We start from the raw sequence: 72,089 nt of genomic DNA, 5'->3' as shown, positions 1-72,089 counted from the left end.
CAAATAAACACTTGTATATATAACCAGGGGGCGTAATGAGAGGGGGGTCAAGAGGGTCCGTTGACCCCCCGGATATATAAATTTGTAAGATTTTTATATATATAATATGAGATTTTTTAGGAAAAAACATGTTTTAGACTCTCTAGTCGTAGACGGTAGAAAAGAGAGTCTTATGATGGATCCCTGACAAAGAAGTTCTGGTTCCGCGACTGTATATAACACACTTCCTGGAAAAAAATTTATGGGTATACCATTTTCACCTTATACGACCAATCGTGTTAATTTTAAACAACCATAGTTGAGATGTAGGTAATTTTTGATCAAGCAATTCCTTATTTTAATGCAACCTCGACCACACAAAGTTATAAAATTCATAATCCTTTGTGGTTAAGTGAATATATTTCGGACCAAAAGCTATTTGAAATACATTACAGGGCACTTGATTCGCACCTACAATATGCAATGAGTACAATAGATTTTTTTTACATCCACGTTCCTTGGTGGGTTTAAAATATACCTATATTTATGCGTACGCCACTCATGATTAAAATCCATAAGATTGGTCACAATTAGATTAGGTCCACGAACCTCCACGTGGGACACTCCTCGGTCCTATGACGTTTTCCCTCCTCACCCGACAGATTGATGACCGTCTCACAAAAATGACCTGCGCTTGTTATGGTCCTATGGACAGCTCCTAATTAATGACCTTGTGGTCCCCATCTATCTTCGACATCTTCAATAACACTCTCTCTTTCTTCTCTGTATCGACGTTCATGGAGTCAACTAACACAATACATTTGTTATAAAACCAACCATCTTCAATAGGAATAAATTAATACCTTCGTACTCAATACACATAAAACTATTCCACTTTAAGGTGTTATAGGGTTCAAAACCGTTTTATTAAAAGTAAACATAGTATTACATTAATATATTTTTATACAAATCAACTTTGAGAAAATCATAAAAGTAGCCATCTACCTGTGTGCCATATCTATACAATTACATGCATCCATGTCTTACGACACAATACAATATCGAATTCACCGTACTTAACCATTTTTTTTTACTAATTTGCTACCTACTTTTTGCGTATATCATAGTGATGAGCAAATTGCACCGGGTACCAAAGCCGAACTGATACGGAATTCACCGTCCATGACCATTTTTTGTACTAATTCGGTTCCCATTTTTTGCGATTTTCAGATCAGTACTTTCGATGTCAGTACGATACCGAGCTAATCCCTAGTATATCATCTTCTATTAACATATCACCGTTTATGTTCTACGAACTAAAAAAACATATATTACACTTCTAATAATCACGTAATAATAGATTTATAATTAGTTATATATATATATATATATATATATATATATATATATATATATATATAGAAAGTATAATGTACATCAGGGCTTAACCTACATTAACATACATGACAAAAAATATAACGTGCGTTATTATCATAGAACGTGCGTGATTATAGTCTCATGCGTGATTATGTGGTCCCATGCGTGATTATGTGGTCCCATGTGTGATTATGTGGTCCCATGCGTGATTATACCCCTGATCCAACGGTTACCATTGTCTCCTACGTGATGTATGATAAGGCTTTTTGTATGTTAACCTTACTATATATATATATATATATATATATATATATATATATATATATATATATATATATATATATATATATATATATATATAATGTAAGTATCTATAGAAAACCCACTTTAATTTAGAAAACCTGGGAAACTCAAAGCTCCCGATGTTTTTTTTTCTTGAAAAAATTTACACATGTTATATACATGTTTTTAAGGGTTTTGGGCAAAAAAAATCAAAAAAGCGCTGAGTAGATATTTTTAAAAAAAATAAACAAGTTTTGGTGTAACACATGTTACAAATATGTCAGATGAATGTAACATGTGTTACACCAAAACTTGTTTATTTTTTTTTTAAATATCTACTATGCGTTTTTTTGATTTTTTTTTTTGCCAAAAACCCTTAAAAACATGTATATAACATGTGTAAATTTTTTCAAGAAAAAAAAAACATCGGGAGCTTTGAGTTTCCCGGGTTTTCTAAATTAAAGTGGGTTTTCTATACATCCTTCCCATATATATATATATATATATATATATATATATATATATATATATATATATATATATATATATATATATATATATATATCATACCTAACATATATTTGGAGTAGATATTCGCGTATAATATCAAGTATTTGATATACAACTTAACTAATGTTGTACGTTGTCTGTTAACAGAGGCGTGCTAGTTTAGTCATTCACGAACGACACACTGCCCCTCATCGTTAACAGGCTCCGTTAATGGAGACCTCGTTAACCCGTTAACGCCGACGAGTTAAAAAATGGAACCTTGGGGCACAAATTTAAGGGAGAAAGAGACGTTAGGATGGGTGGGTAGCCATTGGGTTGGGTTTTAAATAAAAAAGTTTCTATAACTTACTATAAATATTATCCAAACCAATTTTAAATTACACAACCTTCTACACTACAACATACCTTCAAATTCACACTCTATCAAAAGAAAATATGAATCATTGGGATTCAAGGCACCCACTTTTTGCAAATATGTAACCATATTATAATAATACGCTTTTTGCTAACGCACAACCGAACCCAACCCCGTTGAATGATGGAATCAACCCTTCTAATCTCTTTGATCCAAGGTATCTTGACCAAAGCTATGGGTATCACCCTACACAAGAAAGCCAACTCAAGCCAAACTTGGAATATGATTTTGGTCTTAGATCGATTCCGGTGACACAATTTATTTCCGACACACAACAGCCATCGCCATAAACAACCGAACCAGAGTCATAATGCAAGAAAAACTCATTGTGGTAATAAGCGTGGCTCCAAGCGAACCGAAGAGGAATCGGTTGACAAAGCGCATGAGAGGTGGACGAGTGATGAAGAATATGCCTTAGCACAAGCGTGGCTCCACGTTTCCAAATACACGATTGTTGGTAATATAATTTATTGACTTTATATTTTTTTTTATAAATTATCTACTTAAAATTTATTTTTACACATTGTATATTTTAATATTGAATTTTACATATTTATTGTCACACCCCAACCGATGGCGGAAACATCGGGGTGCGAGCACTAAGCGTTCAGATTGCTCATGAGAATCCATAACACTATTTGTTTCAATAGAATTTAGATTAAATTCATCATAACATTGTCTAAAAGCAAACACAACCAACACAAGTATCGAATACATACAGACCATGACAAATATTGTTCAAATTGTTCAAAGATTCTAAGTTAACTAGGTGACGTTTCTAAGCATCTCCTAGCTTGATTCCATGCATCCCATAGCATCCTATCAGCCTGCAACATGTATTAAAATATCAATACAAAAGTATTGGCGAGTATACAAGTTTGATAGTAGTGTAATAGATTAACACAACTCATATCCGTAGTGTAAACAACAAAATAGTTTCAGTCGTGCTAGTGTCGCAGTCCATGCAGTGATAGCCCAAGTATCCCGATGCTTTGGTGTTTACCCAAGACTCCAGATAAACTAGAATCCTCCCAACAATACCCCCCAAGAATAATGGGAGAGGTACATCTTCCTATAGCGCTATTATTGTTAAGGCGGAACTACACACTCTGGATTAAACGCCACATAGCACAAGAGTCAAGAATCACAAGTTTCACATAGGATAGAGCATAAGTTTCAAAGATTTGAGTTTAAGTTTCATAGAATACATGTTACACCCCAAAAGTTTAGAGTAAAAGGGGGGTCGAGTATACTCACAGTGATTACTTAACAGTCGCAACTGTTATTGGATCAAAGGGAGCTCTTTAAGGATTAGCCTGGTTAGATTACAATAGGATAAGAGTTGGGCAGAGTATCGAGTTTGAATAAAGTGTTTAACCTGTCACCGGATCGGCTGGCTGTCCGATCGGATGGTCAGTCGGTCGGATGACCTGGTGTGTGTGAAGTGACAGTGTCTGCCCGATCGGATAGCCATCCAATCGGGTTGCCACTCGTTCGGGTGAGACATTCATGAGTAAAAGAAAGACTTATGTGGCTGTCCGATCGGATGGTGATCCGATCGGATTGCCACTCGGTCGGATGCGCATAACTTGGTCGCTCCATTCGGACGGCTGTTCGACCGGACGGTTGTCCGTTTAAACTCCCAATGTTGCTAGTTTACCAATGTTTGCAAAAATCCTTAGTTTGAAAATTTATGGTGACGTCTCGGTGCAAACTGAGGCAACAGTTACTTGTCATTTCACAGACATTCTGATCGGTCGGGAATCACCCCAGTCCGACCCATTTGTTTGTTGGTGACGGGTTTATGCCGGAATCCATCCCGTGATCGTCTAAATCAGTGAACAGTCTGTTCCTAAACCAACTTTAGACCACCGATCGAGTCTACAGTCCGTTCCGGCACGTTTATCACCGAAGTAATCGAAAGTTTGACAAAAAGATGAAGAATAACCCAAGTTTTATATGAAAAGTATAGGTTTAGTTTAGATTTAATGTAAAAACGTATGAAATACCTTAGATTCGAGCTAAATCTTGCTTAGAATGACATCACATGGCAGTTTGTACAAACCACCATGATGACATCACCCTCAAGTACTCAGATCTGAGAGATTTCATGGTGAAAAGTGTGATTTCAAGTGAGAATCACGTAAAGGATGATGTGTAGATCAAGAAACTACAAGAATCTAGCCTAAAACGTACCGAAATCAGCAAGAAAAGGAGGAAATGAAGAGTGAGCGTGCCTTGTCTAGCAGAGCTGTCACATCACTCAAAATGGTGATGTGACAGCCTATTTATAGGTGAAGGGGGAAAGGAGGGAAAGGTGGTTCGGCTGGGGTGGTCAGCCGATCAGTTGGTCATCCGATCGGGTGGTCATCCGATTGGACGGTCATCCGATCGGACGCCACTCTGGCCGATCCATCTTTCTGCGTTCCCGATTTTGAGTGGTTTTGCGCGCCAGGTTAGGCGTTGCGTTATGTAGGGAAATAGAATAACTAGATTATAGTATATATGTCAAGAGTTCTCAAGATTAATAGATTCCACGAGTGACAAGGCTCCAATGTTCAATCAAGAATCAAGTTTCACGAGTCTAAGGAGTCAAGCACTAAATAAGTTTTAAGGGTCAAGAGTCATTGTTTCTCAAGAATCAAATGTCCAAGTATCAAGTATCAAGAATCAACAATAAGAATCTAGTTTCCATAGTGTTAAGAATCAAGTGTCTAGATTAAGCATCAAGGGTCAAGCATCTAGAATAAAGAGTCAAGCATCATAGTATCAACAAGATTCACACCAAAAGTATCAAAACATCAACTCCATAAACCACAGGGACAAATATTGACAACTTTTTAGCAGTTCAGGGACTGTTCTTGCCAAGTGTCTAAAGTTCAGGGACGCTGGGCGTTACAGTCTCCCCTCCTTTAGGAGATTTCGTCCCCGAAATCTTAGAAGTAGACTGCTCGAAGAGATGCGGGTACTTGGTCTTCATATCACTTTTCAGCTCCCAAGTGAATTCGGCACCACACTTTCCTTCCCATCGAATCTTAACAATGGGAATTTTGCTGCGCCTCAGACGTTTGACAGTTTGATCCCTGATTTCGACCGGTTTCTCCACAAATTGAACAACTTCATTTATCTGCAAGTCTTCAAGAGGAACCTGCAGTCCTTCGTCGGCTAGACATTTTCGTAAGTTAGTTACGTGGAACACTGGATGCACGTTGTTTAGCTCTTGTGGCAAGTCGAGTTTGTATGCTACCTTGCCAATCCTTTCAAGTATCACGAAAGGACCCACATAGCGAGGTGCAAGCTTTCCCTTCTTCCCAAAATGAACTACTCCTTTCCAGGGAGATACCTTGAGTAGAACTCGGTCACCAATAGCAAATTCTAGAGGTTTCCGCCTATTATCAGCATAGCTCTTTTGTCTGCTCCTAGCCTTGATCAAGTTATCACGGATCTGAAGAATCTTATCCGTTGTCTCTTGAACAATCTCAGGGCCGGTGAACTGCTTTTCCCCAACCTCATGCCAGCTGAGAGGAGATCGGCATCTTCGCCCATATAAAGCTTCAAAAGGAGCCATCTGAATACTAGAATGGTAGTTATTGTTGTATGAGAATTCTATCAATCGTAAATGTACATCCCAGTTACCACCAAAGTCGATGACACAAGAACGAAGCATATCCTCGAGGGTCTGAATAGTACGCTCGGTCTGACCATCCGTCTGAGGATGAAAGGCCGTGCTAAGATTCAAGTGCGTACCCATAGCGGATTGAAACGTTTGCCAAAGACGTGAAGTAAAACGACCATCACGGTCCGAGATTATGTCAAGAGGTACGCCATGACGTCTTATAATCTCATCGGTATAGATTCGAGCAAGTTTCTTCACTCTGTAATCTTCACGAATAGGAAGAAAGTGAGCGGATTTGGTCAAACGATCGATAATCACCCAGATGCTATCGTGACCTTTAGAGGTACGGGGTAGTTTGGTAATAAAGTCCATAGCAATGCTATCCCATTTCCAGACAAGTATCTTAGGTTGCTCCAAGAGTCCAGAAGGACGCTGGTGTTCAGCCTTTACCTTCGAGCAGGTAAGGCACTTAGACACATAGACAGCAATGTCCCTCTTCATGTCAGGCCACCAATAAGTTGTACGCAGATCCTGGTACATCTTGTCGGCACCTGGATTGTAACACCTCGAATTTTTGTGTCCAATAATGTGTTAACACGTGTCATTTGTTTACACGTGGCATTGATAATAAATAAAGGACTGATTTTGACAAACCTTGAAAGTATATAAATTCGAGGGTTATAAACGTCAACAAGGGTAAATATACTGTATAGTAACCCTAAATAACGCTTGTACCTTCAAACGAATAAATCATAAATTGTACGGAAGCGAAACGCGGAAGAAAGTGAGAGATTACGAACTACAGGGGTTAACTGTGTCAACATGTTTAATTATACCTCTGAGTGACCCTTTAACGTTCCCAAGACTTCGTAACAGTATTATACGCTCACTAGAATATACTGTATAAATTCCGCGAAGTTCCGTCTTAAAACGAAAGAGTTATACTCAAATTCGTATGAGAAGGGTTAAAAGCGTCAACAGTGGAAATTAAGGCTTTCCAAATAATTAATAAACTAACCGGGGACTTAACAACGCGGGTAAATAACACGAGGCCCCTATCGGTAAATAACCGAGGGCCAAACCGCAAAGTTACCCCTTCAAACCCGAAAGGTCAGGTAAATCATTACGAAAGATTTCGTTATTAATTACCAGGATTTCGCAATCATGACAAAAGATTTAAAATTTCTGAAATCTTAACCTCTCGCGACCCGCGTGAAGGTTAGGCTTAAGTGTAGGCGGGCCGCGAGCCTCCTAAATAACACGCCTGATATTTGAACTTTAGGCGACCCGCGTTAAAGGAGCATGGAACTTCCATGCGGGTCGCGTAAGGTGCCCAGATGCAGAATTGTTGTAGTTACTTGCCTTTTGGAGCCTTTGAACGATCAAACCTCAATCAATGAGGCATGGGCACCCTACACTTGACCCATAGCTCTCTGGGACACCTACCCATCATCTCTGGACTATTGTGGGGGTTTGTAATGATCATAGATGCTTGGCATTGGCTATAAATAGCCACATTTTTGCACATAACATTCACACAACTTAAACATACACCTCTGGTCATTCTAAGGAGCTCCCAAGCACCCTTCTCTGCTCCATAAGCAAGAACACAACTTCTGTAAGTGATCTAACCCTTTGTGGTTTCACATTTCCTTAGTAAATGGCTAAGAACCAAACCGTCGTAACTACGGTTTGACTTTACAATAAATCAGTAATGGTTCAGTCTTATGACGAATCAAAGGTGGTTATGAGTTGGTATTTATGTGGGTAATAAACCTCTAAAATGGTTCCCCCTGATCACCACTCTAACTATGTCAAATGTCGAGTCAAACATGCGGTTAAAAAGTCAACAGAAAGCTATTTTAGCGATTTATGCATAATCTGTAATGTATATGTTATGGAACCTGTTTTGATAATCATAAAACATGATAATAAGTATATAAACTTGTTTGCGCTCGTTTGAATCGATCATTTGCTATATTGAGCCGGTTCGGAGCCGAATGTCGCAAAAGTTTGACTTTTGCTTTGACTTCAGTTCTGACCCGTTTTAGTGAGGTATAGATATACCTTAGGACTCTCTTAGGACTAGGTCACATGTTGGTATAAACCCCTGTGGTCGGTTCATGAGTTATCCGAGTCTTTTGCGCAATTCCGTCATTCGCCTAAAAGTTGACCGTAACGGCCTTTTAAAATTAAAACGAGTATTTCGAACACGTGAACGGACCAAAACCTTGCTTATTAAATTATAAGCATGTCCTTAAAGTTTCACGTCAATCCGAGGTCTAGAATGAGAGTTATGCTAAATGGCGCATTTAAAGTAAACTTTGTTAATTAACGGCGCAATTAGCATAACACCTATCTAAACCAAGATTTCGTCACCAAAACCTTTATCCACTGTATTAAAACAATATTTTGGGTATTTTAAAGATTTTTAATAATTTTTACCTTGCTCATAACCTGCGGTTATGGCTACGGTTCGGTTAATACCGAATATGCCCTTTTCGGCCAAAACATGAGTTCTACAAGGTCTTTTGACCCGATTTCAGTTGCTACTGGTTTTAAATAATAAATAAAGTATTTTAAGCTTTATAAGCTGTTCGGGAAACTCAGATTTCCTGTAGAACTCGAAAAGCCCTTTTAAAATCTTTAAAATAACCGAAAAGCCCCTACGGGGCATAATATAAACTTAAACTCGTTACGGGCGTCACGGAAGGTATCCTACTGATACCACAACCCATTTAAGGCATATTGACTTAGGAAATAAGCGTACGACTCTCATGGTTAACCGTTTCGCCTATTGCGCGCACGGTTCGGCTTATGAAACTAGTTTTCATAATTTAGCCGATACGGGTCAAATAATATCATTTGAACCCCAAAATCCAGAGTGTGAACCATTAACCCATATAAAACAAGCCTCTGAACTTGTTGGGACAGAATCACACTCCATTCTCGGTTTTCGCCTTTCACGCGATTAAACCATACATATATATATATATCGGAACCAACCGGTCTAGGCTACGGCCATTATAACGACCCGTTAGGATTCTAAGAGGTTAATTAAAACCTTCGTTCCAGATTAGGAGCCCCAGTAAAAGCTATCGGTGATTTAATCCAAAATAAGGAAATATACTTGCAAAGGTAAATACTTTAACTTATTTCCCCTATATGGGCTTGGGTTACGGTATATTAATACCGCTTGATTGAGCATTATATAATTCCATCGCTTAGGTGGTTAATTGATTAAATATGATCGGCTCATTTAAACAGTTTTGTTGCTTATAAGCCTTTGGGGGGTTTAATGACCGTTGTCCCGGATATCCTTGGCATCATTTTACGAAATGGCCACGACCATCGACATCCCGGTGTAGGCGTACACCCGGTATAAAGTGTCGACATTAAATTAAAAGACGTAGCCGTTGGTTTTTATACTACGGTTTTACGCAAACGTGGTGTGTCTATAAATCTTTAACCCGGCACGACCCGGGCTACTGAACGCATAAAAGAACATGTAAAACGTTCACAAGATTTATTATAATTTTCCCAAGTTATAAAAGAGTTTGTGCCTTGTGCATTCAAATCAATTTTAATAAACATTTTCAAATGTGTCAGTTGAATGTATTTACCAGTGTAAACTGACGTATTTTCCCCAAAAAGATTAAGTGCAGGTACCTAAAACGTAAATTGGCTGGTATTAGCTCCCTAGCGTCGTGATAAGTCTCGCAAGCTTGATTGCAGTATCTGATGGAACAAATACTTTATGTTTATTTACGATCCACTGTGGATATATTCAACCCCTGTAATACATTTGATATTGCAACCAGAGGTTGAGTTTATATATTTATCTTATGCTTCCGCTGTGCATTATATAATTGTGTGGTTTGACTATATTGTTGCCAACATCGTCACGGTAATCCCCCACCGGGCCCACCGGTGAGACACGTGGAAATCGGGGTGTGACATGGATGGATAGAGTAACGGGATTTGTGAGCCTCGGTCATAATGAGCTCACGGAGATTATCTCGATCTGGCACCCAGACGCGATTCAGATAATACTGCAGTCCGTCAGATTTAGTTTCGAGCTGATTCACATTAGCGCCATGAACTTTGACAGTTAGACTTCCTTCATTTGCTGACGAAAACTGAGCTTCACGAATACAAGCATGCAGATCACTAGAGATGCGAATAGCCTTGAAATGGGTCTTACGACTAAGGGCATCGGCTACTACGTTCGCCTTGCCAGGATGATAGCGAATTTCGCAGTCGTAATCGTTAAGCAATTCTACCCAATGTCTCTGTCGCATGTTCAGCTCTTTTTGTTCAAAGATATGCTGAAGGCTCCTATGGTCGGTGAAGACCACACACTTCGTACCATACAGGTAGTGTCGCCAGATCTTTAACGCAAAGACAACTGCACCAAGCTCTAGATCGTGAGTAGTGTAGTTTTTCTCATGTACCTTGACCTGACGAGAGGCATAAGCAATAACCTTGTCCCGTTGCATGAGCACACAGCCCAATCCACGGTTCGAGGCATCATAATATACCACAAAATCGTCGTTGCCATCAGGTAGAGTTAACACAAGGGCATTACACAAAAGATTCTTAAGGGTTTGAAAGGAGTTCTCTTGCTCGGGACCCCAAACAAAAGGTCTCTCCTTTTGGGTTAGCGTAGTAAGAGGAACAACAATTTTCGAAAAATCTGCGATGAATCAGCGGTAATAACACGCCAATCCTAGGAAAGAACGAATCTCAGACACGGATTTAGGCGTACACCAATTCTTCACTACCTCAATTTTCAAAGGATCAACATGGATACCCTGTCTACTAACAATATGACCAAGAAATTGCACTTCGTCAATCCAAAACTCACACTTGGAAAACTTAGCGTACAAACGTTCACCACGTAAAAGTTCAAGCATTAGACGTAGGTGGCGAGCATGATCAGCTTTAGACTTATAATAAATGAGAATATCATCGATAAATACTATAACAAAACGATCCAAGTAGGGTTTACAAATACGGTTCATAAGGTCTATGAACACTGCAGGTGTGTTAGTCAAGCCAAAAGGCATGACTACAAACTCGTAGTGCCCATATCGAGTACGGAATGCTGTCTTAGGAATATCATCTTTAAGGACACGTAGTTGATGATATCCAGAACGTAGATCAATCTTCGAGAAACAGGACGCGCCTTGTAGTTGATCAAATAGGTCATCAATGCGAGGAAGCGGATAACGATTCTTCACGGTAAGCTTATTCAGTTCATGATAATCGATACACATACGGAAGGAACCATCCTTCTTCTTGACGAATAAAACGGGAGCACCCCACGGGAAGGTACTTGGACGAATAAAACCCTTATCGAGTAGCTCATGAAGTTGACTAGATAACTCTTGCATCTTCGAAGGTGCAAGACGGTAAGGAGCCCTGGCGACAGGAGTCGCACCAGGTAGGGGTGTTCAAAAAAATCCGAATCCGAAACCGAATCCAAAATATCTGAAATTCCGAATCCAAATTATCCGAAATTTCGGATATCCGAAAATTCGGATTCGGATATTGATTTTGAAAATTTTCGGATATTTCGGATATCCGATATCCGAAATACTAAATAATACTATTTTTTATTATTTTATATATAAAATATAAAGACTCATGTTTCCGTATTTCATTGCAAACCCTAGATCTGATTCCTCACACGACGCCCCCTCTCCAACTCGCCATGGCTCCATCGATCTGAATCCTCCTCCATCGATCTGAATCCTCACTTCACTCGTTTAAATTTCATCGATCTAGTCTCCATGACACCATGACTTCATCGATCTAGTCTTCAATCGTTCAAACTTCGCGAATTTTGGTCCATAGAATCAGGTATGACGGCTGCCCTCGTTACTCTTGTTTACACGATTTGTTTACATGATAATTGACTAATCGCTCCCTAGAATCTGGTTGAGTTTACATGTTGGAAGACGATTCGTTTCTCGATTTCTCCACATGATTTGTTACGTTGTTAGTTTGTTACAAACTTACAATCTTGTTTTTTTTTCAATTACAGCTGTACATCAAGTCATCAGCCGTTTAATTGTTTGTCTGCAGCCACATAGTTACTGAGTTACAAGTTATAACCCACAGGTCATAACCTACAGGTAGTTGATTACACCAGCTTTATTATATTTTTGTTACTTTTTTAGTTATATATGTTTGTAAAATTAGAGATTACACTAGCTTTGGTAGTTAAAAGATTTGCTTATTAGATTGTTTTTAATTGTTAGTTACACCAACTTTAGTAGTTAAAAGATTCGCAACAGGGCCACCACTGGTGAATCGTAACATGATCCATTGACCTTATCAAGTATAAAGACTATAAAGATCTGACTGAGCAACCAATTGATGGACTTTTTGATCTTGTAAGTGTGTCTATGCACTTGTTATAGAGGTTTTTGGTAGCTTTTTTGGAGGTGTGTGGTTTGATATGAATATGAGGAGTGATGACAGTGGCTAGGATGAAATTGTGAAGTGTTTTATTGTTACTTATAGCTGAGTAATTCCTTTAGGACTACAAATAGCCATTATGTACTTAAATCATATTTATTCAGAAATATATAGAATTACATGCACTCAAATTATTTGCTTCTCTTTATTTTAGTTTTTCTTGATCTCTAGATTGCTAAGCATCCGTGTATACTTGTTCTCAAATCTCAACTCTTATTTGGCAAGAATTTTCGCAAGCATTTGATTCAAATAACTCACCAAAGGTTGACATCTACTCAGTTTGCGTCTTTCATATCAAAGTTGCGCACTTAGCCACTTGTGCTTATGGTTCACTAGTTAGTAAAGTAATTCCTTTTATTGTTAATATGTCAATTTATATTTTATTTTAAATACATACATGTTGTGCACATTGTTAATATTTCAATTTATATTTTATTTTAAATACATACATGTTGTGCACTTGGTTACTTGTGCTTATCACTTTTCCTTTTATTTGCATTCAGGTTGTTGTTTAGCTTGGAAGTTGGGAAGAATCGAAGATGGATTGGAATTTGGGTTAATCTCATTTGGAAGATTATATCTTTAGTTTGGAACAATGAATTATGTTTATTTGAAGCTACAAATTGTGTTTATTTGCTTTTTTTTGCAACTTCTTGTATTTGGTTTGCTGTGTTACAAGTGGTTTGTGACACTTTGGGTTTTCCCGAGAAACCTTCATATATTAACAATGCATGTACATATTATATTACATGAAAATTCGTGGATTATCTTGACATGCTATGTGACCCTTGTATTAAACTATGTGTATGTAATAAATATATATATATATATATATATATATATATATATATATATATATATATATATATATATATATATATATATATATAATTATAATACTGAACTCAAGACCTCTGAGGGTGCGACTCATGCCTACATCACTCGAGAGCAGAGGTTGCGACTCGAGACCAGCCATCCACAACTCGAGATCTCCTGGTTGCGACTCGAGACCGCATGTTCTCGAGTCGAGCTCGAGTCGAGACGACCTGTTCCCGACTGGGCCGCTTGTCTCCGTTATTGGGCCAAAAGTGAGTGGACTGTTCATACTATTTAATTTGGACTCTGTGATACATGTTGTTGTTAATTGTTAGTATAATGGGATAGGCCCAATAACACTATGTATTATGTATGCTATGTGTTAACTGCTACTGCTTAATCCAGAACCAACCCAACATTAGGAATGCTAGTATAATATGCATGTTATGTGTTAGAAACGTGTAAGATATACGTGACTTGTTTGTATCCAAGCTTGACCCAAACTGGTAACCATGTTAGGACGTGGTGACCAGCGTGCTTGACCAAGTAAACTAATCTGCCGAGCAACCTAAGGTGAGTTCACAACTTATAAAAGCATGCATTCCCGGTGGTTGGGAAACGGAACTTAAATCAACGCTATCCCATTGAAAGGGATACACACCTACTTTTCTCCCCTTATGCGGGACCTTTAGTTAATTACTATTTATATTGGATGCAACAAGCAATACTAAACGAAACTCTATCACTCAAGTCCCTACTACTTAATACCGAATAGTCACCGGGGCCAGGCGAACGGGTTATTAGTTGATAACGTTATTTAGGTCTTACCAGCCTCACACCGTGCCCGTGTATGAGATCGGGAGTGAACTAATAGACTCTAGCAAACCGTCAATGATGATAGAACATTGACAAACAGGGCACTCTACGGAAACGTACGGTCGCATAGTATTCGGTATTGCAAAACCAGTTTAGTAGCTTACATAAGGGGTAGCTCCCCTTGGCATGGTATAAATGAGTAAATTAACTGTTGAAACAAGTTTTTGGAATTAAAAACTGAACAAACTCGTGAACTCGCCAACATTATGTTGATACCCTACTGCATGCTTTGCAGGTACCCAGTGACTCAGGAGCTTGCAGCTTGGGGATGTGTAGTGGTCGTCTTAACCCGTGTGTTGGGTTCTTTAATAAACTTAAACTATGAACTTTGTTTGAACTGTTTTGCCTATGCTTCCGCTACTCACCTAAACTACTATTTGAACTTAAAATTTATGAACTTTAACTATGATATCTACTAACCCTGTGGTTGGTGAATATTACTTCTGTTATTAATTAAATTTCTCAGTATATATGGTGGCTGGATCCTGGTCAGTCACACGCCTCGCGGTAGTACTCCGCATGTGGTTTTGAGGGTGTGACAGTTTGGTATCAGAGCCATTGGTTATAGTGAACTTGGTTTTAAAAAGAAAGTCTTTTTGAGAAAAACCAGACTATAACCCGTGACTTGTGACGACACTACACTCCAAGTGCAAGACTCAACGTATTAGACCTCATAGCTCGGACTTGTGTTTACTTGCTTGTTTATTTTATATCTATGCTCTACTATACGTACTAGTGTGCCTAGTTGGATAAATACACTTCCCTCTTCTATCTCATCCCTGCTACACTGCTACATCGCACTCATATTATGTTTTCTTGTTATGAAGACAATGAGTGGACGCGGAAGAGGAAACATTAACATGACTCAGGCTCAATTCACTAACCTGCATAACACGGTGGCTGCAGCTTTCGCAGCTCACCCTGGAGGTAAAACTCGTTATTTAAGGATGTTTAGATCCTACCGCCGCATCGTCTTTTCACCCCTAAACCTATTCGCTTCGCTTCTTACAAGAGGTCAGCATGCGCCTGCGCAACCACGTGTTTGTACTTTCAAAACTTTCATGGATTGCAAGCCTCTCCCTTTCAATGGCACTGAGGGTGCCATAGGCCTTCTGCACTGGATCAAGAAGGCCGAAGCTGTCTTTGATGTCTGCGAGTGTCCCCCTGCTAATTGGGTGAAGTTTGCTACTGGTACGCTTGAAGGAAACGCGCTTTCGTGGTGGAAAGCGCAGATTCAGATGCTAGGTTTGGAAACTGCTAATGCTACTGCGTGGGAAGATTTCAAGAACATGATCAAGGAAGAGTACTGTCACAGGGATGGCATCCACAAACTCGAAAATGAGTACTTTGAGCTTAAGATGGTTGGATCAGAGATTGAGACCTACACCAAGCTGTCTAACGACTACGCTGCTCTCTGCCCAAACATGTCTCGACCTGCTTACTGAAGAATTGAACTCTACCTCAAGGGTCTAGTTCCAGAAATACAGAGCCATGTGACCTCAGCCCACCTCACTACGATTCAGCAAGTCGTCCGTCTTGCTCACAAACTCACTGATCAGGCTGTGGAACAGGGCAAGCTGCCCAAGAGGATCAGTGCTACTGCTGGAACTTCTAGTGACAACAAGCGTAAGTGGGAAGGAAATCAAAGCAAGGATGCTAACCCCACTCAGGCCCCAACTCAGCAAAGGAAAACTGAAAACAACAAGGGCCGTCAGCAACAGGGTGGCTATCGAGGGAACCACCCCAAGTGTAACAAGTGTAACCGACACCACAGTGGGCCATGTGGCAAAAGTCAATGTCAGCGATGCAACAAGATGGGGCATGAAGCCAAAGACTGCAGGAGCCAGCTTCCAGCTAGGCAGAATCAGCAACAACCACAACAGCAGCAAGGAAACAACCGTGGATGCTACAAATGTGGAGCAACGGGGCACATGCGAAGGGATTGCCCTAAACTGAACCAGAACCGCAACAACAACCAGGGAGCCGGAAATAACGATCAAAACAACAACAATGCTGGGAATGGTGCAAGAGGAAGGGCTTTTGTGATTGGAGCTGGAGAAGCTAGGAATGATCCCAAAGTCGTGGTGGGTAAGTTCCTACTCGATGATCACTATGTTTCTGTATTATTTGATTCTGGAGCCGATGCTAGCTATGTATCCCGACGTATTAGTAAGAAGCTTAAGCGTGCGCCTACGATATTAAGTTCTGAGCATACCGCTGAGTTAGCAAATGGTAGAAACATCGAAGCCTCACACGTCATCAGTAACTGCAAACTAGTATTGTTTGGTCAGACCTTTAGCATCGATCTTTTCCCTATCGTCCTTGGAAGCTTCAACTTCGTCATTGGTATGGATTGGTTATCCAAACACCGCGCTGAAATCCTCTGTCAAGAGAAAATGGTTCGCATTCCCCGCCGTTCCGGCAAACCCCTCATCGTTCAAGGTGACAAAGGCGGAGGAGTCACAGGTATCATCTCGTTCATAAAGGCCCAGAAGTGTTTACAAAAGGGGCACCCCGCTATCTTAGCACTTGTTACCGACACACAGGAAAAGGAAAAGAGGATTGAAGATTTTCCAGTAGTACGCGACTACCCCGAGGTATTTCCTGAAGAACTACCTGGACTCCCTCCTCACCGTCAGGTCAAATTCCAAATCGAGCTAGCTCCCGGAGCAGCACCTATAGCTCGAGCGCCTTATCGACTAGCCCTCGCAAAACTGAAGGAACTTTCTACGCAACTACAAGAACTATTGAATAAAGGATTTATCCATCCTAGTTCGTCGCCCTGGGGAGCACCAGTACTCTTTGTCAAAAAGAAGGATGGCGCATTCCGTATGTGCATCGACTATCATGAGCTGAATAAGGTCACCATCAAGAATCGTTACCCTCTCCCACGTATCGACGATCTATTCGATCAGTTGCAAGGATCGAGCTACTACTCTAAGATTGACCTGCGATCAGGTTATCATCAGCTGAGAGTCCGTAATGAAGACATCTCCAAAACCGCGTTCAGAACTCGTTATGGTCATTACGAGTTCCTCGTCATGCCCTTTGGAATGACTAACGCGCCTGCGGTTTTCATGGATCTCATGAATCGAGTGTGCAAGCCTTACCTCGACAAGTTCGTAATTGTGTTTATCGACGACATCCTGATCTACTCGAAAAGTTAAGAGGAGCATGAACAACACCTGCGTCTTATTCTTGAACTCCTTCGCAATGAGAAACTGTACGCCAAGTTCTCAAAATGCGACTTCTAGCTTCGAGAAGTCCACTTTCTTGGACACGTGGTCAACAAGAACGGAATTCACGTCGATCCAGCTAAGATCGACTCTATAAAGAATTGGCCTACACCTAAGACTCCGACCGAAGTTCGCCAATTCTTGGGATTGGCGGGATACTATTGTAGATTCATCAAGGGATTTTCAAAGATCGCTCAACCCCTCACGACTCTCACCAGAAGGGTATTGCTTACAAATGGAATGAAGCTCAGGAGTCTGCTTTTCAGAAGCTAAAGGATAACCTCTGTAGTGCTCCTATTCTCTCGTTACCTGAAGGTACTGACGACTTTGTGGTTTACTGCGATGCGTCTATTCATGGGCTCGGTTGCGTGTTAATGTAACGCGAGAAAGTTATTGCTTACGCTTCTCGACAACTTAAGACTCACTAAAGGAACTACACTACGCACGACTTGGAATTGGGAGCAGTGGTGTTTGATCTTAAGATATGGAGACATTACCTGTACGGTACCAGGTGCACCATTTACACCGATCACAGGAGTCTCGAGCATATCTTCAAGCAAAAGGAGTTAAACATGCGACAACGTCGATGGGTCGAACTCTTGAATGATTACTAATGCGCAATCAAGTACCATCCGGGCAAAGCCAATGTCGTGGCAGACGCCCTCAGTCGAAAGAACACTACACCTAAGCGCGTGCGAGCGTCACAACTTACCATCCAGTCTAACCTCCCTACTCAGATACGAGGTGCTCAGTTCGAAGCATTGAAACCAGAGAACATCAGGGCTAGTCCCTGCGGGGATCGAGGAAACATTTAGAACAAAAGGAAGACGGTGCTTACTATGTGACAGGGCGCATTTGGGTTCCACTCTATGGAGATCTACGTGAACTTGTGATGGACGAAGCATACAAGTCTCGCTACTCAGTACATCCTGGTTCGGATAAGATGTACCACGATCTCAAAACTACGTATTGGTGGCCTGGTATGAAAGCTAGCATAGCCACCTACGTTAGCAAGTGCTTCACCTGTGCTAGAGTCAAGGTCGAATACCAGAAGCCGTCGGGCTTGTTGCAACAACCGGAACTGCCAAAGTGGAAATGGGAGCAAATTTCCATGGATTTCGTCACAGGCTTACCAAGGTCTCAAAGCGGGAACGATACCATTTGGGTCATCATGGACCGCCTAACCAAGTCTGCACACTTCCTCGCGATCAAGGAAACAGATAAGTATTCAAAGCTCGCTGCCATCTACTTGAAGGAAATAGTTGCTAGGCACGGAGTGCCAATCTATATCATATCCGATCGTGACCCACGCTTTACATCCGAATTATGGCAAGCTACGCACAGATCTTTTAGCTCACGTTTGGATATGAGCACTGCTTACCACCTACAGACCGATGGTCAAACGGAACGTACCATCCAAACGCTTGAAGACATGCTGAGAGCGTGTGTTATTGATTTTGGAAATGGGTGGGAACGACAATTACCGTTGGTAGAGTTTTCCTACAACAACAGCTACCACACCAGCATTCAGGCAGCACCCTTTGAGGCATTGTACGGTCGTAAATGCCGATCACCTCTATGTTGGGCGGAAGTTGGCGAAAGCCAAATTACTGGCCCGGAACTCGTAGTCGAGACTACGGAAAGGATTGCTCAGATCAGACAACTCATGGCGGCAGCTCGTGACCGTCAGAAAAGTTACGCTGACAAGCGTAGGAAACCACTAGAATTCCAGGTTGGCGACCGGGTTCTACTTAAAGTCTCACCCTGGAAGGGTCTGGTTCGTTTTGGTAAATGGGGCAAGCTTAACCCGTGATATGTCGGACCATTCGAAATTACCGAGAAAATTGGTAAGGTTGCTTATAGATTGAATCTACCTAAAGAGCTGAGTGTGGTACACAACGTCTTTCACGTGTCTAGTCTGAAGAAGTGTCTGTCAGATGAAATACTCATAATCCCTTTCAAGGAACTCGCCTTTGACGATCAGCTACACTTTATTGAGGAACCTATTGAGATCACGGATCGAGAAATCAAAACCCTCAAACGTAGCCAGATACCTATCGTACGAGTTCGTTGGAACTCACGTCGTGGCCCAGAGTTTACCTGGGAGTGGGAAGACCAGATGAAGCGCAAATATCCCCAGTTGTTCCCAAACGAAACTCCCAGCACTGAAGCTACAACCGAATTTCGGGACAAAATTCCAGACTAACAGGGGGATGATGTGACACCCCGTTGAAACGTTCTCACTCATACTAGCTTGATAGTGGCTGCCTTAACTTTCGAGACGAAAGTTCTTAAAACTTGGGGACAATGTGACACTTTGGGTTTTCCCGAGCAACCTTCATATATTAAAAATGCATGTACATATTATATTAAATGAAAATTCGTGGATTATCTTGACATGCTATGTGACCCTTGTATTAAACTATGTGTATGTAATATATATATATATATACATATAATTATAATACTGAACTCGAGACCTCTGAGGGTGCAACTCATGCCTACATCACTCGAGAGCAGAGGTTGCGACTCGAGACCAGCCATCCACAACTCGAGATCTCCTGGTTGCGACTCGAGACCACATGTTCTCGAGTCGAGACGACCTGTTCCCGACTGGGCCGCTTGTCTCCGTTATTAGGCCAAAAGTGAGTGGACTCTGCATACTGTTTAATTTGGACTCTGTGATACATGCTGCTGTTAACTGTTAGTATAATGGGATAGGCCCAATAACACTATGTATATGTATGCCATGTGTTAACTGTTACTGCTTAATCCAGAACCAGCCAACATTAGGAATGCTAGTATAATATGCATGTTATGTGTCAGAAACGTGTAAGATATACGTGACTTGTTTGTATCCGAGCTTGACCCAAACTGGTAACCATGTTAGGACGTGGTGACCAGCGTGCTTGACCAAGTAAACTAATCTGCCGAGCAACCCAAGGTGAGTTCACAACTTATAAAAGCATGCGTTCCCGGTGGTTGGGAAACGAAACTTAAAACAACGCTATCCCCTTGAAAGGGATACACACCTACTTTTCTCCCCTTATGCGGGACCTTTAGTTAATTACTATTTATATTGGATGCAACAAGCAATACTAAACGAAACTCTATCACTCAAGTCCCTACTACTTAATACCGATTAGTCGCCGGGGCCAGGCGAACGGGTTATTAGTTGATAGCGCTATTTAGGTCTTACCAGCCTCACACCGTGCCCGTGTATGGGATCGGGAGTGAACTAATAGACTCTGGCAAACCGTCAATGATGATAGAACATTGACAAATGGGGCACTCTACGGAAACGTACGGTCGCATAGTATTCGGTATTGTAAAACCAGTTTAGTAGCTTACATAAGGGGTAGCTCCCCTTGGCATGGTATAAATGAGTAAATCAACTGTTGAAACAGGTTTTTGGAATTAAAAACTGAGCAAACTCGTGAACTCGCCAACATTATGTTGATACCCTTCTACATGCTTTGCAGGTACCCAGTGACTTAGGAGCTTGTAGCTTGGGGATGTGTAGTGGTCGTCTTAACCCGTGTGTTGGGTTCTTTAATAAACTTAAACTATGAACTTTGTTTGAACTGTTTTGCCTATGCTTCCACTACTCACCTAAACTACTATTTGAACTTAAAATTTATGAACTTTAACTATGATATCTACTAACCCTGTGGTTGGTGAATATTACTTCTGTTATTAATTAAATTGCTCAGTATAATTGGTGGCTGGATCCTGGTCAGTCACACGCCTCGCGGTACTACTCCGCATGTGGTTTTGAGGGTGTGACATGGTTAAGTTAGGACTTTCAATTGGAAACTTTTTTTTTCAGAAATTCGGATATCTGTTTCACTATCCGAATCCGTATCCGAATTTTCAGATATCCTACGAAATTTTCGGATATCCGAATTTTCGGATATCCGAATTTTCGGATATCCGGTTTTAAACACCCCTAGCACCAGGTACGAGATCAATACGAAAATCAACAGATCTGGGAGGGGGAAGACCAGGAAGATCTTCAGGAAAGACATCGGTGAAGTCACACACCACTGGAACGTCGCTTATGTTCTTCCCCTTACCTTTTTGTTCCACCACGTGGGCCAAGAAGGCAGGGTTCTGTTTACGTAAGCTTCTGCTCGCTTGTGTGCATGACATTAACCTTAGTCCTTTTGAAGGTCGGTCTCCATAGACGATCAAAGTATCACCAGAGGGAAGAGGAAGACGAACAAGTTTCTCATGACAAACAATCTCGGTATGGTTCTTTCGCAACCAGTCCATGCCAATGATAACATCAAAACTTCCCAAACGCATGGGTATAAGATCAATAGGAAATACGTGATCGTTAAGAGTCAGGGAACAATCACGAACGATAGAATTCACAAGAATCGACTTACCATTGGCGACCTCAACCGAGAATGACTCTGGTAACTTGGAGCGTGTACAGTTTATCAAAGACTCAAATTCCATGGACACAAAGCTTTTATCGGCACCAGTATCAAATAGGATCGAAGCATAAAGGTTATTAACAAGGAACATACCATTGACAACGTCATTGTCATTACGAGCCTGATTCACGTTAAGGTTGAACGCTCGTCCACGAGCGGCTGGCTGCTGGTCCTGGTTCAGCTGAGGACACTGGTTACGGAGGTGGGTAGTATCTCCACACTTGTAGCATGCACGAACAGCATTGACTGGCCTAGGATTCTGTAGAGGAGCTGGAGGTGCTGGTAAAGTTGCCTGAGCTGGGGCTTGCTGAGCTGGCGGTGCAGGGTTAGCTTGATGATAGTAGGGAGTAGTGTGACCACAGCGATTACAGTTGGTGCACAGACGACATGCAGAAGTAGCGGGATGATGTAGTTGCAAGTTGCACACTTGGGATGAGGCCCATTGTATTGCTTTTTAGCTTCGGGAGCAGCAGGGTTAGCAGCAGTAGTAGCAGGAGCAGGTTTTGCAGCAGGGTTAGCAGCAGAGACAATAGCATTGCATCCCGAACCCTGAGACTTCTGTTTCTTGTTCTTGCTACCACTAGGCTGCTGGGTCACTTGGTTAGCATAATTTGAAGGGGCAGGGGTAGCAAACTGCTTATCACGCACACGATTGTTGTTCAAACTTGCTGCCAATCGGTAGACTTCTTCGATAGTTTCCAACTGAGCTGCTTCGATAGAATCACGCATTGCAGACGGTAGGCCGTTGATATACTTGGTTATCATCCGCTTAGGAGTCAAAACCAAGTGAGGAACGATGAGACTCAGCTGCTTAAAACAAGTAGTATATACCAGGTTGTCATCACCAACTTGCTTCAGATGCCAAAATACTTCTTCAAGCTTCCACTGCTCAAGAGGAGGGCAGAACTCAAGCATCATTAGTTCTTGCACCTCAGCCCATGGAAGAGCATAGGCTTCTTCATTTGAAGTGATGTTTCTCTCATTTGACCACCACTCCAATGCTATGCCCTGAAACATTCCAGTTGCACTCCTAGTTTTCAAATGATCTGGGCACTCGCTGTTAATGAAGGTAACTTTGATGCTGTCGAACTACTCGAGCATAGCAGTCACCCCATCACTGCCCGTGAAAGGCTTAGGGTTGCAAGAGATGAAATGTTTGTAGTTGAACTTAGTAGACTTCTGCTTCTCAGCCTTGGAGTCCACAGAGGATGGAGGAGTGTTTGATCCTTGGAGCTCAGAGACGATCTTTGGCACGACTCGAGCAATCTGGTCGGCCATGAATGACATCATCTTTTTCTGAGACTTCTCCCTGGACTTCCTGAGAGTGCCGGGTAGCTTTCGTGAAGATATCCTAAAGATCCAACAAGAGGATCGTATGAGTTAGATTCACGAGATCCCACAATATAGATTGCACACACGATAGATTAGAGAATCTAGATTGAATCACCACAAAACTCACGACCTTCACATGGCACGTTGCACGAAGTTTGGTCAACGTGCCGAAAACGCTTATATATAGGAAGTACCAGCGGTGTATCCACCACGCTTTGGACACATCGTCTTGCCTCGTACTTGGTGTCATGTTACGTGTCGCAATTATCAAACATATCCATTTGCTCATCATCATTATCATTATCATCATAGATCGCTCAAATAGCTTCGCATAGATTAGATTCACATAGTTTATTCATAGTTTTCTCGATAGATCGACATAGATTAGCTTATAGAATAACCCAATAGCTTAAGATGACTGCTTAATAGATTAACATAGGTTAACTCGATAGATTGCCATAGATTAACTCAATAGTTCGACACAGTAGATTAACATTGCTAGAGTACACATAGATTACATGCATAGCTTTAGAGTCTACATTGATTACATAGATTCCCCGTAGATTTCGCGGATAAAGTTTCCATAGATTACATAGACTATCCACACTGGTCTGCAAACACTAACCTCGTATGGCACTTGGTACGAAAGTTGGTAACATGTCGGAAGCACTTATATATAGGAAGTACCAGCGGCGTATCCACCATGCTTCGGACATGCCACTTCTGTCTCGTACTTCCATGTCATCTTAGTGTTTCATACCAACAATCGATACCTCAAAACATAATAGTCAATCAAGATTACCACATAGATTGCTCATAGAATAAAGCTCATAAATTTAGTTTGTTATGAGATTAGGATTAACGTTTTAGATTATGGACAACGTGTGATTTGTGCAAAAATAAACCAAAACAAACAAAGAATCAAGTCTAAAACCTTATAGATGAAACCACATTTATGAAAAATCGAGATAGGCTTATAAAACGTAGGATTGTTCCGGGTAGAGGAACAGTGACTAACCAAAGTGATTCTGTTGGGATTGAACCCTATCAGAGGAACAGATAATCAAAGCCAAAACTGGATCAGAGCAGTGGATCCAGAATAAGCATAAGTTATGTAATCAAGTCTCTTCCCTTGAAAGTGGTTTCAACATCTGCTGACCTCCAATCTACTGATCATTACTAACTGCTGACCTACAACTGCTGTCCAAGTCAAAGACTGATGGAAGACTAAAGCTCTGCTGTTCAATCTACTGCTATAGGTCAAGCTCTGCTAGATATGTCAAGTACTGCTGAGTTCACATCAGTGGAAGGATGCAACAGTAGTTTAGTTTATATCATGTATAATATTGTAATAACAGTTGTTAGCATATCAGTGGTTGTATAGATCAGATGTTAGAGTTTATTAGGAGGTTAGATGTCACTTTCATGGTGACGTCAGCTTAGATGCTTCAGTGGTTTGTCCGTGCCTAAAAATAGAACAATACCCTGTACTGTTCTATTAGCTCTTCACCATCTTCGTCCTGTACGAACAAATCACTGAGCTCAGGCTGGGGGGGGGGGAGTTTGTTGCATACATGCAATTGTAATTGAATCTTGAAATAAAATTAAGCATTCGGTTCATTGTTGAAAATGTGTGTTGAGAGCAATTCTCCTGTTTGATTGTGAAAAGTTTGTTTCCATTTAAATTCCACTGCACTACTCTTTCATTGTTCATCTTAATTCAAACATAAATCACAATCAATCCAAACTCAGATCCTAACAATTGGTATCAGAGCTTGGACAGTCAAATTTGATTTAACAGTCACTTTCACATAAATAGTTCATCTCGAAATCGTTGATACTGATAGTTTGTTCGTTTTATTGAAAAACAGTGTAAGGTTTAATCACCATCAAAGTTGATTAATCAGTACCTGTAAAGCAACCAGGATGACGTCACAATCACAAGATGATAAGAATAACATTGGCTCTTTTTTCAAACCACCCATGCTTAAACGTAATGAATACAACATCTGGGAGAGAAGGATGGGACACATCCTTGCTCAACAGAATACTGGATGTTGGAGATCTGTTGTTTTTGGACCACATGTTCCCATGGTGCCAAGTGCTGAGGATTCAAAGAAGTTCGAACCTAAAAAACCTGAAAATTATACTGAAACTGATTTCAGAAAGTTCGAACTCGATGCCAAAGTATTTAGCATCATTGCATCTGCATTACCCAATGAAATCTATGCTGGACTGTTACATTGTAACAGTGCCAAAGAGCTATGGGATGCACTGAAGGAATAGTTTGGGGGAACGGAAGAAGTTATTGAAAATAATAGGGAAATTCTGAATCAGCAGTATGAAACCTTTTGTCACATCAAGGGTGAATCATTGACCCAACAGTTTGAGCGATTTAGCTGTTAGTGAGCTAAGACTTGTTAAAGTTACATTTCCTAATGCAACTCAAAATAGCAGGTTTCTTAGATCACCACCTGAAAAATGGGATACAATTGCTTTTGTAACTAGAAATTCAGCTGAGTTCAAAGATCTGACCCTGACCCAACTTCATGGTAGACTCTTGACCTATGAAAGGGAGTTAAACCAGAAAAGGAAGTTGCAAGAGTCTGGCAAAGTTGCAGATGACTATTCGTTTGGTAGCACAGCTCTTTTTGGTCAGGAAGAGTCTGGTAGCAGTAGTAAGGATTAGAGTTTTGACCACTTTATTGATATAACTGCTGGTGGAAATTTCAACAACTCTGATTCTCACTCTGGAAATTATGCTTTTGCTGCAAATTGTGAAAACCAGATGTCAGATAAGTTGTGCTTTGAAATAAATGATTTGCAACACTTTGATCTCACTGAGTTAGAAGAGATGGACATTTTGCATCAATTGGCTTTACTTAGTGTAAGAACAAGCAAATTCTATAAAAGAACAGGGAGAAAATTCCCAGGGTTACATGGGAATTTGAGAGTGGGGTTGGATAAATCAAAACTGAAATGCTACAAGTGCAATAGGCTAGGTCGTTTTGCTAGGGAATGTAGGAGTCAAACCACTGGTCCAATAATAACTCATCCCAGCTCAAACCCTAGACCACAACATCAAAGCACTGTGCAATATACCCAATATACCCCTGCAGCACATATTAACACTGCTCACTATGTTGCAATCCCTGTGCCTGTGCATTATGTTCAAACCACTGTTCCACAAATTCAGTATGTTCAAGCCCCTGTCCCTCAGGCACAAGTGCAACCTGTTGCACCTCAACAAGTTGCTCCAACAGTAGTACAACCAGATCAACAAAGCTTTTTCACCCAAGGCTTTGTTGACTGGAGCAACATGCCTGATGAGCTTGGTGATGAAAATTTTGCACTCTATGCTTCTAATGATAATGTTAATGATGAATTTTGTTTGATGGAATTAGAGTTAATACCAGAAGGGGTAGAAACTGAAGGTGAACAACTAAGTGGTGAAACAGTGGATAAAGTGGCTGAAGCAGTGGTTACTGCAGTTGCTGGTGAACTACTGCTAGGAGAAAATTCAGAAACCCTGATTGAACCACTGTCTGATCCCTGGTCCAAAGAAGACAAAGAAGTAGAGGAATAGAAGAAAGCAGGTGAGAAAGAAGTTAGAGTTGATGAAGAAGGTGATCATCAATGTGATTGTTCCATGATGGCTGTTACTAAGGTATCACCTCAAGTTCTTGAAAAACTGTGTTCAGACAAATGCATTATTGCTTTTGCTAACATTAAAGAGGTAAATGAAAACCTTAGAGATAAAGTCTTTACTGATGAAGTCAAATTTGAAAAGTCATTAAAAGAACTTAAAAACAAATTGGCTGAAAAAGATAAAGAAATCAGCAGTCTCAAAGAAGAGCAAAGCATAACGAAGACTCAACTCCAAACTATGGTAGAAACCAAGTTTGTAAAAAGGAGTTGGAATCCACCCAAATCACTTGTGAAAAATGGGTGGAATCTTGCAAAGGTTATGAGGTCATGCTTGAAAAACAGATTAAAAGCAATGTAAAATTTGGTGTTGGTTTTAGAAAACATGATGAAATTGAAAACAATGCTTCAAAAGAATCTGTTCAAACCATTCTTGAAGTTATTCCCACAAACAAGGATGGTCAAGAGGTTAAAATAACTGACAAACTTGGTAACAAAATCACTCTGGAAAGATCTGTGGGATCCTCAACCTTTGAGGAAATTAAGAAATACCAATTTAAACCCACATGGTCTGATGAGTGTGACATCCTTGAAAACTTCAAACCAATGGATTTCACAACCACTGATGGAGTAAAAGCTCCAAAAGCAAAGGTTATTCCTATCAAAGACATCCCAATAGTGGTTCAAAACTCTGTTGCTAAGGAGTCTGAGAAAAGGAAGAAAAGAGAAAAGATAAAAAACCTGTTTTGTGATTTTTATGAAAAGAGGAATCATCTAAAAGCATATGATCTAAACAAAACAAGTGTCATTGTACCTGCTGAAAGCTGCACCATCTGTGAGAAAACAAACCACAAAACTCAAGAATGTGTGTATCTCAAAAACTTTGATGTAAAAAAGAATGAGTACACTGCAAAAACATCCTTAAGTCCATCAACATCATCTGTGAAGTTCACAAAGAACCAAACACTGTTTGTGCCAGTCCAAACAGCTGTCACAAAACAGCTGAACCAAACATCTGTTCAAAGAGATGTTCAAGTGACTGATGCACCCCCTGCCAATCAATTTAGAAGAGGTAAGGGATAACCATCATACCAAAGGATCCCACATGTTTATGAGACTTATAAAAAGCCTTCTAAACCAAGAGTGAACAGGCATCCTTTTGGTTATCAACAGGTGATTGGTCAAGACCCACAACAGTGGTTAGAGAAAAACAGTCCTAAAACTGTCCAAACCCCTGATCTAACCACTGTCCATGCACCTGAACTCACCCCAGACACTGTTAAGACCCCGTCCAAAGCCTTATTGGCTTTGGAGACCCTAATGAACTAATCCTTTTACTTCATGTGCAGGGAGCTTCTGCATGCTTAGATAGCCTTTGGTATGTAGATAGTGGAGGCTCCAGGCACATGACAGGATGTAAAGCCCTTCTCAAAGATTTCAAAATCCATGGAGGGGGTGATATATCTTTTGGCAATAATAGTAGAGGGAAAGTTCTGGGGTCTGGTACAGTACAGTCTGGTAATGTAAAATTTGAAAATGTCAATCTAATAGACAATCTAAAATTCAACCTCCTGAGTGTTTCACAAATGAGTGATAAGGGGTATGGATCATTCTTCACAAAGGAGTGTTGTAGGATTGTTGGACCAGAAATAGTTGAAAAGATTGAAGCAATAATAAAAACTGGAAAAACCAAACTTGTTGCTCAAAGAAGTGGCAATGTTTATGTGGTGGATATGTCAAAAGAGTGCCCCAGAACTGATGCCTGCCTGTTCTCAGCTGCATCAAACAAAGAGACAGAACTATGGCACAGAAGATTGGGGCACAAAAATCTTAAGACAATCACTGCCATTTCAAAACAGGGACTAGTAAGAGGTTTACCTCAAAAAGTGTTCACCTGTCCTGAGCATTGTGTTTCCTGCTTAAAAGGAAAACAACATAAAGGCTCTTACAAATCCATTGATGAGTCCAAAACAACCAAATGTTTGCAAATGCTTCATATGGATTTGTTTGGCCCAGTTAAAGTCATGAGTCTTAGGAAAAAGAGATATTGTTTGGTTATAGTTGATGACTTTTCTAGGTTTACATCACTTACTTTTTACACTCAAAAGATGAGACTGCAGGGATTCTGCAAGACTTTGTGAAACAGGTTGAAAAGCAGCTTGACCTTCCAGTAAAAATCTTCAGAAGTGACAATGGCACAGAGTTCAGGAACAAGGAGTTAGATGATTTCTGTGTGTCAAAAGGAATTGTGAGGCAATACAGCATTCCAAGAACACCAGAACAAAATGGGGTTGTTGAAAGAAAGAACATAACTTTGATTGAGGCTGCCAGAACCATGCTTGCTGATTCAGGTTTGCCACTAACTTTTTGGGCAGAGGCAGTAAGCATTGCTTGCTATGTCCAAAATAGAGTTTTAATCAACCCCAGTCATCAAAAGACTGCCTATGAACTGCTGTATAAAATAAAGCCATTGATCTCATATTTCAAAGTTTTTGGCTGTTAATGCTTCATTTTAAACTTAAAATATTCTTTCTCAAAGTTTGTAGCCAAAATTGATTGTGGTTATCATCTGGGATACTCAACCACTGCTAAGGCCTACAAAGTGCTTAACACAAGGACCAAAACAGTGGAAGAGACTTTGAATGTAAAGTTCAATGAACTTTCATCAATGAAAATCCCAGCAAATCCCGCAGAATTGTTTGATCTTGATAAATTCACTTTTGAAAATACTGATGTCAAGACTAACAGTACATGTCCATCAGAGGCTTCATCACCAGACTATGGGTATGAGATCATCATTCCTCAACAAAAGTCTGTCACAATGGGAAGAGCAGCAGATGTTCAAAACAGCTGTCAAAGCTCAACCTCTGCTACCTCAACAATTGTTGACCAAAGTAGCCCCTTAACCCCTGCTTCCACATCATCAAACATTGTTGATAAAAGTCCTCAAACAACGGATCAAAGTCAGCATATGTCTACACCATTACCACCTATTCCACCACCTTTTGAAACCACTGCTGGATCATCAAAGTCACCAGCAGTGGTTAACTCAGATGATTCACATCTGCAGCCATCCCCATTCAATGCCGTTGTTCCATACCAAGGAGAGCTCATCTTCTTGAAATCTCATCCACCAGACCAAATTATTGGCAACATCAATGAAGGTGTGCTCACAAGAGGTCAATCCCAAAACATTTGTCTTTTTGCTGGTTTTCTATCACTCCATCAGCCAGTCAAGTACCAAGAGGCACTAAAAGACAACACTGGGTAGAAGCCATGCAAGAGGAGCTCCAACAGTTTAGAAGACAACAAGTTTGGGAGCTTGTACCATTGCCAGAAGGTGTAAGTCCTATTGGCACAAAATGGGTCTTCAAAAATAAAACTGATGAAAGGGGTATTGTTGTCAAGAATAAAGCCAGGCTTGTGGTTCAAGGGTTCAGACAAGAAGAGGGCATTGATTATGATGAAACATTTGCCCTTGTAGCAAGACTTGAAGCTATCAGATTATTTCTGGCCTTTGCTGTCAACCACAACATCAAGGTGTACCAAATGGATATCAAATGTGCATTCCTCTATGGTAAGATTCAAGAGGAGGTTTATGTTTGTCAACCTCCAGGCTTTGAGGATCCATTTAATCCAAATCATGTCTACAAGCTGAATAAAGCTTTGTATGGCCTGAAACAAGCACCAAGGTCCTGGTATGAAACTCTTTCCACCTTTTTACTTTCCATTGGTTTCACAAGAGGTAAGATAGACAAAACATTGTTTCTAAAATGGAGAGGGAAGGAGTTGATGATTGTCCAGATTTATGTGGATGACATCATCTTTGGAAGCACATGTAATAAAATGTGTGAAGAATTCAGACAACTCATGACAGCTGAGTTTGAAATGAGTGCAATGGGTGAACTCCAGTGCTTTCTTGGTCTCCAAGTAAGACAACTGCAAAATGGAACTTTCATCCATCAAGGCAAATATGCCAAAGAACTCTTAAAGAAATTTGAGATGGATGATTGTAAGCCATGTAGTACACCCATTGCAACCAACAAAATAGTCATGTCTGATGAGAAGGATGATTTGGTTGATCAAACTTTATATAGAAGCATGATTGGGTCTTTATTGTACCTAACTGCATCTAGACCAGACATCATGTTTGCAACATGTGTTTGTGCAAGATCCCAATCAGCCCCTAGGAAGTCAAACCTTATTGCTGTAAAAAGGATATTCAGATACCTAAATGGTGCTCCCACACTTGGTATCTGGTATCCAGCTGATGGTAAAATTGAGCTTTCAGGTTTCTCATATAGTGACTTTGCTGGATGTGACAAAACAAGGAAGTCCACTTCAGGAGGGTGCCAATTCCTAGGCAATTGCTTAGTGTCTTGGCAAAGCAAAAAACAAGCAGCTGTTTCCACATCCACTGCTGAGGCAGAATATATAGATGCTGCAAGTTGTACAGCCCAACTGCTATGGCTTCAAAATCAGTTGCTGGATTTTGGTATCACTGCCTTGAAGACACCACTCATGTTGGATAGCCAGGCAGCAGAAAATATCATTAAAAATCCAGTTTCCCACTCAACCACCAAGCACATTGACATCAAACATCACTTTGTGAGGGATTGCTATGAAAAAGGTTTGATTTATTTGCATCATGTTCCAACTAAGGATCAGCTGGCAGATGTGCTAACCAAAGCATTAGACACATCCACCTTTGAAAGTTTGATCTCTAGGATTGGCATGCTAAACATGGAATAACAGGCAAAATCCTGTTTTTCTATGAATAAAAGCATTAAAATGTTTTCAGAAAATCAAAAATCCACCCTTAAAAATAGTTAAAAATGAAAGTTTTCATTAAAATCCTAAAAAGTCTGCCATAACCACTGCTTTGTTTCAAAAGTCTGTTCTACTTCAAAGTCCGTCCACTGCTGAAAGTCAACCCCTGTTCTCTCATTTTCTTGATAAGCACTATTGTTCAAAATTAGTGTTTTATCCACTGATATGCTATCCACTGATAGTAAAACTCACCCACTGCCTCCATTTGTTACCGTTGCAACCACTGCCCTTCATCAGTGGTTTTCATAAAAAGTATTGTCCTTTATTTCATCAGGGGTTGGCACGTGGACAGTACATAGTGGTCAGACCTTTTGTAACCGCCGCCACATCAGCATTTACTTTTTCTCCATAAAACCCCCTTCAAAACCCCAAACAGGGTTTTACTGTCGAATTGAATTCTTAAAAATTCCTTTCTCAAAGCAGTTTTCATCTCATTCTCTCAAATTTCTTCACAACCCGCTTCGATCATCTTCTCCAAAATGACAAAATCGAAGTCCTCCGCAAAATCCACTTCAAAATCACCATCAACACCAATTGAAATCCCACACAAAGCTTCGCACAACATTCTGGGTCTTCTTACAAAACCCGACACCATTGATGCCTTCGATTCCATCATTGACCTCATGTCAGCATCAAAGTACAAAACTTTGCTTACAGCAGATGCTCCAATTTATCTGCAAACCCAGAGAGAGTTTTGGAAAAATATCACCCTTGAAAAACAAGGAGAAAATGTTATAGCCATTACTTCTTCTCTAAAGGGTAAAGCTGTCAAAATCACACCACAATCCATCTCGGAAGTCTTTGAACTCAATGATCAGGAAGGTAAAAATTCTTTTCCCAAAAATGAGTTAAAAATTGATTTCCTTGGAAGTGGGTATGCTGATTCCATGATGAAGAGGGATACCTTGCATAAAGGGTACTTTCCTCCTGCAACAAGATTTTTATTTCATACCCTATTACTGTGTGTTTCATACAAAACCACCTCTTTTAATGAGATACCATTAAAGATTCAAAACCTTGGGTATGCTATTCTTCAAGAAGAAAATTTCAATTATTCCCAGGAAATCTTTAATGATTTGGTTAAAAATGTTGAGAAAAAGCCATTCTTACTTTTTCCCTGATTTCTCAGTTATTATTTTGAAAAGAAATTTGGTAAGGATGATGCATCTGCAATAAAACAAGGTGAATCTTTTCAAATAAACAGCTTAATTGCTGAAACTTTCACAAGAATGTCAACACCTTGCAAAACACAAGTAAAGGTGCCTGAGCAGAATTTAGCAGCTACCACTGCTCCTCAAGTATCTGCTGCTGAGCCCACTGCTCAAGGTGATCAAAGCAGCAAAACAACTGCTTTGAAACCCACAGCTACAATCCACAAAAAGCCAAAACAAAAGAAAACAAAAGAAAACTCAACCCCCCCCCCCCCCAAACCTACCAAAAAGGCAACTCTGGAGGATGAGATACCAGAGCAACTGCCAGTGACAGCACAAAAGTCACAAGAAACCACTGCTGCTACTTCCTCACAGCAGTTGGTAGAAATATCTCAAACCATGGCTGAAACTCCTCCTGCTTCTTCTAAAAAAGAACAGGTTGTACAAATAGGGACACCACAATGTGATGCTCTGGAATCACTTGCTTCCATCATCCACAGCCCAATGCCTGGGGCCAATTCTCTTTCTACACCCAACCTCGCCTCCACAATTCCCCCACAAACAAAAATCTTGTTGGATGCTCTTGATTTGAACCAGGCACAAACCAGTCCTTCTCAATCACCTATCAATGAGAATATGCCTCAACAAATGACTGGGTCTGATGTATCAATCATTGCTAACCCACCAACACAACCTGGGGAGGTTACACCCCTTGAGTTACAAGTAACTCTTGGTGGTAGTCCAAGTGAAGCAGCCACTACAAGTGTTGAACCCACTGGTTTACACTTGGACAGTGGTTACATCAATAAGACTTCTTTGGAGGCAATTCCATCTATAGCACCTCTGATAACCACTGGTGAGTTTGTTTTGACCAATGGTACCATCAAAAGGTTATCAAGTGTTGAAGGAAGAAGTCCCCAGAACCAAGAAAAAGGGGCATCAGTGGATGATACTTGGAGTACACTCCCTGCATCAACCACTGTTACAACCACTGCTAGTGGGAAATCAGATGATCCCATTAAGTTGGGTGATGGTTTAAAGTACCTAGAATTGACGACTAGAGTTGAAAAACTGGATACATCTGTTGCAGAAATCAAAGAAATGCTGCAAAAGTTGTTGAAAGTTCAAAAGGTGCAATCCCCTGTTGTTCCACCTCAAGCACCTGCTCCACCACAAGCACCTGCTGCAGATGAGTTATGGAATCTATTTCAACCTTTTCTCCAACAACAAAAACAAATGGCTGATCAGCAACATGCAATACATGTACAAGAGCTGAGAAACATAATGGAGTCCAGGTTTAAAAACACCCAAGCAGATATCAAGGCCATAAAGGCCCACATTTTGAAAACCACTGGCACTGCTCTTCCAACTGTTCTCTTCATTGATCAACTACAACCCCAGATAATGCCAAAAATGGGGAGAAAATCAAGGAGTGGAAGAAGAAGGGAATAGATGATGGCCTTTATGTTGAACCAGAAAAAGATGCCATGACTAAAGAGATTCCCTTGCCAGATGGTAGCAAAAAGATTGATGTTACCACAAATGCACTTGCTGAAGCACTAGCAAGTGTAAAAAGGGACAGAGCGGCAAAGGACATGTCCAGGTGGAATGAGGAGAAAAGAGCTTATATGGAGCTGAATGCGCAGGGTTGTTCTGAGCCAGAGGATGTTCAAAATCCTAAGCCAAAAAGAAATCCCACTAGAAAAATGAGGGAACCCAAATCCATACCATCCAGACCCACAAAGCATACTCCCAAACCACCGTCCAAAAGCCACCAACATCAATCTTCCACCCAAACAGTTGTTATAACACCTGTTGTATCAACAGTTGCTGATACTTCAGTAGTTTCAACAACTGTCAGCCAAACACCTGCCATCTCTTCAACACACACTACTTCAACACACACCACAACCACTGCTTTACCACCATCACCACCAAAAATCACTTCACCACCAAAAACAGCCTCACTACCATCACCTCCTGCCAAAAAGCAGAAGACATCAGATGTTACAACACCTATTGTAATGGCAACAGTGGTTGAAACACCAGTTGTTTCAACAACTGTTAGTTAATCACAAATCACTTCCACCCAAATCACCACCACTGATCCAACCAAAACATCATCAGCCTCTCCTCAACCAAAAAGGAGAAGCTTAATCCTGAAAGATGATGACGCTTCACCACCACCAACATCTTCAAAATCTCTATCACTTGTTACAATACCAAACCCTGTTCCTCTCATCAGCTCAGATTCAAAAGCCATTAGCTCCTGCAGGTGTTCAATTTCCTCTTAAGCTTATAGCAGTCAGAGAAGAGATTAAATCCTTCTATTATGAGGATGATCCTGCTAAAAGGAGTTTGCCATCAGTTGGAGGATATCCCAGGCCTAACAATATTGAAGAATATTTGAAAATTAATGCTCAACAAGCAGAGGATATCTCTAAAAGAAATACACAAGGGAAATTTGATAGAGAAATTCAACAGAACTACCAATTCTTGCTCACACAAGTCAGACCTTTGGAACAATTTGCAAAGAATGTGTGTCAGCAAATTTCAGAAAAGGCAAATGAATCCCTGAGAAAAGATTATGTTAAAAACATCATGGCCCACAAGAAATACAAAGGAGAAAGATACATGTATAAAGACTGGACCATTCCTGAGCTAGAAAGTGAAGCAGCCAGGATTCAAGACATGCTCAAGAACAAAGTCAAACATACTCCTCCTGATTGGGCAAAGTACAAAAAGAATGTACCTGATAAAAAGGTAGAGCTGAGGAGAATGAAAGAGGAATTAGCTGCTGCTAATTATGGGTCTTTGAATCAAGTGTTGAGATGGAAAGAAGAGAAAGTCAGGACCACCTACAAAAGCTTGGAGAGATTAAGGAAGACAGATCCTAATGCTCCACTAAAACCTGACTATCCTAAAGCAGAGGTTTCAACAAGACCACCAAAAGCTGTAAATCAGGAGAGCCACGGCTCCAGCTAGTGCAGCCATCTTTAAAAGAAGGCAACAAAAACAGTTGGATGCTGAAACAATACAAGAGTTAATGGCAGGTGATGACCTTGTAAAAGAGGGCATTAAGAAGATGATTGTAGAAACTCTTGGATTGGATCAACCTGCAAGTACTGCTCAGTCAGTCATTAATAGGCCAGCTTCACCAAACACCTCATCTAATAAAAATCTCCCAAGAAACCCACCAGACTCAAACGTACTAAAGTGGAAAACTGACAAACAGACCCATGTACTGACAGTGATCAAGTCTAGTGGAGAAGTGAAGAAAATAACAAGGGAACAAGCACTTGGCCTAAGTCTTGAAGATTTGCAGGATCTCCTTGATCTTCCACTTAGCAGGGATGAAAATGACACAGATGCCTTAGCCTTTGAGTTACAACTCAAAGGGCAAATAAGGGAACTGTTGATGAGGCAATAAAGATCTTCCAATAATGAAGAGTTTTGGCATTATCTGTTCCAGGGGGAGATTGTTGGGATTGAACTCTATCAGAGGAACAGATAATCAAAGCCAAAACTGGATCAGAGCAGTGGATCCAGAATAAGCATAAGTTATGTAATCAAGTCTCTCCCCTTGAAAGTGGTCTCAACATCTGCTGACCTCGAATCTACTGATCATTACTAACTGCTGACCTACAACTGCTGTCTAAGTCAAAGACTGATGGAAGACTAAAGCTCTACTGTTTAATCTACTGCTATGGGTCAAGCTCTGCTAGATATGTCAAGTACTGCTGGGTTCACATCAGTGGAATGATGCAGCAGTAGTTTAGTTTATATCATGTAATATATTGTAATAATAGTTGTTAGCATAGCAGTGGTTGTATAGATCAGATGTTAGAGTTTGTTATGAGGTTAGATGTCACTTTCATGGTGACGTCAGCTTAGATGCTTCAGTGGTTTGTCTGTGCCTATAAATAGAACAATACCCTGTACTCATCTATTAGCTCTTCACCATCTTCGTCCTGTACGAACAAATCACTGAGCTCAGGCTGAGGGGGAGTTTGTTGCATACATGCAATTGTAATTGAATCTTGAAATAAATTTAAGCATTCGGTTCATTGTTGAAAATGTGTGTTGAAAGAAATTCTCCTGTTTGATTGTGAAAAGTTTGTTTCCATTTAAATTCCGCTGCACTACTCTTTCATTGTTCATCTTAATTCAAACATAAATCACAATCAATCCAAACTCAGATTCTAACAGATAGAACCCCTTTCGAATTGAGGTAACGCGTCTTGACTTACTTAGACCAATACGTCATCGATGTTAGGCCTACGATATTCGTCCTTTTGGTCATTTCACGTACTCAATTGATCGGAAGTCACGAGACTTTGGTGAGACATAAAAATCATCAAAGAGTGGGACTAGTTCTCAAGGTCTGAGTTTCACCTCTAACTTGACAACATCGTACCCTAAATGTTGTGGGCACTTATCCGCAGACATGGCCTACTAGAATAATGTGGAGACTTCCCATCAAGGTTTGGATGTCACTCCTATCCTGTGGGCAAAACTCGTGCAAAATGTAAACACTGTATACCAATGTTTTCATAGTATAAAGTGTACATTGTATCAGCCTTAGGAAAGGCATGTAAGTTCAATAGGAGCATGTGCTGCTAGGAAGCAGATTCGGTAGAAGGCATAAGTCTTTAAACAACAAATAAGAGTCAAGATTCCTAGAACTATAGACTAGGGCAAGTATTCCTACTTATCCTAATTCCCTATAGTTATGGCTCTGATACCAATCTGTCACACCCCAACCGATGGCGGAAACATCGGGGTGCGAGCACTAAGCGTTTAGATTGCTCATGAGAATCCATAACACTATTTGTTTCAATAGAATTTAGATTAAATTCATCATAACATTGTCTAGAAGCAAACACAACCAACACAAGTATCGAATACAGACCATGACAAATATTTTTCAAATTGTTCAAAGATTCTAAGTTAACTAGGTGACGTTTCTAAGTATCTCCTAGCTTGATTCCATGCATCCCATAGCATCCTATCAGCCTGCAACATGTATTAAAATATCAATACAAAAGTATTGGCGAGTATACAAGTTTGATAGTAGTGTAATAGATTAAAACAACTCATATCCGTAGTGTAAACAACAAAATAGTTTCAGCCGTGCTAGTGTCGTAGTCCATGCAGTGATAGCCCAAGTATCCCGATGCTTTGGTGTTTACCCAAGACTCAAGGTAAACTAGAATCCTCCCAACAATACCCCCAAGCATAATGGGAGAGGTGCATCTTCCTATAGCGCAACTATTGTTAAGGCGGAACTACACACTCTGGATTAAACGTCACATAGCACAAGAGTCAAGAATCAAGAATCACAAGTTTCACATAGGACAGAGCATAAGTTTCAAATATTCGAGTTTAAGTTTCATAGAATACATATTACACCCCAAAAGTTTAGAGTAAAAGGGGGGTCGAGTATACTCACAATGATTGCTTAAGAGTCGCAACTGTTATTGGATCAAAGGGAGCTCTTTAAGGGTTAGCCTGATTAGATTACAATAGGATAAAAGTTGGGCAGAGTATCGAGTTTGAATAAAGTGTTTAACCTGTCACCGGATCGGCTGGCTGTCCGATCGGATGGTCAGTCGGTCGGATGACCTGGTGTGTGTGAAGTGACAGTGTCTACCCGATCGGATAGCCATCCGATCGGGTTGCCACTCGTTCGGGTGAGACATTCATGAGTAAAAGAAAGACTTATGTGGTTGTCCGATCGGATGGTGATCCTATCGGATTGCCACTCGGTCGGGTGCGCATAACTTGGTCGCTCCATTCGGACGGCTGTTCGAGCGGACGGCTGTCCATTTAAACTCCCAATGTTGCTAGTTTACCAATGTTTGCAAAAATCCATAGTTTGAAAATTTATGGTGACGTCTCGGTGCAGACTAAGGCAACAGTTACTTGTCATTTCACAGACATTCTGATCGGTCCGGAATCACCCCAGTTCGACCCATTTGTTTGTTGGTGACGGGTTTATGCCGGAATCCATCCCGTGATCGTCTAAATCAGTGAACAATCCGTTCCTAAACCAACTGTAGACCACCGATCGAGTCTACAGTCCGTTCCGGCACGTTTATCACCGAAGTAATCGAAAGTTTGACGAAAAGATGAAGAATAACCCAAGTTTTATATGAAAAGTATAGGTTTAGTTTAGATTTAATGTAAAAACGTATGAAATACCTTAGATTCGAGCTAAATCTTGCTTAGAATGACATCACATGGTAGTTTGTACAAACCACCATGATGACATCACCCTCAAGTACTCAGATCTGAGAGATTTCATGGTGAAAAGTGTGATTTCAAGTGAGAATCACGTAAAGGATGATGTGTAGATCAAGAAAGTACAAGAATCTAGCCTAAAACGTACCAAAATCAGCAAGAAAAGGAGGAAATGAAGAGTGTGCGTGCCTGGTCGAGCAGAGCTGTCACATCACTCAAAATGGTGATGTGACATCCTATTTATAGGTGAAGGGGGAAAGGAGGGAAAGGTGGTTCGGCTGGGGTGGTCAGCCGATCGGTTGGTCATCCGATCGGACGGTCATCCGATCGGACGCCACTCTGGCCGATCCATCTTTCTGCGTTCCCGATTTTGAGTGGTTTTGCGCTTCAGGTTAGGCGTTGTGTTATGTAGGGAAATAGAATAACTAGATTATAGTATATACGTCAATAGTTCTCAAGATTAATAGATTCCACCAGTGACAAGGCTCCAATCTCTCGTTCAATCAAGAATCAAGTTTCACAAGTCTAAGGAGTCAAGCACTAAATAAGTTTTAAGGGTCAAGAGTCATTGTTTCTCAAGAATCAAGAGTCCAAGTATCAAGTATCAAGAATCAACAATAAGAATCTAGTTTCCATAGTGTTAAGAATCAAGTGTCTAGATTAAGCATCAAGGGTCAAGCATCTAGAATAAAGAGTCAAGCATCATAGTATCAACATGATTCACACCAAAAGTATCAAAACATCAACTCCATAAACCATAAGGACTAATATTGACAACTTTTTAGCAGTTCAGGGACTGTTCTTGCCAAGTGTCTAAAGTTCAGGGACGCTGGGCGTTACATTTATTGTTTTTTAATAATGGATGGTCAAAAGGCAAAAGATTTTAAAAAGAAGGTTCGTGCGAAGTTCCACGAAGTTATGGGACGAGAAGAGTACCGTGGACCGCACAAAATATCAGGAACCGATACGAAACAAAGAATCAATCACTTTAATGTGATCCACAATTGGCTTGTTAATAACTGTAACTGAGGAAGTGAAAGAAATGACGTGGACGTCCTGGTAAAGGCTAATGATCAATTTAAAGCTCAATACCGTGCACCATTTGGGATGAAAAAAATATGAGAATTTTTTAGGAAATCCTTAAAGTCGCATTTAATAACCATGATAACACACCCAAGTCGAAGTCTAAAGCTCAAAAACTATACCATCCACCGAACTGAATTACTCCCAAACCACATCGGATGCTCGTTCGGACATAAATCTCAATGAGTTAGACTTGGATGATGAAAACGTATCGAAACTGGAGCTGGAACCACTAGTCCCTCCAATGGGGATAGACAAAAGCAAAGAGGTGCGCAATAAAGCTCGAGCATCATCCTTCAAAAGTAATACATCTAAAACCAAAAAATTTGCCGTTGTCGAAAGTTTGAATGAAAAAATTGATCATCTAATTGGGTTCAGAGAAGACAAACGTATCACGACGAACATTGCTTTCCTCCATAAAGACTAATTTTGTTTATCGAAGGAAGATCAGTTGTTTTTTATCAAAGAAATCAACAAATTCGTGAACCACTCTACAAAACGCCTTTCAGTTAGTCCTTATTTTAATTCATTTGTAGTGTTAATTTTAGGTTTCTTTTATTTTATATCTTTTTTTTTAATTTTAATGCAACTTTTATGTTGAGTCACTTTTAATTTTAGCATAATTATTATTTTTATATAATATGATGTAGTTATATTTATTTAATATGTCATTTACATTTAAAATAATATACTAAATAAAAATCGAATAATTATTGTTAAATGATTGCAAGGTGGTTATTTCACAACGCCACGTTATTAAATAGTTTAATTAGGCCATGTGTAGTCATAAAGCCCTTTTGTGGGCGTTATGCGACACGTGTCGTGCCACGTCACACAGGGGCTTTATGGGGCGTTATGTCACTAGAGCCCGTAGTCATAAAGCCTCTACCTCATCATAACCAAAGTGTAAAATGCAGGGACCAAAGTGTAAAATGCAGGGACCAAAGTGTAAAATGAGGGACCAAAGTGGAAAATGCAAACAATCAAAACGCCGTGAAAATTATCGCGCCATACCCCCCATTTTCATTTATAGCGCCCTCATAAAGCCCCCCGTAATGGTGTTCAAGGGCCTTATGGGGCTTTATAAGGTGAGATGGCGCCCCACTACACAAGGCCTTAAGAATGACTCGACACTGACATAATAATACTATTTATTAGTTAATAAAATTAATAGTTAATAGTTAATTAATAGTTAATAGTTAATTAATCTATAACACATATTCTAACTACACATAGGGTGTGTGTGTTTTGGGAGGGGGGGGGGGAGTTGTACAACATACTTAATGCTACACGGACCATAAAAGTTCATATTTACTTTTTTTTATTGGATTTAAGTTTAGAAGAGAGAGCTCTTTGGTTCATATCTCACATAATACAAAATTAAAAGAAATTTACTATTTAAAAAAAATACATAAAAACTATAAAGTTATTATATTTTTTATATCTTATCTACGTGAAATAGTTAAAAGAAAGACAATAGGATTTTAATAAGTACAATATTGAAATATTGGCCGGTAAAAGTCATAGCTAAGGAAATACTGAAATATTTTATGACACTTGAAATTTTTAACATATTTTCTCTCAGCAATCTCATACTACCTAAAAATTAACTCAATTAGCTTTTATTGACATGAACTACTTATGTGACAAATAAGTCAAAGTCTCGCTAACATCTTATATGACAAAAAATCAAAGTTTTGATGATATGAACCGATTATGTGACAATTCATGTCAGCAAAAACTTACTGGGTTAAGTTTTAATTAGTATTAAAACAAGGTGAAATAAGTTAAAAGTTACAATAGTCACAAAATAATTTTTTACCCGTGGACTGTTGCCGGCCAATATATCAAAATTAATCAAGAGTATTAAATTCAATTTTCCCTTAGAAAAATATAAAAAAAGGGATTTTTACATATTTCTCTCTCCTAAGCTGTCTTATTACGTATTTCTCCAAACCAAAAAAATAATTACATATTTCCCTCACTAACTCATATATATTACATATTTCCCCTTTTCATTAAAATTACTCTTATTTATGACTATTTTACCCTTAATGAACTTTTAAATGAATATTTACATATTTCCCCATTCTAATATCATCAATCATTTACATATTTACCCAATTCATATAGTATCACTCTAATTCTTCTACCTTTTACTCTTGTCAAACAATACAAACAAAAACATAATACTCATAATATAAAACACAAACTTTCATTAAAATGCAATCCTTATTTGTTCATAATCGATTACATTCAAGAAACTTAAAATTTAAGAAGTATAAATCCAAACTAAATGGGTTGTTTTCGTCATCCATCATCAATCACCTAATGAGAACAAAAGACCATGAACATATCATACACAACCAGAATAAATCAACCAGAAACATATTAAACATTAAATAATTCAAGTGAGCTAACAACCTTTGATCCAATAAAACAATCTGGTAGTTATCAAATCGACAAAACCCTAATAATCGTGTAATGAATTGATTGAATAAAACAACCTTGTAGTAATGACCGGGAACGATTTTCGATTCTTCTTGTCTTGCGAAATCAATCTTCCACTCACTTTCAGAATCGAAAAGTTAGAAGGCCATTTACCCTCCACTAATACCTCTAGTACATGTTAATTCCTCTTCAAATTCACTATTTTAATTTTAATTTTATTATGAAACCCTAATTTGTTCATCGTCTATTTGAGTATTCAAGGCAGTAGTAATTTATAACTACTTTATGCTACTGGATTTTGCAGTATCATTGACTATGATATGATACGATGGATAGCATATATGTATAACTATATGAAATGAATGAAGCAATTACGGTTTGATTATGAAATGAACACCATCTGCAAAGTAATTAGACTAGTGGGTATGGGGGCCGGCTGAGGCCCAGCCGGTGTAGCCACAGCCGGTGTAGCCGTGCCTCTCTCCTCTCTCATGTCCGGCTGGGCAACTTCGGCTCCCCACAGCCGGTGTAGCCGTGCCTCTCTCCTCTCTCCTAACACACACACATATATACATACATACATATATATATATATATATATATATATATATATATATATATATATAAAGGAGTTCATCCCCTTCAAACCAAGCCTACGTGACGCTGACATGGCGGCCCGTCCTCTTGGGGATGAGGCTCTCCATACCCACTAGTCTTAAGGGCAATTTCATGGCAATCAACAAGAGAAATGAAAGAGTAACGATGAATTCACCTTTGATATGTAAAGAAGCAGGGAAGGTGGTTTTAAAATTTTGATTAAAGGAAAGGGATAACTAAAAGGGTAAATGAGTAAGGAGTTGGGTAAATATGTAATAATGTATCTTAATAAGGGGATATATGTAAAAACTAAAAAAAAAAAACGAAATTAGTTTAACCGGACCCATCCATCCTAACCTAACCAGGGTTAGTGAAGTTAGGCTCACGCACTACACACCACCATGAAAGGAGACAAACAAAGGCTTACAGTGAGAGAAAGCGACACCAAAAGTGTGTTTTTAGAGAGAGAAACACTATAATTAACGCCATTTTCACACAAACATCAACCAATTCGGAACCTAAACCATCATCAACCCTTGCGGTTTCCGATCTGCGTCTTTGTAACCCAATATTCGCCTTTCTAGGGTTTTGTTTCCAGATTTACCACCATATTGCTATCACTGTTTGTTCATGAGTATGTAGTTGTGGTTAGTCGCGTGTAATGTGGAGAATTTGATGATTTTCGCGGTTTAATTTGTTTGATTATTTTGTTTCTTCAGACTCTGTGTTATATGGAGCATCGAGGACCGAATATTCTCTGTTCTGAAGGTGAAATTGGGATGTTTATTCACTGATTAATGATGAAAATGATAATTTAGTTTGTTTTTTGCTTTTGTAAATCATTTGTGTGAATTTTGTTCCAATTTTGTGCCAAAATTTTGCAAAATTTGTTCACTAATTCAGTAAATGATAGTTTAATTTGTTTTTTTTTTTTTTGCTTTGTGTGAATCATTTGTTTGAATTTTGTTAAGTTTTTGGAAGAAATTTTTTTTCACTAATTTATGATGAAAATGATACTATAGTTGTGTTTAACTTGTTTTTTGCTTTGTGTAAATCATTTGTGTGAATATTCTAAATTTTTGTCCAAATTTTACAAAAATTCTTCGCTAATTCATGCTGAAAATGATACTTTAGTTTGTGTTAATTTAAAATGTCTTTTGCTTTGTGTGATTTTTTTTTTTTTCCAATTTTGGGTCAAAGTTCCAAAATTCATTCACTAATTCATGCTGAAAATGATACTTTAGCTTTTGTTTAACTTTTTTTTTCTTTGTGTAAATAATTTTTGTGAATTTTGTTCCAATTTTGTGAAGATCTATTGTATAAGGAGCTATGGAAGGCATGTACAGGGCCGCTAGTGGATGTTCCAAGAGACGGAGAGCGAGTTTTCTACTTTCCTCAAGGTCATATGGAACAGGTAAACAGTTTCTTAATCTGTGAATTTAGATTTTATTTTGATCATGTAAGTTTTATTATACAATAATTGGGATATTTTGTTTTTTATCGGTGTTATAGTTAGAGGCATCAACGAATCAGGAATTAAGTCAGGCGATTAGTCTCTTCAGCCTCAAATCAAAGATCCTTTGTCGTGTTGTTCATACGCAGCTACTGGTATGTGACGTTTGTCTCCCACAGTGTTCGTTTTAAGAGATTTTGATGTTGAATTTGGTTAAATTTGCAGGCTGAACAAGATACGGATGAGGTTTATGCTCAAATCACTTTACTTCCAGACGCAAATGTAAGATTAAAGTTTATGCTATTTGTGAAATAAGAATACATGTTTAATTGCTTATTACATGTTACTACAATCTGTAGCAAAGTGATAGCGATCCCACGAGTCCCGAAGAATGCGTTGCAGAGCCTCCTAGACCAAACGTTTATTCTTTTTGTAAAGTATTGACAGCATCGGATACGAGCACGCATGGCGGGTTTTCTGTGCTTCGGAAGCATGCAAATGAATGCCTACCTCCCTTGGTAATTTTGTAATTTTTTGTTAGTACGGAGTCGGACCCCACCCCACCTAACCCAGTTTCTGATGTTTACTTTTTGATATCTTACTTTTTTGAGTTTGTTTAGGATATGACTCAACCGACACCTACTCAGGAGTTAGTAGCCAAAGATCTTCATGGATTCGAGTGGCGTTTTAAGCATATCTTTAGAGGTCACTATGATCTCAATTACTTGTGTATATGTTACAACTTTAGTGGAGTTTGGATGCGTCTTTTTAAAGTGATTATTATGATCTAGTTTAGTAAAAACCGGAATCAAATAATCGTCCCTTAAACCTAGGGATAAGATAAATTTCTCAGTAATCAAATTTCTTACAACTAAAGTCCGATCATTGTATCAGTTTAAATGCACAGGGCCCAGGGCTGCAAACGAACCGAACAAACACAAACAAGACCTTGTTAGTGTTCGTTTGTCAAGGAAAATATATGTGTTCATGAACACTTACCGAAGGAGATTTTCTGTTCGTGTTCATTTGTTAAGGAAATGAACGTGTTCATGTTCATTTGTTAATTTTTTGTAACGAATACAAACGAACGTTCATGAACACAAACAATGTTCATGAACACAAATGGACACAAACAAGCACTTATGAACATAATATATAATACACAAATACTTATTAAATATTTTGTTTGCCAGAATTTTGAAGTATTTAAACAAAATATAAAAACTAAAAACACTAACGAACTATTGAACACAAACGGGCATAAACGAACACGTTACCGAACGTTTACGAACATGACTCATTCATTTAACTAAACGAACAATTTTTCTTGTTTGTGTTCGTTCATTTATTAAGCAAACGAACCCAAACAAGCTTCCCACCGCACGGTTCACGAACTGTTCGCTGAACGTTTGGTTCGTTTGCAGCCCTATGCACAGCCAAAACCCCCCTTTAGGTTCATTTCAAAAATTGAATTATTCTTTCTTGATAGTCAACCTTTTCTTTTTACCCGATAGGTCAACCCAGAAGGCATTTGCTTACAACTGGATGGAGTACTTTTGTTACTTGTAAGAAGTTAGTGGCTGGGGATTCGTTTGTATTTCTTAGGTAAACTTATTATGTAATCGTTAGTTTCATGCACATATGTTATAAACGTATAATTGGTATGTGATCTGCACTCCTTGTAACTTATTGACTAAGCATTTTCTATGTATAGGGGGGAAAACGGTGAATTACGGGTAGGAGTCAGACGTTTTGCCCGTCAACAAGTCTCCATGCCATCTTCGGTAATTTCTAGTCAGAACATGCACCTTGGTGTGCTTGCAACTGCATCACACGCTGTTGCGACCCAAACCCGTTTTGTTGTTTACTACAAACCGAGGTAATTTATTTACTTATTAATGAGCCTATCTGTGTTAAGTTTCATCTCTGACGGGGCAGATTGGTAAGATAAAAGAAAACTAGCTAAAATGAAAACGGGTCAAACTATATGATATTTTCCCAAAACATATATTTTAAAGCCGACCTGAACCCGAAAACCGTGTCATACGTATGAACCCGAACACAACCCGTTCAACCCGATTTTTTTTTTCTATTTTTTTCGCAACTTAACATATTAAAATTAATTAAAATTTTACTACAAAAAACACAAATGTATATAATACAATTACGTCTTATAAAATCTTATGCCAGTTTCTCTTTTTAAGTTATAATTATGACATAAAGTACACACATTTAATTTATGACATAAAACATATTGTAAAAAAAGTATAATATAAATGGGTTAAACGCATCAACCCGCCTACTCGACAGGGTTGACATGAACCCAACTCGTTTAGCTAAACGGGTTCGCGGGTTCAACCTGAAACTGACCTGAACCCGTTTAGACTAAACCCAAACCCGCGAATTTTGTGTTAGGTTTGTGTCGTGTTTTCGGATCGTGTCAGATATTCACATCCCTATTCCCTAAGTTGGACTTCGATCCAGTTCCTGAAGTTTGCTGAAATTTCTCCAGGACAAGTCAGTTCATTATAAGCTTAAACAAGTATCTAGAAGCGGTAAACAATAAGTTTACTGCCGGCATGAGATTTAAGATGCCATTTGAGGGCGAGGACTCTCCGGAAAGAAGGTAACTTCACTTTTAACGCAATAATCACGTCTTTTTCGAGTTTCCACCATTGCTGACGTGGCATAATTCATTTTGTTAATTAGATTTACAGGGACGATAGTTGGAGTTGAAGATATATCTCCTCAGTGGGAATCCTCTAAATGGCGATCGTTGAAGGTTAATATATGTTATAATTTCTATAAGCAATAAAAAATAGAATATTTGAACTTACTTGTATCTATCTTAGGTTCAATGGGACGAACCTGCTTCTATTACGAGACCAGAAAGGGTTTCTCCATGGGAAATCGAAACACTTGCAACTCCTGTTCCAACATGTTCGGTTCAACCAGTGGCGCCGAAAACTAAAAGGCCTAGACCTTCTGTTGAAATTCCAACACTTGTAACTCATATGAGTTGTACTCCTGATGGACAATCGAGTTGTTTTCAAGATTCTTGGCATTTAAGTCAAACTGAAAACGGTAACAGTGGCTGTCGTTTTACGACTCAAATGGAGCCAAGCTGGCTATCATCTTCCACAGTCACAGCTTCTAGAAACATGTTTATTACCGAAACTGAAGATCAAAAAGGTCTCTCCACCTGGTCAACTGACATGAAGAAATCTGAAAGTATTTCAAGCTGTAGACTATTTGGTTTTGACTTAAAGGTTCCTACCATAAGTGATCTTACACCCGAGATAGAACCGTTAATTCCGTCAAATGTATTTCATGCGTTTGCTGATGGATATGTGCCACATGTATCATCCGTTTGGAATTCAGACCAGAAGTCCGACCTCTCGAAAGATTGCAAAGATCAAGGGCAGTTGCAAGTGTCACCAAAAGAAGTACAAAGCAAACAAAGCACCTGTACACGTAGTCGGACCAAGGTACATATGATAACTTGGGAATATATCTGCTAAGAGAGGTGGATGTGTTAAAATGGTTTGGGTCAAAAGGGTACTTTTTTATGCGGTTAGGTGGTTGGGCCAACACACTTTTCCTTTCCACATTTGTTATATAATAGTATAAAGAGTAAAATGCCATTTTCGTCCCTGAGGTTTGGCCAGTTTTGCGACTTTCGTCCAAAGGTTTGTTTTTCCGCATCTGAATCCAAAAGGTTTGAAACCTTGCCATTTTCATCCGACTTGTTAACTCCATCCATTTTTAACGTTAAGTCATAGGTATTTTCGTTATTTTGCCAACTTAAAGGGAAATTCGATCTTTTTCACTTAATGTTAAAAGACCGAACACCTCTGAAAATGACCGAATTGCCCTTTAAGTTGACAGAAAAAGACGGAAATAACCCTGACTTAATGGAGAAAAATGGATGGAGTTAACGAGCTGGATGAAAATAACTAGATTAAACCTTTTAAATTCAGATGCGGAAAAACAAACCTTTGAACGAAAGTCGCAAAACTGGCCAAACCTCAGAATCGAAAATTATTTACTCTAGTATAAGTAAGGTATATGTTATAAATGTCATTGCTAGAACTTTGTTATTATTATTATTAATTTATTTGATTATTTAAATGAAGCGCTTAGAAGATATTATCCATAAAAAAGTTACCTTCAGGTGACTATTAAACCGTGTAATAAAACCTAACCCAGATCAACCAGTTCTTAAGGGAAATGGGTCTATTATGACACCTTTGTATTATTTGCGTTGTGTTTTCTTATCTGTGTGTCTATCTAACGCATGGTAATGATTTAAGGTTCAAATGCAAGGGATGGCAGTTGGTCGTGCGGTGGATTTAACTGTACTAAAAGGGTATGATGAGCTTATAGATGAACTCGAAGAAATGTTTGAGATTAAGGGGGAGTTACGCCCTCGCAATCAGTGGGAGATTATCTTTACTGACGATGAAGGAGACATGATGCTCGTGGGTGATGATCCGTGGCAGTAAGTTACCCCATTAACTTAATCATAACACAGTTATTTAATCTTGAGTTAAGAGTTAATTACGTTTTTCGTCCCTGTGGTTTGTTGAAAATAACCATTACAGCCCATTAGTTTAAAAATCGCCAAAACAGTACTAGTACTCACTTTTGTAGATTTTTGACGCAGTGTTAAATTTATGTTTTTTTCTCTGATTTTTATATAACTTATAATTTTTTTATTAAGAGGGGCATTATGGTCATTTTATGCAAAACTAACAGAATGAGTGGAGGGGTTAACGGAGGTAGATTGTAATTGCTACAAAAGTAGGTAATGGTACTGTTCTGGCTATTTTTTCAACCTATGGTTTAGTAAAATTAACACTTTCAGTGTTTAATGTTAGAGAGTTGCATGTTTAAGTTACTTATGTTAAATAGATATGTAAGTTTATGTAAAATGACTATTTGAATTGTTTACAAACTCAAGGACTATTTGTGTAATTAACTCTTTAATCTGTCACCTTGTAGGGAGTTTTGTATCATGGTTAAACGGATATTAATATGCTCGAGTCAAGATGTCAAGAAACTGAAAACTGGCAGCAAGTTTCCTCTTTCTTCTGTAGACAACGAAGTGTCGGGATTTACTTTGGAAAGTAATGAAAACTAAATATTGTTTGTTTTTAGGCGCCTCCCCTTTCGTCGGCTTCGTAGTTTGTTTTGAGAAATAGGGTGCGACTAATTTGGTGGTAGTTTCTGTGATCTCACCTGCTTGAAGTATTAGAATTAGGGCATGTTGATATTAGAGGTTTGTGTGTGGAGGTTTGAATGTTGATGGGGGAATTATGTCTAGTTTGTTTGTGATTGTAAATATGCTGAATTGCTTTTATGGACTATGTAGTTTGACATTAATGGATGTAAAATTTGCTAGCCTCCTAAATCTCTATGTATTTTTAGTCAAGTGTGACACATGTAGGTAAAACTATAAAAAACGATTTAGTTTCTATTCGTTTAAAGTTAAGTCCTAGAGGTGTGAATCGTGTTGGGTTGGCAAATTGAAGTGTTTAATTCACACACGACTCATTTTTGTTTGTATAAAAATTAGTCCTAACGTGAATAAGCTTAAATTTATGTAACCAGAACCTAACGCATTTAACCCATTTATCTAAACGTGTCAAACAAGTTGATGAGCATTGATCAGGGTTGGTGGGATGTAAAATACGGGTCAAAATGGGTTAGCGGGTTAACTTGTTTAATTAAGCAGGTTGATGGGGTCAACTATTTTGATAAAATTGGTTAACTTGAACACAACTTGTTTAACTAGACATGTCAATGTGAATACGCAACTTCTATTAAACGAGTTAGATATGCCAACTCAAGACCTAATTAATTTTGTGTCGTGTTTTAAATTGCTGACACTGTATAGATATAGGTATCCTTTCTTGGTTTGAACACGGTGCTACTCGAATGTTTATGATGATCAAGTTGATAATAATAGTATACATAGAAAATATGTTGTACATAATAGTTTTTTATTTGTATTTCGTAATGTTTGTAACTTTCCAGCACATAAACTATACATGTACTAGAAATGAGATATGTACGGTACCGTTATTAATATTGATACTAAAATTGAAGAAAAGTGGGTACTGAATACCATACCAAGTGTATCGGTTCGGTATCTGTACGGCTGTACGGTGTAGGTATCAGTACTGGTACTCATCTGCATTTGTATTTGGGATTTTCCCCAAAACGCAATTGGTTTCTAAGATCACTTTCAGGTTTGGTCATTTATTGGTTTTTCTTGAGAACTAAATTTTCTTTTAGTCAGGAACTTTATATTTTCCTTAAAAGTCCATCCAGTTCTCTCAGGACTTCCATCGAACACATTGTAGGCACCATCTCCACTACCACTTTCAGCGCCACCCATCACAACCCCACTTCCTAATTCACCGTCCAAACACTCAAATTCAACATTCTCACTACCTTTCATCGTGATTATCTTTCTGAAACCTTTCAGTGTGACAGTTGTGTGTGTATCAATGGCAGCAAGTAGCGACATTCTTTCCTTAAAAATCTTGGAGAACATGTTCATGAACATCTTGCAAAGCTGTAAAACCATGAACAAATTGAAGAAAATCCACACCCAAATAATCAAATTCTCACTGTCAAAAACCAGCAGTTACTTGGTCACAAAAATGGTAAACATATGTGACCAACATGAACAAATAGACTATGCAAAATCATTATTCAAAGAGGTATCTCACCCCAACATTTACTTATACAATGCTATAATTAAAGCTTATACACACACCCACTTGAATAATTCACTTACCATTTATTTATACAAGCAAATGCTTAGAGAACAAATTTCTCCTGATAATTTCACATACCCGTTTGTTATACGGGCGTGTGGAGGGCTTCCGGATCTTCGTTTATCCAAACAAGTTCATGGGCATGTGTTGAAATATGGAGTTGAGTCCAATATTGTTATTGAAAATTCACTTTTGGATATGTATGTAAAATGTGGTGGTGTTGATGATGCACACAAGGTGTTTGATGAAATGTCTCAAAGAGATGTGATATGTTGGAATACTGTTATTTATGGGTATACAAAGGTTGGACAGATGAAGAAGGCTAGAGAATTGTTTGAACAAATGCCGGAGAAATCGGTTGTTTCATGGACTGCGATGATTTCTGGGTACACGCGAGTTAGGAGTAATACCGACGCGTTAGACATGTTCCACATGATGCAACGGGCTGGGGTTAAACCCGACTGGATTAGTTTATTGTCTGTGTTGTCGGTTTGCACGCAGTTGGGAGCTCTTGAGCTGGGGAAATGGGTACATTTTTACGCGGAGAGAAATGGGTTCTTGCGAAAGACGAGCGTATGCAATGCGTTGATTGAAATGTACGCGAAGAGCGGAAATATCGAGCAGGCATGGCAAGTGTTCGACAAAATGCTTGAACGAGATGTGATTTCGTGGAGTACAATGGTGGGAGGGTTAGCCACCCATGGAAAAGCTCGAGACGCGATACGATTGTTTCAAGAAATGCAGAAGTCAACGGTCAAACCTAACGAGATCACGTTTGTCGGTCTTTTATCCGCTTGTGCTCATGCTGGATTGTTAGAAGACGGATTGAGATACTTTGATTCCATGACAACCGATTATAACCTAGAGCCGGGAATTGAGCATTACGGATGTTTGGTAGATCTTCTGGGACGAACGGGTTGTCTCGATCAAGCTCTCGAAGTGATAAAAACAATGCCCATGAAACCCGATTCTGCAATTTGGGGCTCGTTATTGAGCGCGTGTAGAACCAAGGGAAATCTTGCAATGGCGGTCATCGCGATGGAGCATCTTATAGAGCTTGAACCGGAAGATACCGGAAACTATGTGTTGTTGTCGAACATATATGCGGATCTTGGAAGATGGGACGGTGTTTCGAGGGTGAGGAAGTTGATAAGAGGTAAGACGATGAGCAAGAAACCCGGGTGTAGTGCGATTGAGGTTGACAACGTTGTTGAAGAGTTTGTGTCGGGTGATAAATCGAAGCCGTTTTCCGAAGAAGTTTATTCGATGCTCGAGTTACTCGCTTCGCAACGTAGGATATTAAACGACTTTGACGAAATAGTGTTCGAGGAGATGTAACGATAATTGATCCACCACCCACGTCTAAAGCCCGCGTTTAACCAAGATAACTTAACCGTTTATAATCGAAACCGAACGAGCATTAGTTATAGGTTCCAAGATATGATTAAGGTAGATCTTGGAAATCTAACTCCTCGTGCTTTTATTATTAACGAACGAGTCGATTGGGTCATGTCTCATCTCAAATGGGTTATACGGGTACCGTTAAAAACGGTTGGCCAAAGTCGATTAAATTGTATTTTTAATGCATAAAAATTTCTAGATCATTTTAGTGCAAAAAATAGACTTATTTGATATGGATCAGTCACGTTGTGTCCCACCTAGGCTGGATGTGAGCTATGCTTATGCTTTGTTGTGGATAAATCATACTTGGTGTAAACGCCTGAACATTTTAACCGGACCCCTTTTTCTTTCCAGTTTGACTTAAAGTTTTAAATTAGAGTAAAGTGTAATTCGTATCCCTAAGGTATGTCAGCGGGATCAACTTGCGTCCCTCACAATCAGAGTCCTCGTGGTTGGTATTTCGCTACACTATAAGTCCTTTTGTATATTTGTTGTTTTGTTGGACGTTAGACACAAGGGTATTTATGTAATTTAGCCACCATCTATTTTTTAAGAGTTAATTACATAGTTAGTCCATGTGGTTTGCACAAAATAACATACTTAGGTACTAATAGTTTAAAATCACATTCTAGGGTATTAACTTTTTATTTTGTAACGTTTGGAGGCATTAACGTTATTTGTAGGTTTAAAATCACATTCTATTAGTACCTAAGTATGTTATTTTGTGCAAGCCACAGAGACTAACTAAGTTAATACCCTAGAAGTTAATACCTCCAAACGTTACAAAATGAAAAGTTAATATCTTAGAAGGTGATTTTAAACTATTAGTACCTAAGTATGTTATTTTATGCAAACCACACGGACTAACTATGTAATTAACTCAAATTTTTTATTATTATTTCAAAAAAGTTTAATTTTGTATAACCTCCCCACCACCACCCTACCTCCACCCACCACCACCATGTCCATTGCCGCCACCCACCGCCACCTCCACCCAACACCACCCCTGCCACCACTAACCACCGCCCGGTCTACCGCCCATCGTCAGCTGCCCACCAATGCTACCACCACTCACCCCCACCACTGCCACCCATCTCCACCACCACCGCCGCCGCCACCGCTACCCACCACCACTACCATTACCCATCATCATATCATAAAATTCAAATTATTTATTTGGTTTCTTTGTTATGTATAGTTAAAAATTTATAATTTTCACTTGAAAGTTGATATTTTAAAGACATATTTTGACGACCGTATATGTAATAAATTATATTATATTTTATTCACCTAGTGTAATATACGAGTTTATGTAACTTATGTAATACACAAGTTTTTTCAAAAGCATAATTCTTCTAAGTACATAAATTACATTTTTTTCAACTCATGCTACACCTGATTCTATCCTAATTTCTAATACATTAACCTAATTTCCAATCTTTTGTGTTTATCTACCTATGTTCCCTATCATATTGGCAAAACCGTAGTTATTCAACATAACTTTTTTTTTACATCCGAATCATGGTTATGTCAAAGGTCGGAGAACTCGCTAGTAGCTAGTCGGCCGGTGATGTGGGGACTAGCGACTACTCGGGATTACTCGGGAATAAACGGGATTAGTCGGATCGGGTTTTTTATAAGTAATTTTCAGTTTTATGTGTACATATACACATTTTTATAGGTAAATATTTTAAGTAGGTAGGTTTTAACTCTTACTCAACTCATTTTTTAAGTATACAAGATTAGTTGTTGGAATTCACATGGTTTGGTTGGAAACTGGCTGGAATTTAGAGGTTTTGGCCGGAATATACAGGGTTTTTGCCGGAATCTGGCCGGAATCGCCGACTTTTGGCTGGCCGACTAGGTCCGACTAGGCCCGACTGACGATTAATGGACTGATTAACGAAAAATTACTCAGTTACTTACTTACTGACCGACTAACAATTAATCGCCGGCTAGTCGCCGCCTAGTCATGATTTTTACAATAATAAAAATATGTAGAGCTACATAAACAAACTAATAAAAAATAAAGTAAAATGATAACTTTTTTTTGAACGGCCAACAAACTCAATCCCGAGCACTCTTGGGGCACCCACTGGACAAACGGAGTACTCCGAGAGTAACCCGAGTCCACCACCAATTCCGGGGAAAACCCGGTAACCCACCTGCCCGTAGGCACGACAGTGAAATTACCGGTAAAACCCGTTTGGCTCAAGGATCCAACCCAGGTTTCCCTGGGTCTCCTATCATTGCCCACTAGTGCCTCACTCTGCACCAAGTGAGAGTCGAACCTGCATCTCTCAAGAGAAAGAGAAATGCAAGCCCTCCACCACTTGATATAGAGATCATTGGCAGTAAAATGATAACTTACATCACATTTTAGTCATTTAAGAGGTGCATTAATGATCGTGGCTTTATAGCCTATTAGCATCTTGGGGATGTGATAAGATTTTAGGACGAATAATTATAGCCTATTAGCATGTTGGGGATGTGATAAGATTTTAGGACGAATAAGACATGGGTTCGATTCTCACAAGAGGGTTTTTTCTCATATATATGTTGGGTGTTCTTGTGAATTGGTGTATAGACATTATGCCTAATAAAGATGAACTTGATCAGACGATTCCGCTAGTGATACAATAATACTCAAGTGGTCTGTCACTCATCCAAATTTACTATTAAAAAAGGTGCATTAACCCGTTCAACAAGTCTTTTGAGTGTAGCAAACAACAATGTCATAGCTCTACCTGTAAGCCTTTAACTCAATGTCAGTTTTATTTATATTAAAAAATACATATTAGATAGTGTTTTATTTCTCAAATAAATACCCAAGAGTAGTATTAAGCACTCCCGTGTTGCGGTGGGGGCGAACACCAATGCCACACTACTACCAGCGACCGGTGACCACCAATGAAGTTGCAGTTAATACAAAAAAATTAAATCGAAACGTTAAACATACAAAAAATAACCAAGCCGATCTAGAACCCGAGCGTTACGATGAACCTGTGAAACGGGAAAAAATAGACGACGTAAAAAGTTTGACCACACACGCACGTTGCGCCGTGTTAACTCGCAAAATTAGTTATAGTTTTTAAATGAAATACAAATTTGTCTTTAGTAGTATAACCCATTAAGTATTATGTTACAAACCATAATTCATAGATATGAATTTGTCTTTAGTGGTACAATCCACTAAGCATTATGCTACAAACCATAATGCATAGATATGTTGCAAATTATATATAACTAGAATTACGACCCGCCGCAATTGCGGTGGGGATTCTTTAGTGTAACAACTCTTACTAAAATTAATAATTAGGACGATAATTGTCCAATAAGGAAACCCTAATTGAGACACCCAAGTAATTCTGCATAAACCCTAAAATTTCCGGAACAATCGGAATCAGGATCAGGGCCCCTAAAACTCAGGAGGGGTTAAAACCTAGTTGACGATTATCTAAAAATTTTCGTTGTCTAAATTTTAAAAATTGAAATTGTCAACTAAGCAGAGCTAGTCCCAGACCTGGCTACCTTATAACTAGACTGCTTCCCTTACGGACCGTAAGGGAAGTGGCTTACGGTCCGTAAGCGTGTCCAAAAATCAGTATAAATAGCCGACCTTGGCACTTGAATTCTGTGTTTGAAACGACGTAATAATTCTCTGTGTACATCGAATTAGAGCAGTAACAATACAATTAAACACACACGGGTCACGAAACGCTGCCGCAATCAGGGTAATAACTCGATCGCTATTACGATTCAACGTCCGATCGATTATAACTATCCAACGATTGTCCGAGTGCTGCTCAAATTGAGCTTGTACTTTGTTGATTCATCGTGATTTCGATTTGAATATTTGAGTGCTGTTCGAATTCGAACTATGCTCTGTTATTCGTTATGAATCCGTTGAATTACTAAGTATTGCACTTGTAAATCGTTGTGAGGGTTTAATCTCGTGAATTGACGTAACTGCTGTATTAGTTACTAACCCGTTTGTGTGTGCATTGTTGTTAAATTAGGTTAATCAAGGCTAATCAGTAGGCTTATACTTTGCTCGTTAAATCTGCAATGTGAGTCATTCTCTTTTTATCAAACTATTTTACAAAACTCCAAGTTATTTTCAAAGTTATAATTATAGGGATTAAGTCTTTGTAATCACCATATTACAGCCGGTATGTGGGGTTTTGTATACATTACTTGATAATCGTCACCATTAGGGCAGCCATTGGGTGATATGACCATAAGCACAGATACCATTGGACAGGTGGGCTAGTGGGTCGAGTGGTAAAGTACCGTGGGTAGTTGGTTTGATATCAGAAACATTGTAATCGCTCTTAATACTGTAAATTATAACAAATGCGTCGTTTTAAGTAAAATGAATTATTCACTCAGTATTTCCCCGCTGACAAAACCTTTTTCAAACATGTTTCAGGTGATCTGTTGTGATCCAAGAAAAGTGTCGTGAAGCACTACAAGCTCCGAGAAGTGGCTCAATGTGAATAAATAAAGAAACATGTTTTGAGAAATAAAGATTTCCTTGTGAAATCATCTTATTGTAAATTATGGGATTTTATCCCTAAACTTTATGTAATATATTAAACGGGCATTTTCAGTATTAAAAGATCCTGTATTAAAAGACTTCCGCTGTCGCCTAAATTAAATACCGCAGGTTTCCTGTCCCGCGGCTCTGGAACCGGGTCAAACCGGGGCCGAGGGCCGTGACATTTAGTTATAACTAAGTCGATTTAGGACGCGCACGTTATGTTGAACCTATCAAACGGGAACAAAATAGACGATGTAAAAACGTTCACCCACACATGCACGTTGCGTCGTGTTAACTCACAAAATTTAGAACGAAACGTAAAAACGCTAAACCAAAGACGCACGTTGAGATGTGTTAAGTCACAAAATTTAGAACAAAGCATAAAGTGAAAAATTTGCGGAAAATGAAAATTATAAAGGAACAAAGTTGAAAGTAAAAAAAGTTGTGAGGATAGATTGCAAAGATAAAAAGTTTTGTGTTAAAAGTAAAAAAAAAAAAAAAACAAATAGTTTTGGGTTAAAAAATAATTTATGAAATACTTTTGGGTGAAAAGTGAATAAATGATTTTTTTTTTGAAAAACCCCCAAAACCAAGGTTACAACAACCATATGCTTAACCATATTTTCTTTGAAAAACCCCCCAAAGCCAAGGTTACAACAACCATATGCATAACCATATTTTCTTTGAAAAAACCCTCAAAGCCAAGATTACAACACATAAGTAAATAAAATCAAAGTGGTTAAATCGTAAAAGATAGAAAGTTTTGAATTATAAGTAAAAATCAAATTAATCAAAGGGGTTAAATTACCAAAGATTAAAACTTTAAACTTAAATTGTCAAAGGCTAAAACTTTAGGGTTAAAAAGGAAACAAAGATTATAAATTTTAAATAAATTGTCAAAGAATAAAACTTTAGGGTAAATTGTCAAAAATTTAAACTTTAGGGTTAAAAAGGAAACAAAGATTAGAAGTTTAAACTTATATTGTCAAACACTAAAACTTTAGGGTTAAAAAGGAAAATTTCCATTTTTTTTGAAAAACTCCCAAAACCAACATTACAACACATATATGCATAGTTAAGTTGCTTATTTATAGTGTTTAATAATACAAAAAATAACTAAGTCGATCTAGGACCCGAGCGTTACGATGAACCTGTGAAACGGGAAAAAATAGACGACGCAAAAACGTTTAACCACACACGCACTTTGAGCCGTGTCAACTCGCAAAATTATTTTTAGTTTTTGAATGAAATACAACTCTGACTTTAGTGGTACAACCCATTAAGCATTATGTTACAAACCATAATGCATAGATATGAATTTTTCTTTAGTGGTACAACCCACTAAGTATTATGTTACAAACCATAATGCATAGATATGTTGCAAACTATATATATATATATATATATATATATATATATATATATATATATATATATATATATATATATATATATATATAAGGTAGGGATATGGTAAAAAATGTCTAAAATGTAAGAAGGGTAAGAAGTGTTTTAAACCATTGGATATTTGATCTAATGGTTGAGATCAATAAGGTATAAAAATGTAAATTGTGTTTTAATTAGAGGGATCTTATGTAAAATTGAAGGGCAAGAGTGTCTTTTTCAATGTTTGAAATATGGTAACCATATCATACACGACCAAAACCTCCTACATTCACTCCTTTTTCCTTAAATATAGGAATTAATGATTCACCTTAATTGTAGGAGGTCTTTGGTTACATATTCGTCATACATTATCATAAAGAGAACTGTAATCAGATTCATGGCGTGGTGTTTTAAAACAACTGGATAAAATTGACTATGATTCAAGTCATGGTGTTTTATCTAGAGACATTGTTCATGGCGTGGTGTTTTAAACATCTATGATTCAAGTCATGGTGTTTTACCTGGAGACATTGTTCATGGCGTGGTGTTTTAAACATCTAAGATTCAAGTCATGGTGTTTTATCTGGAGACATTGTTCATGGCGTGGTGTTTTATCAAAACAAAACATTCCCAGATTTTAAAACACCATAACTATGATTCAAGTCATGGTGTTTTATCTGGAGACATTGTTCATGGCATGGTGTTTTAAACATCTATGATTCAAGTCATAGATAAAACACCACGCCATGAACAATGTCTCCAGATAAAACACCATGACTTGAATCATAGTCAATGTCTCCAGTTTTTTAAAACACCACGCCATGAACAATGTATGATTCAAGTCATAGATAAAACACCACGCCATGAACAATGTCTCCATATAAAACACCATGACTTGAATCATAGTCAATGTCTCCAGTTTTTTAAAACACCACGCCATGAACAATGTATGATTAAAAGATGTTGCGATTAAAAGATGATGAAGAATATAAAACAATCAGATGTATAATGTTTCATAAAATTTCTCCTAATTCAAAATTCGATTCAAACCTTAAAAAACTCATCGGCAGTTTTTTTTGGCAGTTATTCTTGGAAATCAATTAAATGATAAAAATGTCAAATTACTAATATACCCTTTTGAATTAATTAGGATAAAGGACACTTGTCATTCCCAAATTATTTCTCACACTTCTCACAAAAGTCCCACTTTTTCAGCCAAAGTGTACAAAGTCATAAAACACCACGATTTCAGCCATAAAACACACTCAAAACCCACGAATAACAAAGTGAAGATCATTAAAACACAATATCCAAACCCTATCAGTCCATAAAAACTTCAAACACACCATTGTAGAACTATGAATATAAAACACAACATGATAAACAATATAAAACACACAAATGTTACTCATTCGATAATCAAAACCTTATCATCCAAAACACAACACAAAACCCACAAATATGACATTTTAGTAATCTCCACTTTGTTATTTGTGGATTTTGAGTGTGTTTTATAGCTCAAATTGTGGTGTTTATGACTTTGTACACTTTGTAGGAAAAATTGACTTTGTAGCCAACTCCCACCCTATATATATATATATATATATATAATTCTCCGTCATCACACTATACACATCACCTTTTTCTTCTTCTTCTTCTTCCTGTTCTTCTCTTTTTTCTTACATACAACCTCTGTTTCGACTTTGCGTCTGTCTGAGGACCGAGTTCAGGTGATTGTTATTTGTTTTCGCACTTCTCTTTGCATAAAATTAAACGTGCCTTTTCGTAGGAATATTCACGTTTAATTTTACTGTTTTTGCTTTCTATAAATCATTAGTATGCTGAATATCATACTTTAGTTTGTGTTAGTTTTAGTACTTTAATTTCTATAAATCATTTGTGTGAAGATCTGTTTTGTTTACCTGATTTTAATCAAGGAGCAGATCTAGACACATTTTGCTATTTTCTTCCTTATTTTTCAACTTTCATCTTTTAATTTACACAAATTTCTTGTATTTCTGTCAGCAAGTTGTGTTTGAATCTTCATAGCAACCTACAAATCTAGAACATGAAGGTATCTTTGTGTGAGAGCAACTACAAGATACCATGGCGATTATTTTTCTCGCATTGTTTGAATTGGTAGTCTCGGAATTTTATACCTATAAGGTAAATATCATTGGTTTCTTTTAAGGCTCATCTTATTCTCACATCCATATTTTCTTATTTTCACACATTTTCCCTCTATCTCTCTTTGTATATTGAAGGGGTATGGTCCCAAATCCTGCGTGGGCCACATGAGTTAACCTCAGGTCGCCCACGAGACCATACCAAAAATGTATATCGCTGATTGATAAGTATACTTTCCCGAAATTCGATGTTTTGAACCAATACATAAAAGAACATCGGCACATCGCTGATTTGAATATGTAGGTTCTAGAATGTCGATGTTATGAACTGTAAGTCCCTAAACAAGATCTTGCAATGATATCAATAAAAGTTTTGTATTCGTGCAGAATCCAAACACAAAACCGTTTCAAGAATGATCAAACACAATATAATATGAATGAAAGCGACGGGCCAATATTGAAGATTGGAAGCTCCCGGCCAATTGGGAGCAGGCGCTCCCGGAAAGCATTCTTGATAGTGTCCGCAACTTCATTAGTGATGTCGTTTGATTTGATCAAACATAAAAGGTTTCTCATAAGATAGCTACCGAAATATCATCTGTGTCACTCATGTACGAGATACTTGCGTTGCGCTTGAAAGATAAAAAGGATGACAATATACTTCCAGAATCATGTGAAAAGGCCTCACAATTTATAACAGAATCGTTATCGACACCCGAGATTCATGATGACATCAAGGCCTTCTTAAAAAGTTATAATTTCCCATCTCCAATTATAACACATTATGAAGCTTCATTCGCACAAATTGAGCTGGAGACGCCTCCGTTGTTGTCACGTTAAAACCAGAAAGAACTATTTCGCGGTAGGAGATGGGGATGGTTTTGCTGTATGGGATATAGTGAAGGAGCATTTTCTTGTTTCTATGGATGTGCTAAAGCAGATTCAAGATTACAAGATGGCTATGAAAAAAAAACAAAGGTTATGATGAAACATACGTTATAGAGAAGTACCTTTATGATAAGGGTTACCGCTATTATTCAGACGAGTTATGGGCACGAAAGTACAAAATTCGTCTTAGGGGCATAGACGCACCTGGGATGGAACAAGAGTATGGACATGAAACTCAGGAAGTTCTACGATAGTTAATCGTTGGCGATATGGATTTGAAGATTGATGTCTACAAAATTGATCCATACAATCGTTGTATTGCAGACGTTTACTGCAACGACGTGGTATGCTTCTCATTTTGGCGAGAACGCTGTTTTTTAAGAGCACCACAGGACTGCCAAAGCTAATAGAGTTGGTTTGTCGGAAAATCTCATTGCTATACCGCCATGGGTGTGGAAAGAAGAGAACAAGTAATCGGTCTATTAATAAAGGTATTGTTTGTCAGACAGGGAAGTAAGAAGCCACATGGCATATTTTTGTAGTTGGAGCTACGAAAAAAGAGAGAGAATTAGAAGTTTTTGTTGGTACACTTGTTACTTATTGATCTGAATAAGTTTTTTATTTTCTTTATTTTCTTGATATTGCTATGAATTAGTTCTTATCGATAAAAAAATTGAAAAATACAAAAACATTTAGAAAATTCGAAAAATACAAAAACATTTAGAAAATTTGAAAAATACAAAAAGAAAATTTGCATATCATAGGAAATGAAATGAATTTTCACTATGTAGATTAAGGCCGACTCATGTAAGACCAGTATTGAAATGACTCTAGGGCGATATGTTGGTAGGCTTTTTTCCTTATGACTGGAAACTTTGGCTGGTTTTGATACCAATTGTAAGTCCCTAGACAGGATCTTGCAATGATATCAATAAAAGTTTTCTATTCGTGCGGAATCCTAACACAAAAGCGATTCAAGAATGATCAAACACAATATAATATGAATGAAAAACTGATCTTTGCATACACCAAAAAGTGTTAGATACAAGAGATCTTGTGTTTTCGGGTGGCTCCTATTCCTTCCCAAAAGCTGATTAACCCCTAATTGATACAAGGGTTATCAATTTATACAAAACTAATCGGGCCTAAAGCCCCCTTCAAGCCCAACCGAAACCAACAACTAACCCACTACATAGACCCAAAACTAACTAAACAAAAAACAACTAATTACATAACTAGTCCAACCCAATGATATACTTAAACCATTATGCATAAACCTTTAGGGCCTAACAATCCCCCTTTGGTTTATAGCATATTTAATGCATATAAATAATATAAGTATTTACTCATATTTAACGCACAGTAAATTAACAATTATTTGAATAAAAAGTAGACATTTAAAATGTTGGATTTAAAAAACAAATCAGTGAGAGTTGTCCGGTGTAACAGACTTATATCATCTATATTGCTGCTGGTAAACTAAGTTAAATACACACTTACACGCATGCAGTAGTCAGTGGCGGATCCTGGAATTTTTCCATGGGTGTGTGGAACATTTTTAAAAATTTTAGGCCCCTAGGTATATAAGTAAAAAAATCGGTTCGTATCGGGTCAGTTCGGGTCGTGTCAGGTCGGGTCATGTAAAACAAAAGAAATCGCGCCATAACGTCCCTACTCATGGTTCCTATCACAAACAAATTGATCCATAAGTTCATCGCTCCATAACATAATGTTTCAATTTTAATTTTCAACCTAGAAATCGTGTGTAATCACCCTAAAAATCATCTAAACAACATAATCACCCTAAAAATCATCTAAACAACCATAAACAACGTCAAAACACATGAAATTTCAAACCTGCTTAAGAATTTTGTTACCCTTTGGTGTCGGACGGCGGTGGTTCGCGGCTGCTGATGACGTGCTGTTGTGTTCGATGATCGCTGGCAGGAGACGACCCAAGAGAGGGAGGGCGGGAGGAATTCTAAGGGACTATTGGGCTTATTTTAATTATTATAGTTTGAAGTTAGGTTAAGTTTGGTTAATGGGCTAGTAATTAGTGGGCTAATTATGTTTAATGAAATAGTGGGTTAAGGTATTGGATATTCGGGTTAAGTTGGGTAGTATAAGTTTATATAATTTAGGTAGTTTTTTAATTAAAGTTTACTAAAAAAAATTAAAATATAAATCGATAACATTTTTTACATAAGGTGTGTGGACGAAAAAGTCCAATGGGTGCGGATGAAAAAATTCAAGGGGTGCGAACGAAAAAATCCAAGGGGTGCGGATGAGATTTTCAACGGAAAATACCACTAATTTTTTTTTTCCCGGGGGTGCGCCCGCCCACCTTGAGCTAGGGGTAAGTCCGCCCCTGGCAGTAGTATATGATCGAGTCATACACCAGCAATCTAGCCAGTACACTAGCTGGTATGACCGATTAATCTGATTGAGTACATGTCACTCGCAAATAGACGAACTAGAAGCCTAAGTTAAAATGATAGGATTCGCATGTTTCTTAGGATTAATATATGTTAAAGGACTTCGTTGGTGATAAGCGGAAAACGTGTTATAGCCTAAAGCTTCATCTTAAATGTGTTCATATGTTAGTGTAATACAACTTTACAAGATGTTTATTATAAAATGATTGCTCAGTGTCTAATTTCCCATCGGCTTATTAGCTTACGTCTTTAAGTTAGTTAATTAATAGGAAGAAGATGCCTAAGACTTGTGTTTTAGGATATGACTTACTGTTAGAAAATTGGTACTGATCAGAACTGCAAAATGAATCAGAAATAAAATAACCGAATATAATAAAATACAGAAATAATAAACTAGTGAACCGGGCTTATGTTTGACACAATTCCCTTAAACAGATTCGTCTTCTGTTCCCAGGGTATGCCGGTTCGAAGCAGCACCGCGCACTGCCGGACTTGAACACTTGCCTGAAAAGAAACGGGATAGATGCTGTTTGCAGAGATTGCGAGAGAGAGGAAGAAGCTGTGTTGTTGTGTGTCTAAACTGATCAGTGTGATCAGGTTTTATAGGCACACAAATATAACCGAATTGTAGCCATCATTGCAGAGATTAAAACTGAATAAATGACATTACTACATCAGTTTTGAAACCGATAATAATATCCTTTTAATGACCATCAATCTAGAATAATCATTTCAGTTTCAGTTTTAAATCTCATTAAAAAAACGGTTATGAGTGCAAAAACTGCCTCACGCGGACACGGGTTTTCGGAGCTGCATTCGTGTCCGCAGGACGTGCGGGCACACACGAGTTCAACTAAATCCGGTTCCATTTTTTGCACCCCACTGCGCGCGCGGGGGTAGGACTTGTGGTAAAACATGGCATAAGACTTCAAAGGCTTAGATAAGGTTTCACCTTATAAATTGCCTTTCCTTTTGTTCCCACTCCAATGTGGGACAGAGTGGTTTTACCACTTGAGACTTTTCCATTCACACCAATCTTCTAACAATCCCCCACATGAATGGAGGTCGATCTCAGAAACAACATTATTCCAATTAGATTTCAGCAGTTGAGTTTTGCATACGATAGGTAGGTGTTACCCTTTGAACCTTCGCTCATGAAATGCACTTAGCCCACTAGCTCTGAGTAGAACTCGATGTCTTTGAACTCGTCTGCCGTTTGTGTAGACGACAATGCACTTCACACAAGACTCTCCCTGATAAAGTCAAGTCCTCATAGTTATGTTCGTTATGGTCATGAACATGAGCCTGGTTCTGCGAGAGCCATTAGGTATTGTGCCCCAACAACACCCTTCGAAGCGACCCCACTTCTCTCTCACATAGGTGATTCACTATGTATGGTTACCTTAGTCGAATCATTAAAGCCATAGGCTTAGCCTCACACTTGTCACTTTTTGGAATGGACTAGGAAGTTTACTAAGCCTTGCAATAAACTCCCTTATATATACGTAGGGTTATCCCCCCACAGTGACCTTATTAATTCATACAATTAGGTTTTCCTATTGAACTCAGCTCTTGGGATCTCCAGTCTACTGAGTTAGGTTTCCATCATATGAACTTATATTTTCAAGGGCTTCAGTCCCATTCCCATGGACGACTTCTGTACTAACTCTCTACTTAGGCCTTTTGTTAGCGGATCCGCAATATTATCCTTTGACCTCACTTAGTCAACAGTGATAATTCCTGTAGAGATTAGTTGTCGTATCGTATTATGTCTACGTCTAATATGTCTGTTCCTACCGTTATACATTGTGCTACGAGCTCTGCCAAGTGCCGATTGGCTATCACAATGTACACAAATGGCCGATGCCGGCTTAGGCCATCTTGGTATATCCTCAACAAATTGACGTAGCCATTCTGCCTCTTCACCTGCTTTATCTAAAGCGATGAACTCTGATTCCATCGTGGATCTAGCGATAACCGTTTGTTTTGACGATTTCCACGATATAGCAGCACCTCCAAGTGTGAATACATACCCACTTGTTGCTCTGGAATCATTCGTGTCAGATATCCAATTTGCATCGTAGTGTCCTTCTATAACTGTTGGATATCTGTTATAATGCAACCCGTATTCCCGAGTGTATCTTAAGTAGCGAAGCAACCGAGTGATACAGTTCCAATGCATTGAACTTGGGTTGCTCGTGTATCTACTTAGCTTGCTCACAGCATATGCTATGTCTGGTCTAGTACAACTCATAAGATACATCAAGCTACCAATAATTCTTGAGTATTCCAACTGGTTTACGGGTTCACCTCTATTCTTGGCTAGATGTTGACTTGTGTCAAGTGGAGTTCTAGCTTCATTAGAGTCATTTGCATTGAACTTCTCAAGAATTTTGTCCACATAGTGGGATTGACTTAAAACAAGTCCACTTTGGGTTCGCGTGATTTTGACCCCCAAAATCACATCCGCAAGACCCATGTCTTTCATGTCAAATCTTGCTTGTAGCATGTTCTTTGTAGATTTTATGATTTTGTCATCACTTCCAGCAATGAGCATATCGTCTACATATAGACACAAAATGACATATCCATCAGATGTGTCCTTCACATACACACACTTGTCACACTCATTGATTTTGAACCCAACATCAAGCATGACATGATCAAACCTTTGGTGCCATTGTTTTGGAGCTTGTTTCAATCCATACAAGGATTTTACAAGTTTACACACTTTCTTTTCTTGCTCCATGGCTGTGAAGCCTTCGGGTTGCTCCATGTAGATTTCTTCCTCGAGAATTCCATTCAAGAAAGCTGTTTTCACATCCATTTGGTGAACTTCCAAATTTCTAATGGCCGCAATGGCAAGCACCAACCTGATGGATGTTATTCGCGTAACTGGCGAATATGTGTCAAAGTAATCTAAACATTCTCGTTGTTTATATCCTTTAATCACCAACCTTGCTTTGTACTTATCGATGGTTCCATCTGGTTTCATCTTCTTCTTGAAGATCCATCGATATCCTAGTGGTTTACATCCTTGAGGAAGATCCACTAGTTCCCAAGTATGGTTTTGTAATATAGAGTATATCTCACTTTTGATTGCCTCCCTCCACTGAGGTCCTTCTGATGAATGCACCGCCTGTTGGTACGTTTGAGGTTCATCTTCTACCATATAGGTAAGAAACTCAGGGCCAAAGGATTTTTCTGTCCTTTGCCGTTTACTTTTCCTGATTTCAATTTCCTCAGTCTTAGATTGTTCTCGAGGTTCATCGTTTTTAAATTCACCCTCGTGAACAATTTCCTCAACCGGTCTAGAAGAACTCGGTTCACTTTTATCTAAGCATGGGAACATATGTTCAAACCATGATGCATCCTTAGATTCTATTATGGTGCTTTTGCATATTCCAGGGTTCTTAGAATCATGCACAAGAAAACGATAAGGACCATGAGGACGGGTGTATCCTATAAATACACAATCCACCGTTTTGGGTCCTATTAGTAGGCGCTTAGGTGGAGTGACCACCACCTTAGCTAAACACCCCCATACTTTCAAGGATTTATATGGTGGTTTCTTTCCCGTCCATAATTCGTAAGGCGTTACATCCTTTTTCTTATTGGGTATCATGTTCAACACATAATTTTCCGATAAGATTGCTTCCCCCCACCCCCCACATGTTTTGGTTTACACCAGAACTTATCATCATGGCATTCATCATTTCTTTCAAGGTGCGATTTTTTTTCGTTTTGCTATGCCATTTGATTGAGGGGAGTAAGGAGCCGTGAGTTCGTGGATGATTCCACTCTTTGCACATACGTCAATAAAAGGTGCAACATATTCACCTCCTCGGTCGCTCCTTACGACTTTGATTTTCTGATTTAGTTGATTCTCAACTTCGGCTTTGAACAAGATAAACTTGTCAATAGCCTCGTCCTTACTCTTAAGTAAGTACACATAGCAATACCTTGTACTATCATCAATGAACGTGATGAAGTACTTATTCCCACCACGAGTAGGAATTGGCTTTAGATCACACACATCAGTGTGGATCATCTCGAGGGGTTCGGTGATTCGTTCCACCCTTTTGAATGACGATTTCGTTTGTTTCGATTCTACGCAAGTTTCACATTTATTAGTTGAGTCGATATCGAATGTTGGTATGCAATCAAGTTTGATTAAACGACGAATGGAATTGTAATTTACGTGGCCTAGTCTACCATGCCAAAGATTAGACGACTCAATCAAGTAAGTAGAACTAGTAGCGTTTTCATTCATTGCATTCACGACAATTACATTGAGTTTGAACATTCCATTTAGGGCATAGCCCTTACCAACATACATACCATTTTTGGTCAACACGACCTTATCCGACTCAATCACCATTTTGAACCCAAATTTGTTCAACTGCCACCCCGACACAAGGTTCTTACGAATTTCTGGAACATACAACACGTTTGACAAAGTGAGTTCCTTTCCAGAAGTCATCTTGAGAACCACGTTCCCTTCACCTTTAATTTCGGCCGTGGCGTAGTTTCCCATAAAAACCTTTTCACCATTAGTCACCTTCTTGAAGGTGCTAAACAGGTTCTTGTCAAAACACACATGACGGGTAGCCCCCGTATCAATCCACCAATCGTTGTGGTTTTGCCCAACTAAATTAACCTCAGTGACCAAAATCGAGAGGTCCATCACCATAGCAATGAGGTTATCAACCTCATGAACCATGTTAACTTGTCGAGCATTTTCCTTCTTTGGAAGCTTGCATTCATTGGCCTTATGGCCTTGTTTTTGACAATTATAGCAAGTTCCTTGAAACTTCTTTTTCCCAACTCCCCCCTTAGCACCAAGGTTGGAGCGTTTCCCATGAGCTTTCTTTCCACCTTTTCCACCATTCTTGTTTCCCTTCGAAGATTGGCCATGCTCAATAATATTAGCCTTTGTCGTTTCAGGGTTATCAATCCTTTTCGAAGCAACTTTATTATCTTCTCCAATTCGAAGGCAAACCACAAGATCTTCAATCGTCATCCTTCCGCTTATGCTTGAGATAGTTTTTGAAATCAACCCAACTTGGTGGTAGCTTTTCGATCATAGCCGCAACTTGGAATGTCTCGCTGAGCACCATTCCTTCCGCATGAATATCATGAAGAATAACTTGAAGTTCTTGAACTTGGCTAATGACAGTTTTAGTGTCTATCATTTTGAAGTCCAAGAACTTAGCCACCACGAATTTCTTAGTGCCCGCATCTTCTGTTTTGTATTTGCGGTCCAAAGACTCCCGCAACTCTTTGGCAGTCTTGGCTTTACAATACACATTGTAAAGCATATCAACCATACCATTCAAGATATAGTTACGGCACAAGAAATCTAAATGATTCCAAGCATGAACCGCGCTCACTGATTGAGCATTCACATCCCCTTCAGCCACATGGGGAACGGTTTCAGTCAAGAACCGTGCTAGGTTCAGAGTGGTCAGATAAAAGAACATCTTTTGCTGCCACTGTTTGAAATTCACACCGTTGAATTTCTCAGGTTTCTCAGCATGCGAGACTGCTTTCGGCAGTGGTGCAACCAGGCCGGTTGTAACAGCAACAACGGAAGTCATGACAGCAGTCATGACTACAGAAACAGAAGTAGACATGGGCTGGGACGTCATTCTGAAAAGAAAAAGAATGCAGGAACAATCAGTAAGATGATCTGTTTAAGTTTGTTAGAAAATTGGTACTGATCAGAATTGCAAAATGAATCAGAAATAAAATAACCGAATATAATAAAATACAGAAATGATAAACTAGTGAACCGGGCTTGTGTTTGACACAATTCCCTTAAACAGATTCGTCGTCTGTTCCCAGGGTACGCCGGTTCGAAGCAGCACCGCGCACTGCCGGACTTGAACACTTGCCTGAAAAGAAACGGGATAGATGCTGTTTGCAGAGATTGCGAGAGAGAGGAAGAAGCTGTGTTGTTGTGTGTCTAAACTGATCAGTTTGATCTGGTTTTATAGGCACAATAATATAGCCGAATTGTAGCCATCATTGCAGAGATTAAAACTGAATAATTGACATTACTACATCAGTTTTGAAACTGATAATAATATCCTTTTAATGACCATCAATCTAGAATAATCATTTCAGTTTCAGTTTTAAATCTCATTAAAAAAAACGGTTATGAGTGCAAAACTGCCTCACGCGGACCCGGGTTTTCAGAGCTGCATTCGTGTCCGCAGGACGTGCGGGCACACGTGAGTTTAACTAAATCCGGTTCCATTTTTTGCACCCCTCTGCGCGCGCGGGGGTAGGACTTGTGGTAAAACATGTCATAAGACTTCAAAGGCTTAAATAAGGTTTCGCCTTATAAATTGTCTTTCCTTTTGTTCCCACTCCAATGTGGGACAAAGTGGTTTTACCACTTGAGACTTTTCCATTCACACCAAACTTCTAACACTTACTAGACTACACGTTTTAAATATTTTGAACTCATGTACCGTACAACTTTAGTTAATGTTAATATAATATTTTCTGCTGCACTTATTTGATATGGATCAGTCACGTTGTGTTCCACCTAGGCTGGGTGTGAGCTATGCTTATGCTTTGTTGTGGATAAATCATGCTTGGTGTAAATGCCTGAACATTTTAACCGGACTCCTTTTTCTTTCCCTGAAGTATGGTAGCAAAATGCAATTTGCATCCCTGAAGTATGTTAGCGAATCAACTTGCGTCCCTCGCGATCTGAGTCCTCGTGGCTGGTATTTCGCTACACTATGAGTCCTTTTGTATATTTATTTTTTTGTTGAAGTTTAGACACAAGGGTATTTTCGTAATTTAGCCACCATCTAATTTCCTATTATTATTATTTCAAAAAAAAAAAAAAAACATTTTGTATAACCTCCCCACCACCACCCTACCTCCACCCACCACCACCATGTCCATCGCCGCCACCCACCGTCACCTCCACCCAACACCACCCTTGCCACCACCAACCACCGCCCACCGTCAGCCGCCCACCAATGTCACCACCACCGCCACTCACCCCCACCCCTGCCACCCATTTCCACCACCACCACCGCCGCCGCCGCTACCCACCACCACTACCATTACCCAACATCATTGTAAAATTCAAATTATTTATTTGGTTTTTGTTATGTATAGTTAAAAATTAGTTTAACAAAATTTATAATTGTCATGTGAAAGTTGATATTTTCAAGACATATTTTGACGACCGTATATGTTAATAAATTATATTATATTTTATTCACCTAGTGTAATATACGAGTTTATGTAATTTATGTAATACACAAGTTTTTTAAAGGCATAATTCTTCAAAATACACAAATTACATTTGTTTCAACTCGTATGCTACACGTGATTGTAACCTAATTTTCAATCTTTTGTGTTTATCTGCCTATGTTCCCTATCATATTGGCATAACCGTAATTATTCAACATATTTTTTTACATCCGAATCATGGTTATGTCTACTATTCAAACTCTAATAAAAATATGTAACTTATAGCTACATAATCAAACTAATAAAAAATAAAGTAAAATTATAACTTACATCACATTTTAGTTATTTAAGAGGTGCATTAACGCTCGTGGCTTTAAAGCCTAGTAGCATCTTGGAGATGAGATAAGGCTTTAGGACGAATAGGTCATGGGTTCGATTCCCACAAGGGTTTTTTTTTCCAATATATGTTGGGTTTTCTCGT

At 38.8% G+C, this 72,089-nt stretch overlaps 3 protein-coding genes across 4 annotated transcripts; 2 read left to right on the top strand and 1 right to left on the bottom strand.

Moving 5' to 3' along the window:
* Window positions 1-21,532: 21,532 nt before the first annotated feature.
* On the bottom strand, window positions 21,533-23,052 carry LOC118485883. Its single transcript, XM_035982388.1, has 2 exons — window positions 22,405-23,052; window positions 21,533-22,156 (listed from the first exon to the last, which is right to left on the bottom strand). Exons 1-2 carry the CDS (start codon window positions 23,050-23,052, stop codon window positions 21,533-21,535), a joined length of 1,272 nt encoding a protein of 423 aa, XP_035838281.1.
* A 20,713-nt stretch (window positions 23,053-43,765) lies between these two features.
* Window positions 43,766-50,226, top strand: LOC110899475 (auxin response factor 9). Of its 2 annotated transcripts, none has more exons than XM_022146367.2 (14): window positions 43,766-44,001; window positions 44,087-44,135; window positions 44,678-44,781; window positions 44,880-44,975; window positions 45,046-45,102; window positions 45,180-45,338; window positions 45,441-45,525; window positions 46,335-46,425; window positions 46,535-46,699; window positions 47,333-47,446; window positions 47,530-47,602; window positions 47,673-48,308; window positions 49,134-49,321; window positions 49,825-50,226. In XM_022146367.2, the coding sequence occupies exons 2-14, from the start codon at window positions 44,099-44,101 to the stop codon at window positions 49,961-49,963; spliced, it is 1,944 nt and encodes a 647-aa protein (XP_022002059.1). In that variant the 5' UTR covers window positions 43,766-44,001; window positions 44,087-44,098; the 3' UTR covers window positions 49,964-50,226. The 2 variants fall into 2 exon arrangements, with proteins under 2 accessions (XP_022002059.1, XP_035837481.1); XM_035981588.1 differs by having other exon boundaries at window positions 43,786-44,014.
* Window positions 50,227-51,109: 883 nt separating this feature from the next.
* On the top strand, window positions 51,110-53,212 carry LOC110899476 (pentatricopeptide repeat-containing protein At2g20540). Its single transcript, XM_022146368.2, has one exon. It carries the CDS (start codon window positions 51,336-51,338, stop codon window positions 52,944-52,946), a length of 1,611 nt encoding a protein of 536 aa, XP_022002060.1. The 5' UTR covers window positions 51,110-51,335; the 3' UTR covers window positions 52,947-53,212.
* Window positions 53,213-72,089: the final 18,877 nt, after the last annotated feature.

Source organism: Helianthus annuus, chromosome 13, assembly GCF_002127325.2.
Source record: "Helianthus annuus cultivar XRQ/B chromosome 13, HanXRQr2.0-SUNRISE, whole genome shotgun sequence".
NCBI lineage: Eukaryota > Viridiplantae > Streptophyta > Magnoliopsida > Asterales > Asteraceae > Helianthus > Helianthus annuus.
Note: the sequence above shows the minus strand (reverse complement) of the source record. Positions and strands in the feature narration are given on the sequence as shown.

What these genes read in the sequence shown, in the direction of transcription:
- LOC118485883 (XM_035982388.1), bottom strand. Translation starts at nt 23,052, where the DNA reads ATGTTTCAGGGCATAGCATTGGAGTGGTGGTCAAATGAGAGAAACATC. An exon ending in ATGTCGTCTGTGCACCAACT is followed by an intron (nt 22,157 to 22,404) that starts GTAATCGCTGTG and finishes AACGTGAATCAG; the next exon opens with GCTCGTAATGACAATGACGT.
- LOC110899475 (XM_022146367.2), top strand. Translation starts at nt 44,099, where the DNA reads ATGGAGCATCGAGGACCGAATATTCTCTGTTCTGAAG. An exon ending in GAATATTCTCTGTTCTGAAG is followed by an intron (nt 44,136 to 44,677) that starts GTGAAATTGGGA and finishes AATTTTGTGAAG; the next exon opens with ATCTATTGTATAAGGAGCTA. An exon ending in CTTTACTTCCAGACGCAAAT is followed by an intron (nt 45,103 to 45,179) that starts GTAAGATTAAAG and finishes TACAATCTGTAG; the next exon opens with CAAAGTGATAGCGATCCCAC.
- LOC110899476 (XM_022146368.2), top strand. Translation starts at nt 51,336, where the DNA reads ATGGCAGCAAGTAGCGACATTCTTTCCTTAAAAATCTTGGAGAACATG.